Source organism: Hypanus sabinus, chromosome 19 (assembly GCF_030144855.1).
Source record: "Hypanus sabinus isolate sHypSab1 chromosome 19, sHypSab1.hap1, whole genome shotgun sequence".
Lineage (NCBI taxonomy): Eukaryota > Metazoa > Chordata > Chondrichthyes > Myliobatiformes > Dasyatidae > Hypanus > Hypanus sabinus.
This window is the reverse complement of record NC_082724.1, coordinates 54,253,413-54,325,501: the sequence shown is the minus strand read 5'-3', so window position 1 is coordinate 54,325,501 and position 72,089 is coordinate 54,253,413. Positions and strand designations below refer to the sequence as shown.

The 72,089-nt window shown below is 48.7% G+C and overlaps 1 long non-coding RNA gene across 1 annotated transcript; it reads left to right on the top strand.

Moving 5' to 3' along the window:
- Positions 1 to 42,082: 42,082 nt before the first annotated feature.
- On the top strand, positions 42,083 to 67,153 carry LOC132378152 (uncharacterized). The gene is made up of 3 exons (XR_009506902.1): positions 42,083 to 42,404; positions 47,238 to 47,471; positions 66,975 to 67,153. It is a non-coding gene; the product is annotated as an uncharacterized LOC132378152 (long non-coding RNA).
- Positions 67,154 to 72,089: the final 4,936 nt, after the last annotated feature.

Here is a 72,089-nt window from a genome sequence, read left to right as displayed (position 1 = left end):
AGAAACTCCCCCTGTCTCCCCAGACACTTCCTCTGCTCACCCAGACACTCACCCTCCTCACCCTGGTCACTTCCCCTCCTCTCCCCAGACACTTCCCCTCCTCACCCAAGACACTCCCCCTCCTCACCCTGGTCACTCCCCTTCCTCTCCCCAGACACTTCCCCTCCTTTCCCCAGACACTTCCCCTCCTCACCCAAGACACTCCCCCTCCTCACCCTGGTCACTCCCCTTCCTCTCCCCAGGCACTTCCCTTCCTCACCCCAGACACTCCACGTCCTCTCCCCAGACACTTACCCTCCTCACCCAGACACTCACCCTCCTTATCCCAGAAACTCCCCCTGTCTCCCCAGACACTTCCTCTGCTCACCCAAGACACTCACCCTCCTCACCCTGGTCACTCCCCCTCCTCTCCCCAGACACTTCCCCTCCTTTCCCCAGACACTTCCCCTCCTCACCCAAGACACTCCCCCTCCTCACCCTGGTCACTCCCCTTCCTCTCCCCAGGCACTTCCCTTCCTCACCCCAGACACTCCACGTCCTCTCCCCAGACACTTACCCTCCTCACCCAGACACTCACCCTCCTTTTCCCAGACACTCCCCCTCTCTCCCCAGACACTTCCTCTTCTCACCCAGACACTCCCTCTTCTCACCCAGACACTCCCCCTCCACTCCCCAGACACTTCCCCTCCTCTCCCCAGACACCTCCCCTCCTCACCCAAGACACTGCCCCTCCTCAATCCAGACACTCCCTCTCCTCACCCCAGAGACTTACCCTCCTTATCTCAGACACTCCCCCTCTCTCCCCAGACACTTCCTCTGCTCACCCAGACACTCACCCTCCTCACCCTGGTCACTCCCCCTCCTTTCCCCAGACACTTCCCCTCCTCACCCAAGACACTCCCCCTCCTCACCCTGGTCACTCCCCTTCCTCTCCCCAGACACCTCCCCTCCTCACCCAAGACACTGCCCCTCCTCAATCCAGACACTCCCTCTCCTCACCCCAGAGACTTACCCTCCTTATCTCAGACACTCCCCCTCTCTCCCCAGACACTTCCTCTGCTCACCCAGACACTCACCCTCCTCACCCTGGTCACTCCCCCTCCTTTCCCCAGACACTTCCCCTCCTCACCCAAGACACTCCCCCTCCTCACCCTGGTCACTCCCCTTCCTCTCCCCAGACACTTACCCTCCTCACCCAGACACTCACCCTCCTTTTCCCAGACACTCCCCCTCTCTCCCCAGACACTTCCTCTTCTCACCCAGACACTTCCCCTCCTCATCCCAGACACTCCCTCTCCTCACCCCAGACACTCCCCCTCCTCACCCTGGTCACTCCCCTTCCTCTCCCCAGACACTTCCCCTCCTCACTCCAGACACTTCCCCGTTCACCCCAGACACTTACCCTCCTCACCCAGACTCTCACCCTCCTTTTCCCAGACACTTCCCCTCCTTTCCCCAGATACTTCCCCTCCTCACCCCAGACACTTCCCCTCCTCACTCCAGACACTCCCCCTCCTCACCCCAGACACTTCCCCGTTCACCCCAGACACTTACCCTCCTCACCCAGACACTCACCCTCCTTTTCCCAGACACTCCCCCTCTCTCCCCAGACACTTCCTCTTCTCACCCAGACACTCCCCCTCCTCACCCAGACACTCCCCCTCCGCTCCCCAGACACTTCCCCTCCTTTCCCCAGACACTCCCCCTCCTCACCCAGACACTCCCCCTCCTTTTCCCAGAAACTCCCCCTCTCTCCCCAGACCCCCTCCTCACCCCAGACACTCCCCCTCCTCACCCAGACACTCCCCCTCCTCACCCAGACACTCCCCCTCCACTCCCCAGACACTTCCCCTCCTCAACTTCGAGATTTCCCTGTCCTCATCCCAACCAGAAAAATACATTCCTGGTTTAATTTCCTTTACAGGTTAATAATGAATGCTAAAATTACTTGGTAGGGGACAGAAAGGAATAGAAGATGAATCCAAGCAGTTATATTGGCATGGGGGGGGGGGGGCATTTCTTTCCACAGGCCATGAGCTGGTGGATGAACCACTGGTTTTAGTTCTCAGTGGTGTTATAAAGCCTCCAGGGACACGAGATGCCAAATATCAGCTTTATAAAGATTAGCTTTACTTGTCACATGTACATCAACACATACACCAAATGCAATGTTTTTGCATCAATTCAAATCTGCTCCGTGCTGCCGGTGCCAACACTGCATGCCCACAACTCACTGACCCTAACCCGAATGTCTATGCAGAGAAAACCCACACTGTACATGGGAAGGACATATGAACGTGGTGGGAATTGAGCCCTGATTTTATAGCTGTCTGTGGTAAAGTGATTGTGCTATGGTGCTGCTCCAAAAGGAGGACATTGGTCCCACTCACCACCAACATGGCAGGTTACTATTCCAACAGCAGCACTGGGAAACCTATCGGGGCTCAGGGAGAACATGAAAACTACACAGGAATAGGGTCTGATGTGGGGATCGAACCCAGTTCTCTGCAGCCCTGAGGCAGAGGCTCTACCCTAAGGGAGACAGCAGACAGGGCCATGGGCTAGTCTAACATAAGAGATTGTTTCTCTCAGTGACTTCTGATGGGAACGATGCAGTGTAAATTAACCTTAATGAAATCATATAGATACAAACTATGCCTTTCACCCCTCCCTTCATTTATCTTTGCTCCCCCCTCTTTTGAGAGACTACAGACATTCTCCGGAGAAAGGCAGTGCCTAACAGTCATAGAGACAAGCCATTCAGCCCATCATGACTGCATTGGCCAGTATGCGCTCATCTGTATTTATCACGTCTTTCAGCACTTGCTCCACAACCCTCTCTACCAAGATGACTCAAGTGCTTATCTCAACACTCTGTGAATGATTCTGTTCGTGATAGAGTGGTCACTGAGTGTGTTCATGGCCGTCTGCTGTTGTAACCCATCCACTTCAAGGTCCAGTGTGCTGTGCATTCAGAGACACCACTGTTGTAACACGTGCTTATCTGAATGACTGTCACTTTCTTGTCAGCTTGAACCAGTCTGGCCATTCTCCTCTTATTGACAAGGCATCTTAACCACAGAACTGCCACTCACTGGATGATTTCTGTTTGATCACACCATTCTCTGTAAACTCCAGAGACTGTTGAGCATGAAAATCCCAGGAGTTCAGTATGCTACCCCATGTTGCACAAGCAATCGCTCCGCAGTCGAAGTCACTTAGATCACATCTCTTCCTCACGCTGATGTTTGCTCTGAAGAACAACTGAACCTTTTGACTGCATCTGCATGCGTTTATGCACTGAGTTGATTAGATATTTGCATTAAGAAGCCTCTGTACAGGTGTACCTAATAAAGTGGCCACCGAGTGTAGATACTCTCTGAATCTCTTTCCTCTTAATCTAAATCTATGTCCTATCATTTTATCTACTTCTGAAATGAAGACAAGATCCCTGCAGTCTACCCTGTCTATCCCCTTCATTATCTTAAATACCTCGATCAAAGCCTTCTCTACTTCACGGAGAACTTCTAGATATCCAGTCTCTCCCCATAACTGAACTACTCCATCGCAGGGGTATTTGATGTCCCTACCTCTCTATCTTCTCTGACCATCTGGCACACTGTACTGTCTTTCTTTAAACAGTCTTGCAGAGAGTTTCAACACTACAGTAGTCGGTGGTAGTAATGCGATCATTCGAGTCCAGTATAATACTCTTCGAAGAGGTTGTCTATTGGTGGGTCCACATGTGGTGTTGATTGGTTTTAGAAATTACATAATTAGTTAAATGATCACTGTGTGCTGTCAAGGTGTTTCAATGATTATAATAAAAATACACCTGTATCTAGGAGGTCTAATTGCTGGTGAGTCAGTGTCCTGACAAAAACTACAGCATGAAGACAAAAGAACACTGCAAGCAACTCCGCATAAAAGTTATTGAAAAACACAAGTCGAGAGATGGATATGATAAAATTCCAAGTCACCGAGTATCCCTTGGAGTATGATTAGGTCAATCACCAAGAAATGGAAAAAATATGGCATAGCTGTAAATCCACCTAGAGAAGGCCGCCCTCAAAAACTGAGTGACCCTGCAAGAAGGGGACTATTGAGGGAGGCCTGCAAGAGACCAAAATTGAGTGTTGTTGGCTGTCAGACTAAATTGTATGTTTGGCATAAGCCAAACACTGCACAGCATCCCTACCATGAACTTGGTGGTGGCTGCATCATGCTGTGGAGATGCTTCACTGCAGGAAAATTGCAGTGTCCAGATGTACAAAGCTGATAGAGAGCTATCCACACTGACTCCAGGCTGGAATTGCTGCAGACAAATTGCTGGAGGAACTCGGCAGGTCAGACAGCATCTATAGAGAGGAATAAAGAGTCGATGGTTCGGGTTGAGATCCATCATCAGGACAGGAAAGGAAGGGGAAAGAAGCCAGGAAAAGGTGGTTGGGGGAGAGGAGGGAATACAAGCTGCAAGTGATACAAAGGTGTTAGGTACGTATATATAGCCAGGGTGCCGAAGAACTTTTGCACGGTGCTGTAGTAATTTTATATATTGCATGGTATAAAACAAACAAATTTCATAACATTTGTGAGTGATGATAAACCTGATTCTGGTGTGGGCCTCCATTGTGGACTGAGTGTGGGAAGAGGGCAAGGAGAGAGGAATCACTGTTGGGAAAAGGGGAAGGGAAAGGGGAGGGAGTGGGAAGCACCAGAGAGACATTCTGTAATGATCAATGAACAACTTGTTTGGAATGAAATGACTTTGCCTGGTGTCTCAGGGATGGGTGTCTCTGCACCCACGCCACCACACTGCCCAAGCATTCCTTCTATGCCACCCATTCCATACTTCTCACACGGCATTCCACCCTCATGATCCCCAATGTCCTTTGCTCCTGCCATATTTATAATCTCGCTTTGTGCTTCATGTTGACAAATCCAATACTGTGCAAAAGTCTTAGGCACTCAAGCTATACATATGTGCCCAAGATTTTTGCACAGTACTGTAGATGAAACGGGTTGAGGGGGAAGGCGGGTGAGTGGGTGAGGGAGGAATCACCTGTGGGTCTGGGAGGTGATGGGTGGAAGAGGTAAAGGGCTGAAGAAGAAGGAATCTGATAGGAGAGAAGAATGTATGGGAGAAAATGAAGGGGGAAGGACACCAGAAGGAGGTGAAGGACAGGTGAGGAGAAGAGAAGGGGAAAGAGGGGAACCAGAGTGGGGAAGGGAAAATAAAGAGAAGAGGATGGGGGAGAACTTCTACCTCCTTTTTCTCCAGTCCTGATGAAGAGTCTTGGCCCAAAATGTGAATTCCTCTCCACTGATGCTGCCTCACTTGCAGAGCTGCTCCAGCATTTGTCTGTATGATTTATATTTATGTTTGTTCTTGTGAATGCTGCTTATCTGATGCTCGTTGCCTATGATGCTGCTGTAAGTGCATTTCTCTCTGCACTTGTGTATACTTGTAGTTGTGAATGTGGCAATAAATCAGACATTGGCTTTGATTCATGTGAAGACCATGGCCCGGTGTTGGGCAACTGCAGATCAGATTGCGTATGGAAAATCTTCACACTGTGTAGGCCAACTCATGGGGATAAACAAACCAGACCTGGCATAAGTGCTGGCACCGAGGTAAAAGATATGTCTCAAACCCCATAAGGTCTTATGTTGGCACATACAAAAAATACACCCAAGAAAATAGTAGACCCGACCCCTCAAAGCTGCCCTGCCATTTAGTATGAATGAACTTCACTTCTGTGCTAATTCCACACGGCCCTCAATTCCCTCACCTCAGCTTCCTTATTCAAGACTCCCACTAATGGAAATACCTCAGCATCTATCTTGTTGGGCATCTTTAGGATCTAACATGTTTTAGTACAAAACCGTATTAAATACCCTGATGCGTGGCCTTGACTGAAAAGTTGACATGTGCTTTTTGCCAGCAGATGCTGTTGACCCATTGACTTATTCCCGAGTTCTGGTTTTTTTTTATTCGATGATCTCTGAATTCAATTCCTGCAGCTGTCTGTAAGCGGTTTGTATGTTCTCCCTGTGACAGTATGGGCTTCTTCCAGGTCATCTAGTTTTCTCCCTCATTCTCCTTCATTCCAAAAAGACGTACAGTAATGGTTAGTGAATGGTGAACATCCTATGTTAGCATCAGAAGCTGGAGACTGTCCAGCACAATCCTCGCTGATGTGATTTGATGTATGTTTCAATACTGACGTGACAAATAAATCTAATCTTTAAATCTCTTTATTTTGTTATATACCTTTAGAAGATTGAAATACAGTGCATCTATGGGCATCCTGACAGGTTACATACGCCCGGTAGAGCAATTCCAACACATAGGAACACAAGAGGTCTCAGAGAGTGGTGGAGACAGTCCTGTTCATGGGCACAGCCCTCCTCACCATTGACAACATCAGCATGAAGGCTCAAGAGCTGCCATCTATCAAGGATCTCCTCCATCCAGGTCATGTCCTCATCTCACTGCTACCGTCGGGCTGGAGGGTCTGAAGCCTGAAGTCTCACATCACCAGGTTCAGGATCAATTACTTTCCTGCAACCATCAGATTCCTGAATTGGCCTGCACAACCCGTACTCTAATTCAGCAATGGACCACAGTGGGCCATTACTATGGACTTGACTCTAATTGTGTTTTTGATTTTTTCTCTAACTTCTTGTTTTTGCATAGTCTTTTCTTTTTTTCTGCACTGTCTGGTGTCATTAATATATAAATTGTATGTCTGTGCCTATGCGCACATGATGCTGTTGCAAGTAGGTTTTTCATTTTACTGTACCTAACCATATTTTGTGCACAATAAGGCCACAAGACACAAAAGCAGAATTAGGCTATTCAGTCTATTGAGACTGCTCTGCCATTCCATCATGGCTGATTTATTATCCCTCTCAATTTCTTCTTCCTGTAACTTTGGATGCCCTTACTAATCAAGAAGCTATCAAACTCTGCTTTAAATATACCCAAATGGCTTGGTCTCCACAACTGTCAGAGGCAATCAAATCCATAGATTCATTGGCTAAGAAAATTCCTCTTCATCTCTGTTCTAAAGGGATGTCCTTGTATTCTGACGCTGTTCCTGGACTCTCCCACTAATGGAAGCATCTTCTCTATGTCCACTCTATCTATGTCTTTCAATATTTGATAGGTTTCAATGAGATTTCCCCTCATTCTTCTAAACTCCAGTGAATACAGTCCTACAGCCATCAAATGCTCCACATACATTAACCTTTCCAGTCTTGCGATAAATTTTGGTTAACCTCTTCTGGACGCTCTCCTCTGCACATGACAATAAACTCAACTTAACTTGACGTGGTCCACCTTTATCTATTCTGCTAGTCATATCATCAAAAGCGTCTAATAAATTAAACAGAATTTCATTTCCACAAAACCGTATTGACTTACATTATGCTTTTTTCAAATGTTCTTAGTAAATATGCGAGCATTTATCTCAACACTGACGTTAGGTCAACAGGCCTCTAGTTTCTATTTTCTTCCCACTTTCTTTTTAGCAAAGCAAGTTACTTTTGATATTTGTTAATCTATTGGAAAATTAGGAACTTACGATGTTGACAACCACTATCTTTGCCATCACAATGTTTAGTCATGAGGGAGCTGGTCTCTAGATTTTGTCAGTCCTAAGTTCCAACAGTTTGGCTGGAAGTTTTTCTCTGGTGATGTTAGTTGATTGAAGTGTCGGAAGGAACCCAACTGTGCTTTCAAACCAGTCCTAGAGATGCCTGAAAATTTGGCTGCATATTCAAAATCTCTGCTTACTGACTGTGGCGTACACTGACCATGTTGATATTAAAAACCTAAAGAGTTCCATTTCCTTGATGTAGAGTTAAGATGGTGAACATAAGCTATTGTAGACTGGCAGCAGCAATAAAAGTCAGTGTGTTTAGCAATACCCAGGGCCAGAAAAATAAACAAAATGTTGAAGTGAGAGTGTCAATATCTATACTGGAGACAGTCGTCAGACCTGTGCCTCAGTGTTTTCCCCAGACAGCATCAACAATGGAGCAACTGCTTGGTGAAAGGCTTCTGCCATGGTTAAATAGACCTCCTCACTGGACCAGAGTCCAGGCTGATTGTCTGATTGCCAATTTGGTGTGGGGCTTGCCCCTGTTGACACCTCCCAGCGTGCACATGCAGGCACCTCTCAGCATCCACCCTGCTAATAAGATTCAACTGCCACTCACTCCAGACTCATCACCTGCAGCCTATTTAACCCAAATTTTCACCAACAAGGCTTGCCTGGCTCTCTTCTTTGAATAATTCAACTTCACCATTGCCTTCTGATCTGGTTTCAAGAACACTAAAGCAGATGCCCTGTCATGATAGTTTGACTCAGCTGAAACGGAGATCAACCCTCAGCTCTTCATTCCATGCTCCCATATCCTTGCCCCGATTGTCTGGGACTTTGAGATTGAGATCTGCCAGGCCCTACTCCAGCTGATATACCTGACAATTGCATACACGTGCCAGTGGCTGTGTGTTCTGACACACTCCAGTGGGCTGACTCCCCATCCCTTTCCAGCCATCCAGGCACAATATGGACTCAGGACTTTCTGCAATGCTTGCCCTGGTGGCTCCCCATGATTGGAGATGTACATCAGTTCATCATTGTCTGCCCTCAATGTGCCCTGGGTTCCTGTAGACCCTACTAGTCCCTCGACACCTGTGATCCCATATCATCATCATGGATTTCATTGTCGGTTTGTCAACTTCCAGTGGGGCCACAGTGATCATGACAGTGGTGGACCAGTTCTCCAAAGTGGTTCACTTCATTACCCACCCAAGCTTCCAGTAGTCGCTAAGTCGGTGGACCTAGTCCTCCATGACTTCCCTCAGGACGTTGTGCTGGACTGGGGCCTACAATTCATCTCCCACCTCTGGTGAGCCTTCTCCTCCACATCTCAGTAAGTTTGGCTGCCATCCGCAAACCAGTGGTCAGTCAGACAGAGCCAATCAGCATGTTGCTGCGATGCTTTGCAGTCTCTAACCTTTCTATAAAGAAGAGGTATCTGCTCTGGGCTGAGATGTCCCACAATTTCCACATGTTCTCTACCACAGGTACATCACCCTTTGAAGTACTTCCTGGCTAACAACTCCATTGTTCCCTTACAGAGGATTCCACAGTGGACATTTTGCCAGCCAGGGCCCTGATTCGACACTCCCGAAATGCTTGGAGAAGGGCACGGAGTGCCATCCTAGCTGCCAACTTCATCTACTGTCTCCAGGCCAACTGCCTTCACTGCCCAGCCGGACTACTCCAACCTGGGGACCATGTCTGGCTGTCCACCCAAGATCTGCCCCTGCGTATTGACTCCTGCAAGCTCTCCCCCCTGTCCCTTCAAGATGACCCCTCACATCAGTGCAGTCACTTTCCATCTCCAGCTGCCACCGTCCCTCATGATCACACCTGCCACAAGCCATCTGAAGTCACCAAAGGTTGGAGCATGGGAGAAGTTAAAGCAAAAAGCTCAAGAGATTGTGCAGATGCTGGAAATCCAGAGCAACTCGTACAACATGCTGGAGGAACTCAGCAGGTCAGACAGCACCTAAAGAGAGGAATAAGCAGTCAACATTTTTGGGCAGAGAACCTACACCAAGATTGGAAAGGAAGGGGGAAGAAGTCAGAGTAAGAAGGTGGGGGAGTACAAACTGATAGGTGATAGGTAAAACGAGGTTAGGGAGAAGGTGGGTGAGTGGGCGAGGCTGGATGAAGTGAGAAGCTGGGAGGTGATAGGGGAAAGAGACAAAGGGCTGACATCTGATAGGAGAGGTGAGTGGACTATGGGAGAATGGGAAGGAGGAGGGGCACCACAGGGATGTGAAAGGCAGGTGAGGAGAAGAGAAGGACGAAGAGGGGAGGCAGAATAGAGAATGGAAAAATAGACAGAGGGAATGAGGAAAATTACCAGAAGTTAGAAGCATTGATATTCATGACGTCAGGTTGGAGGTTGCTGTGGAAATACCTGCAAGGATCCCTTCTGGTTGTGAGCGACCTTTAAATGTCCTGACCTTTGACAGGTCCCTTTGCTCCTCTCAGCAGGCCTGGCTGATTTTCACTGAGAGCTCAAAGGAATTTCAATCCTGAAAATTCTGACAAAAATACCTCTTTATTGCAAAAACCACACACAATTAAACATAATTAGCTCAAGAAATAATAATCTTCCTGATTCACAGTACAACTGATAAAAACTTGCTTATGGTGCCCTGATCAATGAACGTTCCAAGTCCTGGTCAGTGCATTTAGAGTCAAAGTTAAAGTAGAATTTATTACCTAACTACGTATATATTACCATACATTGCCTTGAGATTCATTTTCTTGCAGGTATTTATAAGAAAATAAAAGCAATAGAATTTATGGAGAACTATAAACAAAGACAGACAAGAAACCAATGAGCAAAAGAAGACTAATTGTGCACATGAAAAATAAATAATACTGAGAACATGAATTGTAGAGTCCTTGAACAAGAATCCATAGATTGTGGAATCAGCTCGAAGTTGTGGTGTGAAATTATCCATGTCGGTTCAGGAGGCTGGTGGTTATCAGGTATTAACTGTTCTTGAACCTGGTGATGTGGGACTTAAGGCTCCTGTAGCTCCTGCCTGATGGTAGGATTGAGAAGAGATCATGGCCTGGATGGTAGGGGTCCTTAATGTTGGATGCTGCTTTCTTGTGACAATGCTCCATGTTAGTGTGCTCAGTGGTGGGGAGGACTTTGCCTGTGATGGACTGGGCAGTATCCACCACATTCTGTAGACTTTTCCATTCCTGGGCATTGATGTTTCCATATCAGGTCGTGATGCAACCAGTCAGGATACTCTGCACTGGGAATCTATAGAAGTTTATTAAAGATTTTGGTAACATGCTGAGTTTTCACAAACTTTTAGGGAAGTAGTTTGCGATGGTACTTCCATGACAAGTCATCGTGTTGCAAATGTATTTGCCTCTACCACCTCCTCTGGCAGCTCATTCAAGACATTCATCATCTTCTTTGAAAACTTATCCCTCAGGTGGCTTTCGTAGCAGTTAGTGTAACGTTATTATAGGTCCTAACAACCTGGGTTCAACTCTGCCATTTGTACGTTCTCCCTCTAACTGCATGGGTTTCCTCCCACATTCCAAAATCATACATCTTATTAGGTTAATTGGTCACATGGGTATAATGGGACAGCAAGAGCTCATTGGGCTGGAAGGGCCTCTTACTATGCTGTAAGTAAATACATAAGATCCCTTTGAAATGCCTCTCCTCTCATCTGGAACCTTTGCCCTCTAGTCTAGACTAGTCCATCCCTGGGAAAAAGATTTTGGATTTCATTCTAGTTATGCCCCACGTTATTTTATCACTCTCGATAAGGTTATCCCTTCCCTCAAAGAGTTTCAATGATTAGTTCTTGCAGGACTCTGGGGTGGAGTCAGTATTGGCAATACAAAAATCTGGCCAGCACTAAGATCGTTTGCTGCTGGTGGTTGAAGGATTTTAGTCTGAAACGTCAACAGTGTATTCCCCATCCATAGATGCTGCCTGACTTGCTGAGCATTTTGTGTGTGTGTTGCTCAAGATTTCCAGCATCTGTAGACTCCCTTGTGTTCATGGCTCTGGAACTGGAATTGGTGTTGAAGTACAGTGAAAAACATTGTTTTGCACACCAACCATATAGCTCATTTTAGAACATAAGCACATGAAGCTAGTCTAAAGGGGAAAGCAATAACAGAATGCAGAATATAGCATTTCATTTGCAGAGAAGGTATAGCGCAGGTAGGCAAAAAAGGTGTACGTACCATGACAAATAGGTTATGAGATCAAGGATTTGTTTCTATCATATGAGAGGCCTATTCAAGGGTCTTATAACTGTGGGGTAGAAGCTGTCCTTGAGCTTAGTGGTATGTGTTTAGAAGCTTCCATATCTTCGGACTGATGGGAGGGGGGAGAAGAGAGGATGATTAGGGTGTGACTATTGTTTGATTATGTTGGTAGCTTTCCTGAGGCAGCTGAAACCACACAAAACCCATGGAGTGGAGGCTAGTCAAGGATCAAGGATTAGGATTAACTTTATTTGCCATACACAGTACATTCACATGTATTCGGAATTTGCTGTGGTGAGTTGGTCAGGGCGCGATGTGCAATGAGAAACAACTTTGCACAATGATAACGAATAAAAATTATATAAAAAATAAACTTAGGGGTTAAAGGACAGGTACAAAATAAAATGTGCGCAGATACATAAATGACAGCATGTATTTACAATGTAAACAACAGTATAAAAGTGGTTTAAAGTGTTTGCTGTGCAGTGCGGTGACTGAACTAGAGGGGTGGCTAACTAGAATGGTTGATCAGATTAACTGCCCGGCAGAAGAATCCTTTAAAGTGGTGTGATGTTTTCTCGTAATAGCTCAAAAGAGCTTTCCAGAGGGAGGCTTTGGAAATGACAGTTTGCAAGGTGGGTAGTGTCCACAATGATTTTTCTTGCCTGCTTGTTTGTCCTGGACATCCTAATCCTGCTGTGATGGTGCACAGCACCCAATGACCCTTTCTGCTGGCCTGATAGTTTGCCGTGGCTTACATGATACACTGAGTTGTGTCTACAACTCTATATTGTTTCACACAGCAACGGGCTGCACAGTTGACATACCAATCCGTGAGGCATCCAGATAACGTGCTGTATGATCTGGAGGACGAGCTAGGGCAAACTTTCGAGAGGAACCTGAGTGAAGTTAGGTTGAGGGGAAGAAAGTTTATTTTCATAACCCATCACTCAGACTATACAGAAGAGACACACACCTGAGGACTGAGGAGAAAGGCATCTGGGGGCTTTTGATTTGGAAATGCAGGGGGTACAGCAGACAAAACTCCAGCTTCGTACTTATAGTAAGGAACATCACTGGTACCCTGAAATTTACCTCCAGATCACTGGCAAATGATTTACACACACTCCTGCAGTAGGGTCATCACTGACATCCTCCACTCAAGCAGTGGGTGTCAAAAATAGGGATGTGGGAGTCTAAAGATAATTTGTATTACTTGTAACATGCGCAATCTTTTTCAGATATATAAAGAGTAAATGGAAGGCAAGAGTGGATATCGGATCTCTGGAGAGGTAGCAATGGGGGACAAAGAACTGGAGGACAAACTTATTAAGTATTTTACATCATTCTTCGCTGTGGAAGACATGAGCAGTATGCCGGAAACTCGAGAGTGTCAGGGGGCAGAAGTGAGTGCAGTTGCTATTTCAAAGGAGGAGGTGCCTGGGAAGCTGAAAGGTCTGAAGGTAGATAAGTCACCTGGACCAGGTGGACTACACCCCAGGTTCTGACAGAGGAACTCAAAGAGATGCATTAGTAATGATCTTCCAAGAATCATTAGATTCTGGAATGGTTCCAGAGGACTGGAAAATTAAAAATGTCTCTTTACTCTTTAACAAGGGAAGGAGAGAGAAGAAAAGAAATTATGGGCTAATTAGTCTGACTTCAGTGGTTGACAAGATGTTGGAGTCCACTATTAAGGATGAGGTTTCGTGGTACTTTCAGAAATATAATAAAATAGGTCAAAATCAGTGTAGTTTCCTTAAGGGGAAGACTCGCCTGACAAATCTGTAACAGGCAGGATAGGCAGAGGAGAGTCAGTCAGTGGATGTTGTTTTCTAGGATTTTCAAAAGGCACATGAACCTGCTTAACAAAGTAGGAGCCCGTGGTATTACAGGAATGATACTAGCATGGATAGAAGATTGGCTGACTGGTAGGAGGCAGAGTGGGAACAAAGGCTGCCAGTGAATAGTGGTGTTCCGCAGGTGTCAGTATTGGGACTGCTACTTTTCATGTTCTGTATCAACGAATTGCAAGACAGAAATGATGGCAATATGGCCAAGTTTGTGAACAATTCGAAGATAGATGGAGGGGCAGGTAGTGTTGTGGAAGCAGTGAGAGTGCTGTCCAAGTTGCATGCCATCTTGGACAACTACTCCCATCCACTCCATAATGTACTGGTTAGGCACAGGAGGACATTCAGTCAGAGACTCATCCCACCGAGATGTAACACTGAGCGTCATAGGAAGTCATTCCTGCCTGTGGCCATCAAACTTTACAACTCCTCCCTCAGAGTGTCAGACACCCTGAGCCAATAGGCTGGTCCTGGACTTATTTCCACTTGGCATGATTTACCCTTATTATTATTTAATTGGGTTTCGTTACAGTCGCACCAACTGAGAATAGTGTAGAAATATAGCAAAATAAAACCATAAATAATTAAAGGTGTAGATGATTTTCTAAACAGGGAGCAAATTCAGAAAAAAGAGGTGCAAAGGGGCTTGGCAGTCCTTGTGCAGGATTCTCCAAAGGTTATTTTGCAGGATTAGTCAGTGGTAAGAAAGGCAAATACAATGTTAGTATTCATTTCAAGAGGACTAGAATATAAGAGCAAGGATGTAATCCTGAGGCTTTTTAAGGCACTGGTCAGACTGCACTGAATACTGTGAGCAGTTTTGGCCCCCTTACCTAGGAAAACGAGCTGTCATTGAAGGAAAGGGTTAATGTATGAGGAGCGTTTGATGGCTCTGGGCCTGTACTTGCCGGAGTTTCGAGGAATGAGGGGGGATCTCAGTGAAACCTATCGAAAATTGAAAGGCTAAGATAGAATGAATGTGGAGAGGACGTTTCCTATAGTGGGTGAGTTTAGGACTAGAGGACACAGCCTCGGAATAGAGATGAGGAGTAATTTCTTCAGCTAGGGGTTAGTGAATCTGTGGCATTCATTGCCACCGATGGCTGTGGAAGCAAAGGCTGATAGGTTCTTGATTAGTAAGGGTGTCATATGTCACGGGGAGAAGGCAGGAGGATGGGGTTGAGAGGCATAATAAATCTATCATGATGGAATAATGGAACAGGCTGTGTTCTGTGTCGTTCTGCCAAAGCATTGTGGGCATGCTATGTTGGCGCCGGAATGTGCGGTGACACTTACAGGCCGTCAGGAAATGTAGACCCAAATGCAGAGCAGCAGAGCCGGTTCAGCGGTGAGCAATAAAGTTAATAATAAATTGCTAAATAACAAGCCATGCGGGGTCCAAAACAAGGGAGAACAGATACTTAACATGACAAGGCAACAAGCTAACTGAAGGCTCGGAGCAGCTGGTTGAGGCCGGCTGGTTCACTGGACGTCTTCCACTCACCTCGCCTGGCGGAAGCGGATCAGGCTGCACGCGCTCTGTAGATTCCGTTTGGTGAACACCTGGGCTCTGCAGAGTGTTTCAAGTGCGCTACCCAACAAGGGGAGAGTGTGACGGTTCTTAATGGTGATTTTGTTGAGTCCACAGTGGTCAATGCAGGGATGAATTGAAGACTCCCATCTCTTCCTTGCCTGGAACAGGCTGCCAGGGGTAGTGGAGGAAGCAGATACAACTATGGTGCTTAAGAAGCTTTTAGTCAAACACACGGATGTGTGGGGAGTGGCGGAAGATGAATCATGTATGAGCAGAAGAGATTTGGGTTAACTTGCCGTTGTGTTCGGTGCAGGAATGGCCCTGTTCCTGTGCTGCACAGTTCATGTTTATGCACTCTTACTGCAGACCAACAACGAATCCATGTCTACACTGCGGTTGTGGTGCTGCTTAAGACCAATTCACATCAGAAGGGAAAACCAGTATCATCTACAACTATAGAACACCGATAATCCCTCAACTTGTAAATGAGATAACAAATGAAAAGCTACAGATGGCGGAAGTTTGAAAATACAAACTACAAGGAACTCTCAGCAGCAGTTCTATGAAGGGCTTTCGACCTGCTTCTCTTCCTACAGATGCTGTCTCTCCTGCTGTGCGTTTGTACTATTTTCTGTCTTTATTTCATGAGACATCAAAGACTCCAAGACATGCGGCCATTTCAGTGAAATGTCACCGGTTTTATGAAACCTTCCATCATTTGGAATTCCTGGGTTTCAGCGTTAATAAAAACGGGGTCACTGTGAGGTGAAAGGTGAATGTTTGTGCAGATGTGGCATCAGCCCGAGCTTCTGCCTGGGCCCCACAAAGGGGCAGCGATCAGAAAACCGAGGCTAAACACAGTCCCACGACAACAGGAGCAAAAGGATGGTCATAGTGACTACATTAGCATGTTCAGCTATGGACTCTGTCAGTGAAACGGATAAACTGGAATTTGGAATGATCGAAAATTAAGCGGAACTCACGAAATCTCAAGACTAAAGAAACTTGGGTAACTGACTCTTGTACTTCCCTATAGTGACTATTTTCAATGTTGTTTTGATGGGCTTACTTCTTTACATAAGAACAAAAGAAACAAGAGCAGGAGTCGGCCATCTGTCCCGTCAAACCTGCTCCCTGATTCAATGGCTGATCTGGCCGTAGACACGGCTCCACCTACCTGCCTTTTCATCATACTCCTTAATTCCCCATGATATGCAGAAGTTTATCTTACTGTGTGTTAAAATCTGTCTAATTGATGTGCATCTCCTTCTGTGCTATAGCCACTATGATGGAAAGGTAATGCACATAAAATGCTAGAGGAACTCAGCAGGTCAGGTAGTATCTATGGAGAGGATTAAAGAGTCTCTTCATCTCCAGTACCTCCTTCTTTCTCTCACGATCCACACTCCTATCAAATTCCTTCTTCTTCAACCATTTACCTCTTCCACCAATCACCTCCCAGCTTTACACTTCTCACTCCCCTCCCCCACGCCTGCCAGCTTGCACTTCTTCCCCTCACGCCCCCCCCCCCCCCAACAACTTCTTCTGGCTTCCTCCCCTTCCCTTCCCGTCTTGGCCCGAAACACTATCTCTCTGTTCCTTTCCACAGATGCTGCCTGACCTGTTGAGTTCCTCCAGCATTTTGTGTGTTACTCTGGATTTAAAGCATCTCCTGTGTTTCTGATGGAAGGGCATTTTGACCTGGTTTTGAAGGGGCCCGTGTACCAATGAGTAAGTTCCCAAAGGGAGCTGTGGAGAGTTGTGTAAACCAGACAAGGCAAGGGGGGGAGGATGTGCAGCATGGGGTGATGAGGGAATTAGTACGATCCAGGCATTCAACTCACCCCTGACTTGACCTCACTGACCTGCCTTGCCCTCATGGGCCACCTCCCTGCACACAGCTGAGCCGAGCACTTCGCCCGCTTCACTGCTGCTGGGGCACAGCCAATGGCTGAGTGCTCGACCAGGTTACAGCATAGCAGCAGCAGCTGGGAATGCAGGCATTTGCAACCATTTCCTTTCACTGTTCATAACACATACTAGTACGACCGCTTGAGCATGAGGTTCTCCTGCTGGTGGGTCTTCACCACTTGCTGATCGTCATGGGACTTAATGTGGGATGTTGGGAGCAATTCCCTTGACTTTGTTTAATGTGGGGAGGCTGATGCACGGGCAGCCACCACACAGTCAGAATGCAAGTCTAATTTCATTCTTACTTTAAGCAAGGCATGTGAGTATGACACGGTGACGTGATAATGTATGCCATTCACGTACTTCATACATAAAAACAATAATGAATTATTTAAAGAACAAAGAATGCTCAATCAAGCAATTTGTTTACAATAATACTCAAATATTACAGATATATTAAATACACAACAGGACCCCAGTCATTGATTCAGTACTCCCAAAGCTTGCTTATGACATTAGAATGCAGTTTCTTTTGAAGACCCTGACCTGGGGTTACTCTCTGACTTTGGTTCTCTGTGGGAATGGGACCCGCTCACAGGGCCTCACGACCGGCCGCTTTTCAATACCCCAAGGACACGGCCTGGAAGACTAGCGTGCCCTCAGGGTGCCAGATTTTCATGGCTCTGGAGATGGGCTGATTCAAGGCCGATGCCCCTGACTGAGGCGTCACGGGAAAACACGGAACATTGGGAGCAGTGGGTTAGCTGCCGTGGGTCGTGGGTCTGGAGACCTGAGCCTTTTTGAGGCCGACTCTCTGGGCGCAGAGTTCGGAAAAAGCAATGCAACAGACTTTTAACATCACATATCAGAGAGTTGCTTGTTATGTCTCGCTGAGAAATGGAGACTCCTCTTTTTCCCTTATTAGGGAGAGAGAGAGCCTGTGGTATGTTGAATTACTGAGTGAACGAGTCGTCTTTGAGGTATTGCAAGTCTGTGTCTTCATTGATGCTTTGCTGCATGTTTGAGTGCTCAGTAGGGGGGCACCAATGTCTTTTGCTGGTGGGGGGGGTCATTGTCTTGCTGCTGCTTGTGTGGGGGGGAACTGGGGGGGGGTTTAGGATTCTAATGTTTAACTGTCATTCATTCTTTGGGGTACTCCTCTGTTTTTGTGGGAGTTTGCGAAGAAAAAGCATTTCAGGATGTATATTGTATACATTTCTCTGACAGTAAATGTACCTATTGAAACCTATTGACATTCTCTCTGCTACAGATGTTTGGAATTCACAAATCACTACCCAACAGTCAGAGTAAAGTTCGCTCGCACAGAATTTTCCCACCAGTTTTTATTTCAGCTCGTATTTCTTGGCACGTGTGCAGATGATGCAGACCCCCCTCCCCCCACACTGTAACGTGGGGAACTTTTGATGAACTTTTATGTGTTCTTGGCCAGGGTAGTGCGGCCTTGGTTCAACACCTCCTCCAGTAATGCAGAACTCCCTTGGCAGGATTGCATGCACAGGGTTGTTGCATTGCCTCAGCTTGCTGTCTCCCTCAGAGATTAGAGTATTACCTCTGCCTGGTTTGAATGGGACTATCATGCTCATGCACACTGTTTGGGTTCTGAAATGGGAACTCCACTCAGGGAGACGGGCGCTCTTTGTTCTCTGAATGAAGCAGGCAACTCTCAGAATACTAATCGGTCCTATGAAATCCAGGCCTCTTTGTGACGTTGTGCAGGGGTTGCCAAACAAATAAAAGATTCAAAATCTGGAGACCAGATGGGGATGTGCAGGGCTCACTGTTGGGAAGGCCATAAGGCACAGAGCCTCAGTAGGAGCAGTTTGCTTTCAGTCTGCAGAAGCTCCACTTATCTATGTCACAGATGCCACAACCCACCAGTCAGGCAAAACACTTCTTCAAAGGAACAAGCCCTATTCCTTTCTTGATACTGGCCTTAAGTTTACTACAGTAGGGGAGCCTAGAACCAGAGGGCACAGCCTCAGAATAGGACGTCCCTCTGGAACAGACATGAGGTGGGAATTCCTTAGCTGGGGGTGGCGAATCTGTGAGATTCATTGCCAGAGATAAGTCGTGGAGCTCAAGTTTTTGGCTGTATTCACAGCAAAGATTAATGGTAAGTATATCAGAATCAGAATCAGGTTTATTATCACTGGCATGTGATGTGAAATTTGTTAACTTAGCAGCAGCATTTCAATGCAGTACATAGTCTAGAAGGGAAAAGACACAAGATAAAATCATAATAAAAATGATAGTAATAAAAAAATTAAAAAATAAATAAATTACAGTAGACGGATATTGAATAGATTAAAAATTGTGCAAAACACAGAAATACTATATATTAAAAAGTTTCAAGGGTTCAATGTCCATTTAGAAATCAGGTGGCAGAGAGGAAGAAGCTGTTCCTGAATCGCTGAGTGTGTGCCTTCAGGCTTCTGTACCTCTTACCTGATGGTAACAGTGAGAAAAGGGCATGTCCTGGGTGCTGGAGGTCCTTAATAATGGATGCTGTCTTTCTCAGACACTGCTCTTTGAGGATGTCCTGTGTACTTTGTAGGCTATTAGCTGAGATGGAGATGACTAGATTTACAATCCTCTTCAGTTTCTTTTGGTCAGTAGACCCCTGCCCCCCATTCCAGACAGTGATGCAGCCTGTCAGAATGCTCTCCACAGTACATATAAAGAAGTTTTTGAGTGTGTTTGTTGACATAACAAATCTCTTCAAACTCCTAATGAAGTATAGCCACTGTCTTGCCTTCTTTATAACTACATCGATATGTTAGGACCAGGTTAGATCCTCAGAGATCTTGACACCCAGGAACTTGAAGCTGCTCACTCTCTCCACTTCTGATCCCTCCATGAGGATTGGTATGTGTTCCTTCATCTTACTGTTCTGGAAGTCCACAATCAACACTTTCATCAGGTAGTTGGCATATCTCACTCCTGTACACCCTCTCGTCGCCAGCTGAGATTCTACCAACAATGGTTGTACTGTCCGCAAATTTATAGATGGTATTTGAGCTATGCCTAGCCACACAGTCATGTGTATATAGAGAGTAGAGCAGTGGGCTAAGCACACATCCCTGAGGTGCACCAGTGTTGATCATCAGCGAGGAGGAGATGTTATCATCAATCCCCACAGATTGTGGTCTTCCGGTTAGAAAGTTGAGAATCCAATTGCAGAGGGAGGTACAGAGGCCCAGGTTCTGCAACTTCTTAATCAGGATTGTGGGAATGATGGTATTAAATGCTGAGCTACAGTTGATGAACAGCATCCTGACATCGGTGTTTGTGTTGTCCAAGTTGTCTAAAGCCACGTGGAGAACCATTGAGATTGTATCTGCCATTGAGCTATTGTGGCTATAGGCAAATTGCCGTGGGTCCAGGTCCTTGCTGAGTCAGGAGTTCAGTCTAGTCATGACCAACCTCTCAAAGCATTTCATCACTGTCGATGTGAATGCTACCGGGCAACAGTCATTAAGGCAGCCCACATTCTTCTTCTTAGGCACTGGTATAATTTTGCCTTTTTGAAGCAAGTGGGAACTTCTGCCCGTAGCAGTGAGAGGTTGAAAGTGTCCTTGAATACTCCCGCTAGTTGGTTGGCACAGGTTTTCAGAGTCTTACCAGGTACTTCATCAGGACCTTCCACTTATTGAGGGTTCACTCTCTTTAAAGACCACCTAACGTCAGCCTCTGAGACAGAGATCACAGGGTCACCAGGTGCAGCAGGGATCTTCACAGCTGTAGTTATATCTCCCTTTCAATGCAGGCATAGAAGGCATTGTATTCATCTGGTAGTGAAGCATCACTGCCATTCATACTATTGGGTTTCACTTTGCAGGAAGTAATGTCTTGCAAACCCTACCAGAGTTGCCGTACATCTGATGTCACCTCCAAACTCATTCAAAATTGTCTCTTCGCCCTTGAACTAGCCTTCTGCAAATCATACCTGGTTTTCTGGTACAGGCCTGGGTTGCCAGACTTGAATGTCACAGATCTAGCCTTCAGCAGATGACGTACCTCCTGGTACCTTAAAAGTTATGGGGAGAAAGTAGGAGAATGGGGTTGAGAGAGATAATAAATCAGGGATGATGAAATGGTGAGCAGACTCGATGGGTTCTGCTCCTGTGTCTTATGAAGTCACAGAATGAGGGAATTGGAATTAATTTACTATAGTCACATGTACTCAGATACAGTGACAAATTTTTGCTTTACATGCCATCAAGACAGATCATTCCATAAACCATATGACAAAGGAGCAGAATTAGGCCAATCAGCCCATCGAGTCTGTTCCACATCACTATTTATGAAGGTAGTAAAACAGAGACAATGTCAATTTATTCGAGGGTTCTTTTGGATTGTGTCTGTCTTAAAGGCACAGTTTCATTATGAGTTGCACATCATTACTCAGCCATATATGGCATTACCACAAAATGCAGATGTCCCTTTAAGGGTTTTTCACTGCATGGCAGTAACTGGAGTTCATGGCTTGGGGTTGTGAGATGTGGTATTCTACCCAATTTTTTCTGGAGTGACCTTTCATCAGTGGGATTAGTGATTACACCCAGGTCACAATGCTCCGTGTTTGTTGACCTAGCCCGTTTAGAATAAAAACCTTATTTCTCATTAATTTGATGTCTGTAAATCCTTCATCCCTGACTCAGTGCAGGGAGGATGGTAGTCAGAAGGGTGGAAAGCTGCCCCTGGAAGAAGTGGGAAGTCAGAGAACCTCAGGGTCTCCCAGATAAGTACATCTGCAGGAACTGCACCCAGCTGCAGCTCCTGTCAAACCGGGTCAAGGAATGGGAGCTGGAGTCACCATCCAGGAACCTGAGGGCTTCACAGATTGGACTTTCACTGTTGGATCCTGGTGCTTTTGCAATCCAAAGGCTCTTCAGAAGTCAAGAACGAGGCTTAAAGCTTGTTGCTTGAGGCCATTTTATGAAGTGTTACCAGAGCAGAAAACAAACAAAAAGGAGCTAAAATATTTGTGGTCACCTCATACTCAGACGAGAGATAAACCACATTCTAGTGATAACAAATAAGCGATAAAATAATCAGATTCAAGTGGCATGACAGAAAACTTCGAACCTTCTAGAAAAATACAGAGCCAGCTATATTGTAACTGCTGGAAAATTCACTCATCAATCACATGTATATGCAGCACTGTGCAAAAATCTACGGCACCCTAGATTTTTTATATGGCTTCAGATGGCATGGTCTCTACAGGATCCTGATCTATAAGACCATGAGACCATAAACATTAGAGCAGAATTAGACCATTTGGCCCATCAGGCCTGCTCCACTATTTCATCATGGCTGATCCTTTTTCTCTCGCAGTCCCAGTCTCCTGCCTTCTTCCCATATTCACTCATGTCCTGACTAATCAACCTCTGCCTTAAATATACCCAATGACGTGGACTCAACAGCTGCCTGTGGCAGCAAATTCCATAGATTTGTCACTCTCAGGCTGAAGAAATTCTTCCTCATCTCTGTTCCTAAAGGGCACCCCTCTATTCTGAGGTTGTGTCCTCTGGTCTTATACTCCATCACCATGGCAAACATCCTTCCCACATACACTCTATTGAGGCCTTTCAACAATTGATAGGTTTCAATAAAGTCAGCCCTCATCCTTCTGAATTTCAGTGGGTAAAGGCCCAGAGCCATCAAACTCTCCTCATATGACAAGCCTTTCAATCCTGGAATCATTTTTGTGAACCTCCTTTGAACGTTCTGCCATGTCAGCACATCCTTTCTAAGATAAGGGGCCCAAAATTGCTCATAATACAGCATGAGGCCTCACATTACATCCATGCTTTTACATTCTTGTCCTGTCAAAATGAATGCTAACATCACAATTGCCTTCCCCATCACTGACACAACCTGCAAATGGACCTTTGTCTCAACATAATCGAGACTGTCCGGGATTATCTGGAGAGACAGAAGCAAGTGTGACAGCCAAATTCTGCAGAAGAACTGTGGCAAGTTCTCCAAGGTGTTTGGAACAACCTACCAGCTGATTTTCTTATAAAACTGCATGACAGTGAACCCAAGAGAATCGATGTAGTGTTAAAGGCAAAGGGTGGTCACACTGGATATTGATTTGATTTTGTTCTTTAAAGTTTATTGCTCTTCATAGAATTTTTGTTTGATATTTCATTATTTCTGAAAACATCTTTGCTTTACAGATTTTTTGTACATAGGCCAAAGGCTTTTGCACGATACTGTAGGTGATACAAGCAAGCATGTGGCAGTTAAACTCCAAGATAAATAACAATTCTCCACAGTGGTCATCCCTGAGGTACAAGCTGCAGATAGACTGGTGACTGCCAGGGCGAGTAGACAGTTAATGCAGGGTTCCTCAGAAGCCATTCCTTCAGCAACATGACTGTCTCTTTGAACAATGCTGGGTGAGGGATGGGCACGGTGGGAAGAATGACCTATCTGGGCACAGCAGCAGCAGCAGCCAGGACAGTGGCACTGTTGCCAGCTCTGAGGCTCAGTAGAAAAGGGGATGTGGTAGGTGTTTCAATAGTTAGGGGACAGACAGGAGACTCTGTCTGTGAAAGAGATGCCAGAATGATGTATTGTCTCCCGGGTGATGGGTTTGAGTCAATGTTCACTTTAATTTGAAATGACCTTTGTGCACAAAAGTCTTGTGCTGTGCAATTTTTTTGCCCAGTGACAACAATGTGTGCGCACTGAATTTTATATATAAGGCGTACATTTTAACAGCCAGCAAACACTGTCAATAAGAACTTTGATCTCCTCTGGATTTGAACACTTTTGCTCTCATTCATCTGCACTCTCACAAAACATATGTAGCATGCCTGCAGTGGGCAATGAAGGAATTTCTCGCCGGAGATTTTGCACAACGTTCATATGTGATTTGCTTGCTGAATACTTTAAAAAAGTCATGTTTCCAAATATCAGTTCACCTCTTGCCACTTGTAAATGTTCCAGCAACTGTCAAGACAATACATGCAGGCAACACCACTTGCTGTATTGTACATTTGTATTTCTTGTAGCTGCACGTTCCTGACTTCAGCAACTTTCAGTGTAGCAGTTTCTAGTGTTTAATTACGCCATTCTGCTTTAAATGAACAAGCAGTCCTTTTGCACTTTATGCCCTTTGCTTCTTCGGAGTTCAACATAGTGAATCAATTTCTTCAATAAAACGGGAAAAAGCAGCCAGTTCTAAAATTTGCAGACAAATCATCACAATCTCCACGTTGTCAGCACCGTCTGCATCCAAAACAGGAAAAGGAAATGTGATTGTGTGTGATCGTGAAATATACTTAACATGCCAAACGAGGTAGAGGGGGACAAGCTTTTGTGCGCAGTTTAAATTCCTTGGTGTGCTAGTAACAAAAGATGTGTGCGCGTGCTTTGTGAGAACATCGTTGAGGATGTCTCAGAGTGGCTGCAGAAGAGTGAGCAGTGGATGCCATGGTGCACCTTAGCACCAATGATGTAAGTAGGAAGAGAGAAGAGGTCTGTGCAGTGAGCATAGACTGCTAGGAAAGCGGCTAAAAGCAGGACCTCTGATGTTGCAATCTGTGGATTACTCCAGTGCTAAGTTCTAGTCAGAGCAGGACTAGAAAGATGAACGTGTGACCAAGGAACTGATGCAGGAGGAAGGATTTCAGGTTCTTGGACCATCAGGACCTCTTATGGGGCAGGGGTTATCTGTACAAGAGGGACAGAATCCACCTAAACTGGAGGGGAACCAATATCATGGCCAGGAGGTTCACCTGTACTAATTGGGAGGATTTAAACTAGCTTGGCAGGGAAGTGGGAACCTGAGCACCAGATCAGAAAATGAATAGATTGAGAGGAAGATAGATGTCATGACCAGTAAGAACAGGTAGGAGCAAAGCAATAGATACAATGGGATAGACAGGTTGAAGTGCACGTATATTAATGCCAGGAGTATTATGGATCAAAGTGATTAACTTGGAACATGGATCAATACATTAAACTACAATGTTGTGGCCAAATCAGAAACTCGGTGAGAGAGAGACAGGAATGGGTTCTTAATGTTGCGGGGTTTTGATGTTTTAGAAAAGACAGGCGGTGAAAAGGGGGAGGGTATCGGGATATTTTTGCAGTTTTGTACTATTATTACATTATATGATTACACTCTCTGTCAGGAAGTGTAGAGGAGGCTTCACACAAAAGAAGAGGAGTGGAAACGATTCCGTGATGAATGATAAGCCAGAAAGAGCCACAGATCAAGCGAGGACAGATACTAAACACCCCAGGCAACAGGGGAACTGAAGGCTTGGAGCAACTAGTTGTGGCTGGCTGGTTCAAGGACTGTGGATGAGGGCCGGACTGCAGGTGATGAGCTGAAAACAAGTGGTTAGCTGGGTAGGGATGGCGAGGTGCCTGCGTGTGCACAAGCACCAACTGATGCTGGCCAAGTATCTGATCCACTGCTTCCTGGATACTCGAAAACCCTCTGCATCACAGTGTTGAATTCTTCAAATTTACTGCCAATGGTTGTTTTATTGTCCCAGGTCAGAGCTCACCTTGTCAAGAGAGAGATGAAGAAGGCAACTTTGGCTCGGTCCGTAGAGCTCGAAGTGTAAGATGCGCTTGGACAGGAAGTTGCAGCACAGCATTGGGATCCGTGGAAGCATTCAGGCACCAGAATCCAGGGCTCAGAGGGAGGAGGATGACTGGTTTGTTGCTGTATCGAGATGGGGAATTGGTTGAGAGTGGCAAGCAGATGGCCAGTGATTTCCTGCTGCCTCTGGATGGTGCACTCATAATGGTGAATGACTTCCTTTAGGTGAGCAAAGTCTGCTAGGTCAACCATAAGACCATAAGACATAGGAGCAGAATTAGGCCATTCAGCCCATCAAGTCTGCTTCATCATTCCATCATGGCTGATCCCGGACCCCACTCAACTCCATTCACCTGCCTTCTCACCGTATCTTTTGATGCCCTGATCAATCAAGAAACTATTGGCTCTCACCTTAAATATACCCTCGGACTTTGTCTCCATCACTGTCTGTGACAGAGCATTCTACAGATTCACCACTCTCTGGCTAAAAAAATTTCTACTTACCTCTGTTCTAAAAGATTACCCTGTAGCGGTGTGCTACATGCAGCGCTAAAATTACTACACCGAGTCCGTAACTGCAGTCGAAGGAAAAACTTTTTTCAAAATCCTCAGCCTCACTTTTAAGCCTCCCTCAACCTGCCCCCCGTGGCGCAGAGGCTCCAAAGCTCTGTGCTCGCAAACCCCCGTAGGCTATCTCCCTTAGCCGGAAAGCTGGCTAATTGTGAGCCGGTTCGGATGTGCCAGGAAATGGGTCGCCACATAACTCCCCCCCCCCAGAACCGGCGATACACCCCCCAATGTCCACAGTCTGGGCCAGAACCTGCTTGGGAGGTCGGCCTCTGCGCCGAGGTGCCGGAAACTCGGCCGGTTGCGCCAGGTCCACATGGGCCGGTTTGAGTCGGTCCACCGTGAAAACCTCCTCTTTCCCCCCAACGTCCAGCACGAAAGTGGACCCGTTGTTCCGGAGCACCATAAATGGCCCCTCGTATGGCCGCTGCAGCGGTGGCTGATGCCCGCCCCTTCGTACAAACACAAACTTACAGTTCTGCAGGTCTTTGGGTACGCAGGTCGGGTTCCGCCCGTGCTTTGAAGTGGGTATCGGGGCCAGGTTACCGAGCTTCTCGCGTAGTCTGCCCAGGACTGCTGCGGGATCTTCCTCTTGCCCCCGTGGGGCTGGTAAGAACTCCCCGGGGATGACCAGGGGCGCGCCGTATACCAACTCGGCCGATGAGGCGTGCGGGTCATCCTTGGGTGCTGTGCGGATGCCGAGTAGGACCGAGGGAAGCTCGTCCGCCCAGTTGGCTCCTCGCAGGCGGGCCATGAGGGCCGACTTCAGGTGACGGTGGAAACTCTCCACTAGCCCGTTTGACTGTGGGTAGTAGGCAGTTGTGTGGTGCAGCTGAGTCCCCAAAAGGCTGGCCATAGCTGACCACAGGCTGGAGGTGAACTGGGCGCCTCTGTCGGAGGTAATGTGGGCCGGTACACCAAAGCAAGATATCAAGGTGGTGATCAGGGCTCGGGCGCAAGATTCAGAGGTGGTGTCGGTGAGCGGGACCGCCTCTGGCCATCTGGTGAACCGGTCCACGATAGTCAGGAGGTGCTGCACTCCGCATGACACTGGCAGGGGGCCCACGATATCCACATGAATGTGGTCGAAACGCCGGTGGGCGGGATGGAACTGCTGCGGTGGGGCTTTGGTGTGCCGCTGCACCTTGGCCGTCTGGCAGTGCATGCAAGTTTTGGCCCTTTCACTGAGCTGTTTGCGGAGTCCGTGCCAAATTAACCTGCTGGAAATCATCCAAACAGTTGTCCGGATGGAGGGATGCGCCAAGTTATGAATGGAGTTGAAAACACGGCGCCGCCAGGCTGCCAGGACGACGGGACGGGGCTGGCCGGTGGCGACGTCACAGAGTAGGGTCCTCTCACCCAGGCCCACGGGGAGGTCCTGGAGCTGCAAACCGGAGACTGTGGTTCGGTAACTCGGAATCTCCTCATCTGCCTGCTGCGCCTCTGCCAGTGCCTCAAAGTCTACCCCTTGGGAAAGGGCATGAACGGTAAGATGAGAGAGCGCATCCGCCACGACATTGTCCTTACCCGAGACGTGCCGGACATCTGTCGTGTATTCAGAGATGTAGAACAGGTGGCGTTGCTGGCGGGACGACCAGGGGTCGGACGCTTTCATAAACGCAAAGGTAAGCGGTTTGTGGTCCGTGTACGCGGTGAAGGGCCGACCTTCTAGGAAGTACCTGAAATGCCAGATTGTCAGGTAGAGCGCCAACAGTTCCCGGTCGAAAGCACTGTATTTGAGCTCGGGTGGCCGCAGGTGTCTGCTGAAAAATGCCAGGGATTGCCAGCGACCTGCAATGAGTTGCTCCAGCACCCCACCGACTGCCGTGTTAGATGCGTCCACTGTGAGGGCGGTAGGGGCGTCCATTCTGGGATGTACTAGCATTGGGGCGTTCGCCAAAGCTTCTTTCAAATTGAATGAAAGCGGCGGCAGACTCCTCATCCCAGGTAATGTCCTTGCACGGACCCGACATCAGAGCGAACAGGGGGCGCATGATCCGGGCAGCTGAAGGGAGGAAGCGGTGGTAGAAATTGACCATACCTACGAATTCCTGAAGGCCTTTGATCGTGGTGGGTCAGGGGAAGTGGCGGACCGCATCTATCTTAGCGGGCAGAGGGGTCGCCCCATCTTTAGTAATCCTGTGGTCAGGAAGTCAATGGTATTGAGTCCAAACTGGCATTTGGCGGGGTTGATTGTAAGACCGTACTCACTCAGTCGGGCGCAGAGTTGACGGAGGTGGGACAGATGCTCCTGACAACTGCTGCTGGCTATGAGGATGTCATCCAAATAGATGAACGCGAAGTCCAGGTCCCGTCCCACTGCATCCATTACCGCTGGAATGTCTGTGCGGCATTCTTCAGGCAGAACGGCATGTGGAGGAACTCGAAAAGGCCAAACGGGGTGATGAGAGCCGTTTTGGGGACGTTGTCAGGATGCATCGGGATTTGATGGTACCCTCGGACGAGGTCTACCTTGGAGAAGATCCGTGCGCCGTGCAGGTTTGCTGCAAAGTCCTGAATGTGCAGCACAGGGTAGCGGTCCAGTGTGGTAGCCTCATTCAGCCTGCGGTAGTCGCCGCACGGTCTCCAGCCTCCCGTCACTTTGGGCACCATGTGCGGGGGGAGGCCCATGGGCTGTCGGACCGCCGTATGATCCCCAATTCCTCCATCCTCTGGAACTCCTCCTTCACCAGTCGGAGCTTGTCCGGGGGAAGCCGCCGAGCGCAGGCGTGGAGGGGTGGTCCCTGGGTCGGGATGTGGTGCTGTACGCCGTGTCGGGGCATGGCCGCTGTGAACTGTGGTGCCAGAACCGATGGGAAATCCGCCAGGGCCCTGGTGAAGTCGTCGGACAGCGTGATGGAGCCGAGGTGAGGGGCTGGCAACTGGGCTGCACCCAGGGAGAACATCTGAAAGGTCTCAGCGTGTACCAGTCTCTTCCTGGGCAGGTCGACCAGTAGGCTGTGAGCCCGCAAAAAATCCGCACCCAGAAGCGGTTGGGCTACGGCGGCCAGTATAAAGTCCCACGTGAACTGGCTGGAGCCGAACTGTAGCTGCACCTGACGGGTGCCATAGGTCCTTACTGTGCTGCCGTTCACGGCCCTCAGGGGGGGCCCTGGTGCCCTGCTGCGGGTGTCGTAACTCGTCAGAGGTAAAACGCTGATCTCGGCACCAGTGTCGACCAAAAACCGGCGCCCCGACCTTCTGTCCCACACATACAGGAGGCTATCCCGATGGCCAGCCGCCATAGCCATCAGCGGCGGCTGGCCCTGGTGTTTCCCGGGAACTTGCAGGGCTGGCGACAACGGCGGGCTTCTGCGCCCCACCGCTGGTGGTAGAAGCACCAGTGTTCATTGGGCCGGGGGTTGGCGGGCTCTGTGGCCGGGCCTGGACTGGTTTGCTGCCGGGAGCGTGGCTGGGTGATCTGTGTGATGCTCACCTTTTTGGCGTTCCACAGCAAGTCCGCCCGGGCTGCCACCTTCCAGGGGTCACTGAAATCCGCGTCGGACAGCAGCAGGCATATGTCCTCGGGCAGCTGCTCCAGGAATGCCTGCTCAAACATGAGGCAGGGTGTGTGTCCGTCGGCCAGAGACAACATCTCATTCATTAAAGCCGAAGGAGGTCTGTCGCCCAAGCCATCCAGGTGCAGTAAACGGGCAGCCCGCTTGCGCCGTGAGAGTCCGAAAGTCCTGAGGAGCAGGGCTTTGAATTCCGTGTACTTGCCGTCTGCCGGGGGCGACTGTACGAACTCCGCGACCTGGGCCGCTGTGTCCTGGTCGAGGGAGCTCACCACGTAGTAGTAGCGGGTGTCTTCTGAGGTGATCTGGCGAACGTGGAATTGGGCTTCGGCTTGCTGGAACCATAGGTCCGGGCGCTGTGTCCAGAAACCTGGCAGTTTCAACGAAACCGCATGAACAGAGGCGGCGTCGGTCATTTCTGGTCCAAAAATCGTTTGGACCATCGGGGTCACCAATTGTAGCGGTGTGCTACATGCAGCGCTAAAATTACGACACGGAGTCGGTAACTACAGTCGAAGGAAAAATTTTTTTCGAAATCCTCAGCCTCACTTTTAAGCCTCCCTCAACCTGCACCCCCCCCCCCCCCCCCCGTGGCGCAGAGGCTCCAAAGCTCTGTGCTCGCGAACCCCTGTAGGCTATCTCCCTTAGCCGGAAAGCTGGCTAATTGTGAGCCAGTTCGGATGTGCCAGGAAATGGGTCCCCACAACCCCTCAATTTTGAGGCTATGTCCTCTAGTTCTGGATACCCCCACCATAGGAAACATCCTCTCTACATCCACCCTATCCAGTCCTTTCAACGTTTGGTAGCTTTCAATGAGATCCACTGGCATTCTTCTAAATTCCAGTATTTACAAGCCCAAAGCTGCCAAACACTCCTCATACGTTAACCCTTTCATTCTTGGAATCATCCTTGTGAACCTCCTCTGGACTCTCTCCAATGACAATGCATCCTTTCTGAGATATGGGACCCAAAACTGTTGACAATACTCCAAGTGCAGCCTGACTAGTGTCTTATAAAGCTTCAGCATTATCTTCTTGTTTTTATATTCAATTCCCCTTGAAATAAATGCCAAGACTGCATTTGCCTTCTTTACCACAGACTCAACCTGTTCTCCCATCCTGTCAGGAAATGCTGAGGAAGCTTAACCCAAAAGAAGAGCAGTGGAGATGATTTAGTGATGAGTGACAACTTCAGCTGCAAAAATAACAAGCCACGAGGGGCCACAGAATGAGACAGAAAAAGATACTAAACACAGATACAAGCAAGGAGTAACTGGTTGAAGTTGACTGTTGCGATGGGTGAACAAGGTCTGTGGATGAGTGCAATCAATCTGGTGGGATTATTTTCCTAATAGCCACCAAGACTTTGAGGAACAGAACATGCAGGCAGATTAGGGAAAGGTGTTGTCATGGGTGACTTTAATTTGCTTCATCTGGACTGGTACATTCTTCGTGCACGAGGTTTAGATGGGGAAGAATTTGTTGGGAGCATTCAGGAGGGTTTCCTAAATCAATAAGTAGGTAGCTAAAGTGGAGGTGGGGGGCCACACTGGACCTACTGTTGGATAATGAACCTGGCAAGGTGACTGACCTTTCGATGAGAGAACACTAAGGGAACGGTCATTTCAATGCCTGAAGTTGTCAGATAGCTGTAAATAATAATAAGTATATTTCTTACATGTATGTATTAACCTGGAGCAGAGCAAATTATGGAAGTATGAGGAAGGAAGTAGGGAGAGCTAATTGGGAGCAGCTGTTTTTAGGCAAGTCTACTTCTTGCCTGTTTAAAGACCAAATGCACAGAACACAGGCAGGGTGTGTTCCAGTCAGTAGAAAGGAGATGGTTGTCAAGGTAAGGGAACCTCAGATGTTAAAAGAAATGGTGAATACAATCAAGAAGGAACAGGAATCATGTTATTTTTAGGAAGCTAAGATCAAACAGAGCTCCTGAGGATCATAAAAAAGCCAGTAAAGAACTCAAGAAGGGAGTTAGGGAGATTAGGAGAGGCCATGAACAGTCCTTGCAAAGTAAGATTAAACAGAATCCCAAGGCATCCCATGCATACATCAAGAGAAAGAGGATAACCAGGTAGTGGGAAGAACTGCTCAAGGATAAAGGAGTGAGTTTGGAGTTGGAGGATGTGGGCGAAGTTCTGAATGAGTACTTTGCATCCGTAAAAAAAAGAATGTGTAGGGTGGGGGGGGGGGATAGTGTGAAGCATCCTCATTTTCTAGAGCACCTCAAGATAAAGATGAGATCGTATTGGGGTTCTGATAGAGCATTAAGGTGGACAAATCTCCAGGGCATGATGGGATGTACTCCAGGTCACTATGAGAGGCAAGTGGTGAAACTTTTTCAAGGTGTTTACAAAGGTGATTGATGATGGTAGAACTGTGGAGAGACCTTCAAAAGAGAGATGTGGATGAAAGCGTTATTGGTGGTGGAAGGGAAATGCTATTCTTTGAAAAAAGAAGACATCTCAGATGTTCTAGAATTGAGCACTCTAGATGTTCTAAATTTCCCTAACTTCTGGTAATTTCTCTCCCACCCTCCTTCTCTCTTTTTCTATTCTCTATTCTGGCTCCACTCTCAGCCCTTCTTTTCTCCTCACCGGCCTATCACCTTCCTCTAGTTTCCCTCCTCCTCCCCTTTCTTCCATGGTCCACTCCTCTCCAATCAGATTCCTTCTTCTTCAGCCCTTTATTCCTTCACGTGTCCCCTGCCAGATTCTAATGCAACCCCCTGCCCCACCCACCCACCTTCCAGCTTGTGCTCTGTCTTTCCTCTCCTCACCTTCTTCTGGGTGGTGGGGTGGAGGCATGTCTCTCCAAAGCAGATATAAGGTGCTCCTTCCCTCCCTCTAGCCTGCTGGTCACCCTCGGGCAAGGTGTGGCTCCTGCTCAGCCCCCGATTAGGGTCACGAGAAGCCACAGGAGCAGGATAGTCGTCTGAGCAGCCGGTGCATATCACAAGTCCTGGTTATGTAATCACTGATGCCAGGCAGACAATCTCTGAAGAGTGTTGATAACAGCTGGGGTCACCTATCTTGTAAAGACACTCTCCAGAAGAAGTTAAGCCACTTCTGTAGAAAGAATTGCCAATAATAATCATGGTTGTGGAAAGACCATGATTGACCATGTCATATGACACGGCACAAACAACACCTGGTTCTGGTTTCTCCCCCTTCCCTTCCCGTCTTAACTTGGCCTGAAAAGCCTCCTGTTTATTCCCCTGAGTAGACGCTGCCTGACCTGCTGAGTTCCTCCAGCATTTTGAGTGTTGCTGAAGATTTCCAGCATCTGCAGAATCTCTTGTGCTTATGGTGTATAGGGGAATCCCCCTGGATATTGCCTTCCAGAAGGGTATGACTGATGTATTAAAGATAATATGGAGTCAGATACTAAAGCTGCACCAGACGCACCTCGGAGTTCAGCAGAGCCTCACAGCTGGAATTACATGGAAATTGATTGACATAAAAATGAAGCATGAATAGAACATGGGACTTAGAATAAATGCTGGGTACATATCGGCACAGTAGAGCAACCCGGGTTCAACCCTGACCTTGCATGCTGTCTGTGTGGAGTGCGCCTGTTCCCTGTGTGACCATGTGCATCTCTTCCAGGTGCTCCAGTTTTCTCACACATCCCAAAGGCATCAGGCAGTATGGTGTAGTGATTGGCATGGCGACTTACAGCACCAGCAATCACCAGGCAAAGTCATAAGATTCCAAACAATTGGTTTATTGATTGTTACAGAATGTCTTTCTGGTGCTTCCCACTCCTCCTCTCCCCTCTCTTTTTCCTAACCGTGATTCCCTCTTCCTGGTCCCCTCCCACTCTCAGTCCACGATAGAGACCCATATCAGAACCAGGTTTATCATCACTCACATGTCATAAAAAATGTTTTGTTTTGCGGCAGCAGAACAGTGCACATCATAAAATCACTACAGTACTGTGCAACAGGCTTAGGCACCCTAGATGTATATATACATAAGCCCAAGACTTCTGGAATTTCCAGTTTTATTATGTATTGCATTGTACTGCTGCCATGACGCAAAAATTTCATGCTGCACGTCTGTGATTCTGACTGACCGAGACTGAGGATAGTTAACAGAATCTGCTCAGTGGCGTCCTCTTGTCAACCCAGTTTTTCACCATGTCCGGATAAAAGAATAGAGGGAAATTTATCTACACGGGTGCAGGGAGCAGATCAGTGCAGAGAGGGTGAAGGATTAATTAAAGAGAGGGTAGAATATAATAGATGGAGCTCACTGCAAGGCTGTTTGCTTTGAAGTTGTGGAAGATAGATCATGGAATTGTCTAAATGACATACAGAAATCAATAGAAGATAGTGCTGGGTTAAACAAATAAATAGGTTAATTAAAGAGTTTGGCCTTAATGCGAAAGGGCTGGAACAGAGTCCTGGAAACCTTTAACTGACCCATCACATGAACTTCTGGCAGACTTCACCGAGCACCAGACACAGCACTCAGGACAACACAAGAGGTGCCAGGCTGACTCGCCTGAATAATATCTCAAAGGTACATTTAAAGGTACATTGTATACATTTATCTTTGCAGCCATCCACGAAAACCGAGGAGTGTCCCCAAAGAATGAATGACAGTTAAATGTTAGAAACTCCAAAGTACCCTCCCTCCCATGCGTAAGCACCAGCAAAGCAACAATCCACCCTCCCCCCACCAGCAAAAAAAAAGCATAGGCACCCACCACTGTGCACCCAAGCAACAGCAAAGGCACAGGCTTGCAGTACCCCAAAGACTACTCGTTCACCTGGTATTCAACATCCTCACCCTAACAAGGGAGACAGAGATGTTTCCGTTTCACAGCGAGAGGGGAGGCATAACAAACAACTCACTGGTTTATGATGTTAGAAGTCCAAAAGGACTCCATTCCAAAGTAAGGTTGCAGACTGTTCTGTTAGGTGTAGTGTAGGCCTGCATTAGTCTTGATAGGCCATGGATTTGCACCTTGGAAAGTTTCCAGGGCGCAAGCCTGGGCAGGGTTTTTTTTTATGGAAGACCGGCAGTTGCCTAAGCTACAAGTCTCCCCTCTCCACGCAACCGATGCTGTCCAAGGGAAGGGCAAGCTGATACAGCTTGGCACTGGTGTTGTCACAGAGCAATCTGTGCTTAAGTGCCCTGCTCAAGGACACACATGCCAAGGCTCGAACTAGCGACCTTCAGATCACTAGACGAACACCTTAACCACTTGGCCACGCGCCAGAAGATTAGAAGATGATGAAACTGTGTTGTTTAACATGATTACCAGGATGATGCTTGAACTGAAAAAAAAGATCTATTAGGAGAGCATGGACAGATAGGGGTTGCTGGAAACTGAGGAGATACCTGACAAGTTATTCAAATAAACTTAATTCATAATAAAAAATATTTACAAAAATAAACACTGCAATGCTTTTTCATTCTTATATTGACAGTCAATGCATTAATTACTGTTTGATGACATTCCTTAAAACCATTCAGGCTGTTGCCACTCATGTGGCCCCCTGGGCTGGTACATTACTACAATAATGGAGGGGCTTCCTCATCCAACCCTGCCCCTCCCTCTTCAGTAGTGAAAGAACCCTGTACCATAGTCTTTCCCCACTAAACCCTTGCGGTGGCTGTACCGAGCTTCAGTGCATCTCTCAGCCCGTACTCCAGTCGGCAGCGTTCCTCTAAACTGGACAAGATAGCTTTATATGGATTGGTCAATTGGTCATTGTAAATTGTCGCATAATTAGGCTAGGGTTAAATCAGCGAGTCGCTGGCAGTGCGGCTCGAGGGTGACAAGGGCATGCTCTGCACCATATCTCTGAATCAATGTGGATAACTTCACTCTCCTCAGATCTGAACTAATCCCACAACCTATGAACTCACTTTCAAAAACTCTACAACTCATAACTCTCAGGATTATTTATTTGCTGATTTCTTTATTATTTATTATCCCCAAAGTTAGCAAGGACCTAGTGGCGAAATAATCATATTATAAAGTTTGCCGATGTCTTGACAGTGGTGGGGCTCATCACTAACAACAATGATAAGACCATCTACAGAAAGGAGAGGCTTGAGACCTGGCGCCAGGCAAATAACCTCTTCTTCAATGTCAACAGGACAAAGGAGATGGTTATCGATTTCAGGAGAACCCACATCACTCACACCCACCCCTCTTTATTTCAGCATCACAGAAGTGGAAACTGTGAGGAGTTTCAAACTCTTGGGAGTGCACATCACGTGTAACCTCCCATAGTCCCAGAACTACACGATCTGGAAAGCTCACCAAGGCCTCGACTTTCTGAGGAGGCTGAAGAGAGCTGGATTATGCATATCCATGCTCGCCTCATGCTACAGGTGTGCAATAGAGAGAATCCTAACAAAGGACCTCACTGCTTGGTACAGAAACTGCACAGAGGCAGAAAGGAGGACTCTACAACAGGGAGTCAAAACTGTCCAATGCACAACTAGCATCAGTCTACCCAACATCAAGAGCATACATACAGAAAGGTGCCAGAAAAGAGCCAGTAACATCATGAAGGATCCAACCCAACCTACTCATAGACCATTTGTCCCACTCCCATCAGGGATGAGGCTAAGTAGCATTCACACCAGGGCCACCATACTCAAAAACAGTTACTTGAAACTTGAATGTTCTGTTTGTCTTCTTTGCCATTTCGGATGTTTGTCAGTCTTTGTGTGCATTGACTCATTGACTGAATTGTATTTATTAGGGAATTAGGGGAAAACCCTCTGCTGGTTGGAACCATACCTGACACAAAGGAAGATGCTTGTGGTGGTTGGAGGTCAATCATCTCATCCTCAGGACATCACTGCAGGACTTCCTCAGGGAAGTGTCTGAGGACCAACCATCTTCAGTTGCTTCATCAATGACCTTCCTTCCGTCATGAGGTCAGAAGTGGGGATGTCACAGATGACTGTGCAATGTTCTGCACCATTCATGACTCCTCAGATAGCGAATCAGTTCATACCCAGATGCAGCAGGACTTGGACAATATCCAGGCTTGGGTTGACAAGTGGCAAGTGACATTCGAGCCGCACACCTTGCCAGGCAATGACCATCTTCAACAAGAGAGGCTCTGACTATCATCCCTTGACATTCAGTGGTATCACCATCACTGAATCCCCTACTATCAACATCTTGGGGGTTGCTATTGACACAACATTGAACAGGTCTAGTCATATGAACACCGCGGCTACCCAAGCAGGTCAAAGGCAGGGAATCCTGCGGTGTGTAACTCACCTCCTGACTCCCCAAAGCCTGTCCGCCATCTACAAGGCTCAGGTCAGGAGTGTAATGGAATACTCCCCACTCGCCTGGATGGGTGCAGCTCCGTCAACACTCAAGAAGCTTGACACCATCCAGTACAAGGCAGCCCACTTGATTGGTACCCCTTCCACAAGCATCCAATCCCTCCACCATCGACGAATACTTGCAGCAGTGTGTACTATCTACAAGATGCACTGCAACAACACACCAAAGTTCCTAAGGTAGTGTCTTCTAGACCCACGACCACCACCATCTAGAAGGATGAGAACAGCAGATACCTGGAAAGACCACCACTTGGAAATCCTCCTCCAACTCACTCACCGTCCTGTCTTGGAAACATATTACCGTCCCTTTATTGTTGCTGGGCAAAAATCATAGAATTCCCTCCCTAACAGCACTATGGGTGTACCCGACACCCCAGAAACTGCTCATCACCACCTTCTCAAGGGCAACTAGGGATGGGCAATAAATGCTGGCTTAGCTGGCAATGCCCACATCCCTTAAATGAATAGAAAAAGATTGTTCAACAGTGAATGCCTGCAAGATAATGCATCTCAAGATAGTATATGGTGACATAAACGTACTTTGATAATAAGTTTATTTTGAACTTGCAATTTTCTTTCAATTCTGAGGACAGAGCAATGCTCCCTTTAACTTATAATGACCTGTGTGTGCAAAAAATCTTGTGCGGTGCAATTTTTTTGCCCAGTGAGTCAGAGCTAGAAGGTGAGGGGAGGGGAACAAGAAACACGAGGTGTTAGGTGAAACCAGGACGGGGTGTTAGGTGAAACTGGGATGGGGGATATGGGTGAGGTAAAGAGCTGGGAAGCTGAAAGAGATACAGGGCTGGAGATGAGGGAATCTGATAGGAGAGGACAGAGGGACATGGAAGAAAAAAAAGGGTTTAAAAAGGGTTCTAGAAGTAAGCCTAGCAATTATAGACCTGTCAGTTTGACATCAGTGGTGGGTAAATTAATGGAAAGTATTCTTAGAGATAGTATTAATAATTATCTGGATAGACAGGATCTGATTAGGAGTAGCCAGCATGGATTTGTGCATGGAAGGTCATGTTTGACAAACCTTATTGAATTTTTTGAAGAAGTTACGAGGAATGTTGACGAGGGTAAGGCAGTGGATGTAGTCTATAAGGACTTCAGCAAAGCCTTTGACAAAGTTCCACATGGAAGGTTAGTTAAGAAGGTTCAGTCGTTAGGTATTAATGCTGGCGTAATAAAGTGGATTCAACAGTGGCTAGATGGGAGATGCCAGAGAGTAGTGGTGGATAATTGTTTATCGGGATGGAGGCCGGTGACTAGTGGGGTGCCTCAGGGATCTGTTTTGGGTCCAATGTTGTTTGTAATATACATAAATTATCTGGATGATGGGGTGGTAAATTGGATTAGTAAGTATGCCGATGATACTAAGGTTGTGGATAATGAAGTGGGTTTTCAAAGCTTGCAGGGAGATTTATGCCGGTTAGAAGAATGGGCTGAACGTTGGCAGATGGAGTTTATTGCTGAAAGTGTGAGGTTCTACATTTTGGCAGGAATAATCCAAATAGAACATACAGGGTAAATGGTAAGGCATTGAGGAATGCAGAGGAACAGAGAGATCTAAGAATAACAGTGCATAGTTCCCTGAAGGTGGAGTCTCATGTAGATAGGGTGGTGAAGAAGGCTTTTGGAATGCTGGCCTTTATAAATCAAAGCATTGAGTACAGAAGTTGGGATGTAATGTTAGAATTGTATAAGGCATTGGTAAGGCCAAATTTGGAATATTGTGTGCAGTTCTGGTCACCGAATTATAGGAAAGATACCAATAAATTAGAGAGAGTGCAGAGACAATTTACTAGGATGTTACCTGGGTTTCAGCACTTAAGTTACAGAGAAAGGTTGAACAAGTTAGGTCTCTCTTCATTGGAGCGTAGAAGGCTGAGGGGGGATTTGATCGAGGTATTTAAAATTTTGAGAGGGATAGATAGAGTTGACGTGAATAGGCTGTTTCCATTGAGAGTAAGGGAGATTCAAACGAGAGGACATTATTTGAGAGTTAGGGGGCAGAAGTTTAAGGGAAACACGAGGGGGTATTTCTTTACTCAGAGAGTGATAGCTGTGTGGAATGAGCTTCCTGTAGAAGTAGTAGAGGCCAGTTCAGTTGTGTCATTTAAGGTAAAATTGGATAGGTATATGGACAGGAAAGGAGTGGAGGGTTATGGGCTGAGTGCGGGTAGGTGGGACTAGGTGAGATTAAGAGTTCAGCATGGACTAGGAGGGCCGAGATGGCCTGTTTCCGTGCTGTGATTGTTATATGGTTATATGGTTAAATAAAAGAGGGAGGAGCACCAGACGGAGGTGATGTGGAGGTAAAGAAATAAGTTAAGAGAGGGAATCGGGAATGGTGGGGGTGGGGGGAGCATCACTGGAAGTTGGAGAAATCGATGTTCATGCCATCAGGTTGGAGACTACCCAGATGGTATATAAGATGTTGCCCCTCCAACCTAAGTGTGGCCTCATCGTGACAGTAGAGACAATGGACTGACATGCCGGAATGGGAAGTGGCCCACTGGGAGATCCCAGTGATTCTCACTGATACACAGGAGGCCACTCCAGGAGTTCTGGGTGTAGTAGATAACCCCAACAGACCCACAGGCGAAGAGTTGCATGACTGTTTAGGGTCCTGAATGGTAGTGAGGGAGTTGGCGTGGAGCACGTGTAGCACTTGTTCCGATTGCAAGGAGGGAGATCATGGGGAGGGACAAATGGACAAGGGAGTTGCGTAGGGAGCAATCACTGTCGAAAGCAGAAAGTGGGGGAGAGAAAGGTGTGTTTGGTGGTGGAATCCCATTAGAGATGGCGGAAGTTATGGAGAATTATGTGCTGGATGTGGAGGCTGGTGGGGTGGTAGGTGAGGACAAGAGGAACCCTATCCCTGGAAGAGTGGCAAGAGGATGGGGTAAGAGCAGATGTGCGAGAAATGGAAAAGACGCGGGTGAGGTCAGCGTCAATAGTGGAGGAAGGAAAGCCCCTTCCTTTGAAGAAGGAAGACATCTCCTTCATTATAGAATATTAAAGAATACGGAGAATATGAGTTGTAGATTCCTCGAATGTGAGTCTGTAGATTTTGGAATCCGTTCGGAATCGAGGTGAATGTTCCTGAAATTAGTAATATATGACCTAAGGCTCCTATACTTCTTAGTTTGATGGTAGTAGGGAGAAAAGAGCATGGACTGGTTGTTGGGAGTGCTTGATGAGGGATGCTGCTTGTAAATGTGGGTGGGGGTGGGAAATATTTTGCCTGTGAAGGTCTGGGCTGTGTCCATCACTTTCCCTTCCTGAGTGCTGGTGTTTCCGTACCAGGCCATGATGCAACCAGTCAGGATGCTCTCCACTAATGAGGAAGAGAGGGAGGAGCTTGAGGGCCTCACTGCGAAGGGGACAGAGATCTGGGGGGAGTGTGGAGGGTCTCTGATCCCTCTGCTGACAGGATGAGTGAGGAGATCTGATATGCAAAGCCCTCCCTGCAAATGGCATATCTCAATTTAGTCTGGTTCTTTTTCTCTCTCTTTTTCCCCCCTCACTATAATCTCCCCCCAGCCCTACCTTTCTTTCTCTTTTATTTCCCATAATTCTCCACCTTCCCCAGCCCATTTCCCTTCAGCATATCACTTCCCAGCTCTCTACTTCATCCCTCCCCCACCCCACCTTATCCCCCTCCACCATCCCATGTTACTTCACTCCTGATGAAGGGTTTCAGCCCGAAACATCGTCAGTCCCTCCTCCCATAGATGCTGTCTCGCCTGCTGAGTTCTGCCAGCATTTTGTGTTTTTATTTACTTCCAGCATCTGCAGATTCACTCGTGTTATCTCAATAAGCTGGCCTGACTGAGGGAAGACCCACATGCCCATGGGTTAACTTCATGGGAACTTGGATCGCAGGGCAAGAACCATTCTTGGATACATTAATCGGGCCTCTGGGGACGCTTATGTAAGTACCACAAGTGCATTGGTTCGGTGTGAGCTTGTGGGCTGTAGCTTGTATCTTATCCACTGACAGTCTGCCAGTGAGATGCTAACGCAGGACTTGATAAGCCTGTGGTTAAAACCTATTCAAAGCTGGGATGTGGGAGCAATTTCTTCCTAATCAGCTCCCTAATAAGCTCTCTAATCATCTCTGCATGATTGGGTGACTCCACGAATGTAGAGAGAGTCTTGAACTGTCTGGTATTCCTGATTTTGTGTATTTTTTAATTTAAGTTTATTTTTGAAATAAAGCAGTCACGCTATCACTGGATACTGAGGAGCCAGACCCCATCTCACAACATCTCAAAGGCTTACCGAGGAAGCGAATGGCATTGATGAATTGTAAGGGAACATAGGGAAATGCATGTCCCCATTGTTTTTAGTGTAAATATTATGAAAATTGCATATTTTTGAGATGAAAATTACTGTAAGGATCATAGAGAAAGACGCCCATGTAATGCTAACTACATATATGAATAAATTATATTTAAAATTAAATCTAATGTTAGAATCATAAAGATTGCATTTACTGTATACATTAAAGAATTTGGTCAAAATAAATTGCTGTAAGAATTGCACGGAAATACATCATTTTCATGTCTACTGCATAAATATAACTAATAAGGTCTATTTTTGAAATAAAATTAATTAATAATAGTGAAATATGTATTTATACTATAATTGTATGTATTATACATCATAATGAATAAATATTAAAAATAACATTCATAGTAAGTCATGTATTGACTGTATGTATTAAGTATATTTTTGAAATAAAAGTGACTAAGTACTGATTGCATTTGCAACACATATTGTAGTTGATTTTTGAACTAAAAGGTAGGTGTTACAGTGTAAAATAAATGATGTGGAACGGAGGCCTCCTCTCCCCGTTGCCAAGCCTGGATCCTCCCCCACTCACAACACACGCTAAGGACAGTCCCTCAGGGTGTAGAGGCTGGAATCCTGTGCCAGCAGATCTACTGCTGCCCTGCAAACAGGCCTGGCAGTTGATTAAACAGCCTGCGTGTCTGTTAGAAAAAACAATAAAGCTTTGGAAGGAGGACTCTCAAGAGACAACTTCTTGGGACACATGGCAACGCAGTGAGCAGGTCAGGTCAGCCAGAGGACTGCGAAGCTTCTCAGGCAGGCAGCTGGCAAGCAGAGACGATATCTGCTCTCGGTCCTCCCTCTCGGTTCCAATATCTGTAGTTTTCATTGGGAATACGGACAAAGAAAGCAATGGCTACTGTTTATAGATCAGCTTTCACAAGGTAAGGATGCCCCTCACTGCTTCCCAATGCATGGATTATTTTTGCTGCAAGGCAGTCAGTGTACTGTGTGAAACACAGTGGCCAACTTGAATCATAAAGCCATAAGATTTAGGAGCAGAATTCAGCCACTTGGCCCATCAATTCTGCTCTGCATTTCAAGCATGGCTTTTTCTTTGTTTTCTGTAAGCCCTAACCCCCTCACCTATTAGTCTCTGCTTTAAACACAACCAGTGACTTGGCCTCCATAGCTCTCAATGGCAATGAATTCTATGGATTCACCAACCTCTGCCTGAAGAAAGCCCTCCTCATCTCTGTTTTAATGGGGTACCCCTTTTTTTTCAGGCTGTGCCTTTGGATCCTGGACTCTCCTACTAATGGAAACATCCGCTCTCTCTAAGTTATTCAGGACTTTCTGTGTCAAGTAGTTTTCAATGAGATCCTCCCTACTGAACTCCATTGAGGACAGACTCAGAGACATCAAATGTTCCTCATATGCTAATCTTTTCATTCCTGGGATTATGTTTGTGAACCTCCATTGGACCCTCTTCATGGCTATTTTTCTTAGAAAGGCCCAAAATTGCTCACAACATTCCAAGTTGGTGTGAACACTGCCTTCCAAAGCCTCACCAGTACTTACTCTTAATCTTCCCAAAATGAATGCTGACACTACACTTGCAAGTTAACCTTAAGGGAGTCCTGACCTAGGACTTCTAAGTCCTGTTGTACCCCTGAATTCCGAATTCTCTCCCCATTTAGAAAATAGTCTATATCTTTATTCTTGCCAAAGTGCATAGCCCCATCCATCCTGCACTGTATTCCATCTACCACTCCTTTGCCCATTCTCCCAACCTGTAGATTCCCAGCCTACGACACTGCCCGTCCCTCCACCTATCAAGGTATCGTCTACAAACATGGCCACAATGCCACCAATTTCTTCATCCAGATCACTTACGTAAAAAGTCTAAAGTTGCATTTTTGACACTGATTTGACCCATATCCCTCAAAACGTTTGCAATCTGTGTACTTATCCAATTGTTTTTTAAACATGGTTATTGTACCTTCCTCAAACTCTTCCTCTGGCTCATTCCATACGCCTGTATGTGCCAAAGAGTGTCTGTGTGTTTCCCGTGTGTACCCTATTTGTGCTGTGTGTGCCCTGTGTATCTTGTGTATCCTGTGTTTACCTTGTGTGTGTTTATGTGTACTGTGTGTGTTCTGTGAGTGAACTGCATGAGGGCTCAATACGGGCTCCTCTCCCTCTAAGCCCAACCCCACTGTGCTCTGCCCACCATCAGGACCCTCCGCAGCTCTCAGCTCCCCCTGCTGGCAGAGACCGGAAGCAATTCCACTCGCCGTGCTCAAACAATGGAACCGACCGGGGTGATTGATAAGTTTGTGGCCTAAGGTAGCTAGCACATTTATTTTTCCTACATTTACACACTTACTCCAGCGGTCATGGAGCATATGGATCCTTTCTTTGTAGAAGTCGGCATCTTGAACCTCCAGAAGTGGTCCACAGCAGGGGTGATTGATAAGTACTTGGCCTAGGGTAGAAGGAGATGAGTTATTAACTTCAAACATTCTGCATTTTCACTCAAAGAGTTGAACTACATGTACATGTAACGAGAGCTGTATAACTCATCTCCTTCTGCCTTAGGCCATGACCTTATCAATCACTCCTGCTGTGGACCACCTGAAGGGCCAAGACACTCCCGTTACGTGCATGTGCAGTTCAACTCTTTGAGTGATAATGCAGAAAGTTTGAAGTTAATAACTCATCTCCTCCTACCTTAGGCCACAATCACCCCTGCTGTGGACCACTTCTACCAAGAAGGGACCCATATGCTCCACGATCGCTGGACTAAGTGTGTAAATGTAGGAAGGGACTATGTTGAAAAATAGATGTGCTAGGTTTTCTAAAATGGACTCCTTCTACTGTAGGCCACAAACTTATCAATCACCCATCGTATGACTCAGTCCACCCAGACCCCACGAGTAATTCACCTTCCCCCTATCTGCCTCGGGCCGAGTGGTTTTGTGGCCTGCCAGAGGAAGCGAGGGGGCAGGAGAGAAGGTCACACAGTTACTGGCAGCCACCACAGGGTCGAGGTACTGCTTCCTGGGTTCCGTGGGAAGACCTTACCTTCACCACAACAAAAAGAGGAATTGGTGCTCGGGGCTTTTTGTTTCTCAGGTCTTGTAGCCTGTAGTTGCACTGCTGTGATCTACGTGAGCGAACTCACAATGTCAGATGCTGCTGGCAGGTGATCTGCTCGGTGAGCAACGCCCTTTGGTCCGCCCGAAATTCGTTGATCTTGCGGCACAGCTGGATATCCGTGCAGGAATGTTACTGACCGGCGCATTCCGGCCTGCAGGAATACGAGCTGAGGGACGTACTAAAGCCTGGCTCAGTGGGAAGGATTACGGTACAGGGTTCTTCCACTACGGCAGAGGGTGGAAGCTCCCGAATTAACGCAGCAGTGTACCACCTCATGAGTGACTGCAGTGCTACTGATATGTATGAAAGCATTGACTATGAAGGTGAAGAATGGAAAGGCATTGCACAGTTTATGTTTGTGTTTTGTGTTCTTAATAAAGTTTATTTTGATACATGAAGAAACTCACAGATTGAACAGCATCTGCAACCGGGCTGAGTTGGCATTGGAGGCCCAAGTCTACTGCAGTAAGCGGGAGGCCATGCTCTTTGGCACCTGGCCCAGCCAATCCTCCATCCCCTTCACTGACAGCTCAGACTACGCTAGGCTGCTCCTTACCACCCATAGCTCAGTATTCAACATCAAATTGCATTATCTCGGGTCGCAAGACCCTGCAGCGGATAGTGAGGTCAATTGAGAAGTTCATCGAGGTCTCTCTTCCCGCCATCACAGACATTTACACTGCACACTGCATCCACAAAGGAAACAGCATTATGAAGGACCCCATGCACCCCTCATACAAACTCTTCGTCCTCCTACTGTCTGGGAAAAGGCTCTGAAGCATTCGGGCTCTCACAACCAGACTACGTAACAGTTTCTTTCCCCAAGCTATCAGACTCCTCAATACCCAAACCCTGGACTGACACCGTACTGCCCTATTGTCCTGTTTATTATTTATTGTAATGCCGGTACTGTTTTTGTGCACTTTATGCAGTCCAGTGTAGGTCTGTAGTCTGGTGTAGCTTTCCCTGTGTTATTTTTTTATTTCGTAGTTCAGTCTAGTTTTTTGTACTGTGTCATATAAACCATGGTCCTGAAAAACTTTGTCTCATTTTTACTATGCACTGTACCAGCAGTTATGGTCGAAATGACAATAAAAGTTGACTTGACTTATCCCTCAAGATTCAAAAATCAGGCTTCTGTACCTCCCTCTGCAACTGGATCCTTGACTTCCTCATCATTAATAACAGATCAGTAATAACATCTCCTCCTCACTGACAATCAACATGGGCACCCCTCAAGTATGCATGCTCAGCCCACTGCTCTACGCTCTCTACTCTTAAAAACCATGTGGTCTTAAGTGTACAGCTCAATCACTGTTTATAACTTCACCAAATGATTCTTGGCAGAACATCAGCTGGTTGAGTGGTATCACAACAACAACCTCACTCTCAACCCCAGCAAGTCCAAGGAATTCATTGTGGACTCTCGGAAAGGGAAATCGGGAGACATGCTAGTCCTCACTGGAGGGTCAGCAGCTTTATCTTCCTGGATGTTAAGATGTCAGGATCTATCTTGGGCCCAACGTATTGAGGCAACCACAAAGAAGGCCCAGCAGCAAGCTCTGCTTCACGAGGAGTTTGAGGACATTTAGCAGGTCACCAAATCTCTGCAGATGTCCGGTACTCTGCTGGGTTGCATCGCTGCCTGGCGTGCGGGCTTGAGTGCGCCAGTTTGAAAGAGGCTGCAGCCTTCTCTCTCACTGGCACAGGCCTCCTACCGTCAAGGACATCTTTAGGAGTTGGTGCCTCGAAAAGATTAAAAGCCCTCACCTTCTGGGACATATTGTGTTACCACTCTACAGGAGCCTGAAGACCTGCACTCAAGGTTTAAAGAACAACTTCCTCCTCTCTGCCAGCAGATTTCTGAATGATCCACAAATCCATGGATCACTTCATTATTTGCCTTTTATACTATTTACACATTTTTGTAACTTCCAGTAATTTTTATGAATTGCAATGAACTGCTGTTGCAAAACAATCAATATCAGGACATGAGTGTGTGAAAATAAACCTATTTCAGTTCCTGATGTTTAACTACCTGAATGTGTTGGGGTTCTGATTCGCAAGGCTGTGGTGTGTAACAAGGTGAGTAACTTTAAATTCCTTGGTATTATTGTATCAGAGGGCCTGGCTTGGTTGTTTGTTCTTCTTTGTTTCGGAATAATTGTTCATAATTTTTATTGTATTTCTTTATTTTCCTGTAAAAGCCCCCACCAGTGCCACCCAACCTGCCGAGTTCCTCCAGCTCCCTGGTGTGTCACTCCAGGCTTCCGGCATCTGCTGTCCCTTGTGCCTACAAGCACGCAGCACAACGTTAGCACCCAAGCTGGGACTGGTAGGGTTAGTGCTGGGATCTTCACTTCCTTGGCAGTCATTTGAAAACCTCATCAGAAGAGCCTGGTGAATGTGTTTGAATTTAACAGTCACTGAACAGCTCCTGAAAATGGAGTCACCCCCAACAGTGAGGCTCATTCTGCTGGAGCATGTCACTCAGGTACCTGACACCGGGCTGCTGGGAAAACACCCTCTTTTACTTTAATCCTACCTGAATCCTGCTCTTAATTCTCCCCAGCTGCACACCAAGGGTAATTTACAGTGGCATTTAACCTACCCAGGCTCACGTCTTCAGGATGTTGGAGGAAACTGAAGCACCCAAGGGAAACAGACGAGGACCTGCAAACTGCACACGGACAGCTGGTGAGGACGGCACTGAAGCCGGTCTCCAGAGCTTTGAGACAAAGGGCTGCCTCAGCCCTGCAGATGGGGTTGTACGTGGATCAGTCAAAGTCAAACCGGATGATGGGACTGACACGAAGGGCTTCGTTACATCAGACTGTTTAACCCTCGGAGTAAGTGGCAAAAATGGTATATCCTCAGGGTGTATGTGTGTGTGTGTGTGTGTGTGTGATCGTGTATGTGTGTGTGTGTGTGTGTGTGTGTGAGTGTGTGTGTGTGTGTGTGTGTGTGTGGGTGTGATTGTGTGTGTGTGTGTGTGGGTGTGTGTGTGTGTGGGTGTGGGTGTGTGTGGGATTAGGTGTGTGTGGGAGTGCATGGTGTATGTAAGTGTGCTTGTGTGTGTGTGTGTATGATTAGGTGAGTGTGTGATTAGGTGTGCGTGGGAGTGCATGGTGTATGTAAGTGTGATTGTGCTTGTGTGTGTGTGTATGATTAGGTGTGTGTGGGATTAGGTGTGTGTGGGAGTGCATGGTGTATGTAAGTGTGATTGTGCTTGTGTGTGTGTGTATGATTAGGTGTGTGTGGGATTAGGTGTGTGTGGGAGTGCATGGTGTATGTAAGTGTGATTGTGCTTGTGTGTGTGTGTATGATTAGGTGTGTGTGGGATTAGGTGTGTGTGGGATTAGGTGTGTGTGGGAGTGCATGGTGTATGTAAGTGTGATTGTGCTTGTGTGTGTATGATTAGGTGTGTGTGGGAGTGCATGGTGTATGTAAGTGTGATTGTGAGTGTGTGTGTGTGTGTGCGATTAGGTGTGTGTGGGAGTGCATGGTGTATGTAAGTGTGATTGTGCTTGTGTGTGTGTATGATTAGGTGTGTGTGGAATTAGGTGTGCGTGGGAGTGCATGGTGTATGTAAGTGTGTGTGTGTGTGTGTGTGTGTGTGTGTGATTAGGTGTGCGTGGGAGTGCATTGCATCATGCATGTAAGTGTGAGTGTGTGTGCGTGTGTGTGTGATTAGTTGTGCGTGGGAGTGCATGGTATATGTAAGTGTGATTGTGTGTGTATGTGTGTGATTAGGTGTGCGTGGGAGTGCATGGTGTATGTAAGTGTGATTGTGTGTGTGTGTGTGTGTGTGTGTGTGTGTGTGTGATTAGGTGTGCGTGGGAGTGCATGGTATATGTAAGTGTGATTGTGTGTGTATGTGTGTGATTAGGTGTGCGTGGGAGTGCATGGTGTATGTAAGTGTGATTGTGTGTGTGTGTGTGTGTGTGTGTGTGTGTGTGTGATTAGGTGTGCGTGGGAGTGCATTGCATCATGCATGTAAGTGTGAGTGTGTGTGCGTGTGTGTGTGATTAGTTGTGCGTGGGAGTGCATGGTATATGTAAGTGTGATTGTGTGTGTATGTGTGTGATTAGGTGTGCGTGGGAGTGCATGGTGTATGTAAGTGTGATTGTGTGTGTGTGTGTGTGTGTGTGTGTGTGTGTGTGTGTGTGGGATTAGGTGTGCGTGGGAGTGCACAGTTTGTGCCTGGTGCAGGAAGAGACGGGGACACAGTTTGTGTCTGGTGCAGGAAGAGACGGGGACACAGTTTGTGTCTGGTGCAGGAAGAGACCGGGACACAGTTTGTGTCTGTTGCGGGAAGATACGGGGACATAGTTTGTGTCTGGTGTGGGAAGAGACGGGGACCCAGTTTGTGTCTGGTGCTGGAAGAGATGGGGACACAGTTTGTGTCTGGTGCGGGAAGAGATGGGGACACAGTTTGTGTCTGGTGCAGGAAGAGATGGGGACACAGTTTGTGTCTGGTGGAGGAAGAGACCAGGAAAGAGTTTGTGTCTGGTGAAGGAAGTGACGGGGACACAGTTTGTGTCTGGTGCGGGAAGAGACTGGGACACTGTTTGTGTCTGCTGCAGGAAGTGACCAGGACACAGTTTGTGTCTGGTGCTGGAAGAGACCGGGACACAGTTTGTGTCTGGTGCAGGAAGAGACGGGGACACAGTTTGTGTCTGGTGCGGGAAGAGATCGGGACACAGTATGTGTCTGGTGCGGGAAGAGACGGGGACACAGTTTGTGTCTGGTGCGGGAAGAGACGGGGACACAGTTTGTGTCTGGCGTGGGAAGAGACGGGGACCCAGTTTGTGTCTGGTGCGTGAAGAGACAGAGACACAGTTTGTGTCTGGTGCAGGAGGAGACGGGGACACAGTTTGTGTCTGGTGGAGGAAGAGACCAGGAAAGAGTTTGTGTCTGGTGAGGGAAGAGACGGGGACACAGTTTGTGTCTGGTGCGGGAAGAGACCAGGAAAGAGTTTGTGTCTGGTGAGGGAAGAGACGGGGACACAGTTTGTGTCTGGTGCAGGAAGTGACCAGGACACAGTTTGTGTCTGGTGCAGGAAGAGACGGGGACACAGTTTGTGTCTGGTGCAGGAAGAGACCGGGACACAGTTTGTGTCTGGTGCAGGAAGAGACGGGGACACAGTTTGTGTCTGGTGCAGGAAGAGACCGGGACACAGTTTGTGTCTGGTGCAGGAAGAGACGGGGACACAGTTTGTGTCTGGTGCAGGAAGAGACCGGGACACAGTTTGTGTCTGTTGCGGGAAGATACGGGGACATAGTTTGTGTCTGGTGCAGGAAGAGATGGGGACACAGTTTGTGTCTGGTGCAGGAAGAGATGGGGACACAGTTTGTGTCTGGTGCAGGAAGAGATGGGGACACAGTTTGTGTCTGGTGGAGGAAGAGACCAGGAAAGAGTTTGAGTCTGGTGAGGGAAGAGACGGGGACACAGTTTGTGTCTGGTGTGGGAAGAGACTGGGACACTGTTTGTGTCTGGTGCAGGAAGTGACCAGGACACAGTTTGTGTCTGGTGCTGGAAGAGACCGGGACACAGTTTGTGTCTGGTGCAGGAAGAGACGGGGACACAGTTTGTGTCTGGTGCAGGAAGAGACCGGGACACAGTTTGTGTCTGTTGCGGGAAGATACGGGGACATAGTTTGTGTCTGGTGTGGGAAGAGACGGGGACCCAGTTTGTGTCTGGTGCGTGAAGAGACAGAGACATAGTTTGTGTCTGGTGTGGGAAGAGACGGGGACCCAGATTGTGTCTGGTGCAGGAAGAGATGGGGACACAGTTTGTGTCTGGTGCAGGAAGAGACGGGGACCCAGTTTGTGTCTGGTGCAGGAAGAGACGGGGACACAGTTTGTGTCTGGTGGAGGAAGAGACCAGGAAAGAGTTTGTGTCTGGTGAGGGAAGAGACGGGGACACAGTTTGTGTCTGGTGTGGGAAGAGACTGGGACACTGTTTGTGTCTGGTGCTGGAAGTGACCAGGACACAGTTTGTGTCTGTTGCGGGAAGATACGGGGACATAGTTTGTGTCTGGTGCAGGAAGAGATGGGGACCCAGTTTGTGTCTGGTGCAGGAAGAGATGGGGACACAGTTTGTGTCTGGTGCAGGAAGAGACGGGGACACAGTTTGTGTCTGGTGCGGGAAGAGACTGGGACACTGTTTGTGTCTGGTGCAGGAAGTGACCAGGAAACAGTTTGTGTCTGGTGCTGGAAGAGACCGGGACACAGTTTGTGTCTGGTGCAGGAAGAGACGGGGACACAGTTTGTGTCTGGTGCAGGAAGAGATCGGGACACAGTATGTGTCTGGTGCAGGAAGAGACGGGGACGCAGTTTGTGTCTGGTGCGGGAAGAGACCGGGACACAGTTTGTATCTGGTGCAGGAAGAGACGGGGATACAGTTTGTGTCTGGCGTGGGAAGAGACGGGGACCCAGTTTGTGTCTGGTGTGTGAAGAGACAGAGACACAGTTTGTGTCTGGTGCAGGAAGAGACCAGGAAAGAGTTTGTGTCTGGTGAGGGAAGAGACAGGGACCCAGTTTGTGTCTGGTGTGGGAAGAGACGGGGACACAGTTTGTGTCTGGTGCTGGAAGAGAACGGGACACAGTTTGTGTCTGGTGCAGGAAGAGACGGGGACACAGTTTGTGTCTGGTGCGGGAAGAGAACGGGTCACAGTATGTGTCTGGTGCGGGAAGAGACGGGGACGCAGTTTGTGTCTGGTGCGGGAAGAGACCGGGACACAGTTTGTGTCTGGTGCAGGAAGAGACGGGGACACAGTTTGTGTCTGGTGTGGGAAGAGACGGGGACCAGTTTGTGTCTGGTGTGGGAATAGACAGGGACCCAGTATGTGTCTTGTGTGGGAAGAGATGGGGACACAGTTTGTGTTTGTTGTGGCAAGAGACGGGACACAGATTGTGTCTGGTGCGGGAAGAGACCGGGACACAGTTTGTATCTGGTGCAGGAAGAGACGGGGACACAGTTTGTGTCTGGCGTGGGAAGAGACGGGGACCCAGTTTGTGTCTGGTGCGTGAAGAGACAGAGACACAGTTTGTGTCTGGTGCAGGAAGAGACGGGGACACAGTTTGTGTCTGGTGCATGAAGAGAACGGGTCACAGTATGTGTCTGGTGCGGGAAGAGACGGGGACGCAGTTTGTGTCTGGTGCGGGAAGAGACCGGGACACAGTTTGTGTCTGGTGCAGGAAGAGACGGGGACACAGTTTGTGTCTGGTGTGGGAAGAGACGGGGACCAGTTTGTGTCTGGTGTGGGAAGAGACGGGGACACAGTCTGTGTCTGGTGCGGGAAGAGACGGGGACCCAGTCTGTGTCTGGTGCAGGAAGAGACAGGGACACAGTTTGTGTCTGGTGCGGGAAGAGACCGGGACACAGTTTGTATCTGGTGCAGGAAGAGACGGGGACACAGTTTGTGTCTGGCGTGGGAAGAGACGGGGACCCAGTTTGTGTCTGGTGCGTGAAGAGACAGAGACACAGTTTGTGTCTGGTGCAGGAAGAGACCAGGAAAGAGATTGTGTCTGGTGAGGGAAGAGACGGGGACCCAGTTTGTGTCTGCTGTGGGAAGAGACGGGGACACAGTTTGTGTCTGGTGCTGGAAGAGACCGGGACACAGTTTGTGTCTGGTGCAGGAAGAGACGGGGACACAGTTTGTGTCTGGTGCGGGAAGAGAACGGGTCACAGTATGTGTCTGGTGCGGGAAGAGACGGGGACGCAGTTTGTGTCTGGTGTGGGAAGAGACGGGGACCAGTTTGTGTCTGGTGTGGGAATAGACAGGGACCCAGTATGTGTCTTGTGTGGGAAGAGATGGGGACACAGTTTGTGTTTGTTGTGGCAAGAGACGGGACACAGTTTGTGTCTGGTGTGGGAAGAGACCGGGACACAGTTTGTGTCTGGTGCAGGAAGAGACGGGGACACAGTTTGTGTCTGGTGCGGGAAGAGACGGGGACACAGTATGTGTCTGGTGTGGGAAGAGACGGGGACACAGTCTGTATCTGGTGCAGGAAGAGACGGGGACACAGTCTGTATCTGGTGCCGGAAGAGACGGGGACCCAGTCTGTGTCTGGTGCGGGAAGAGACGGGGACACAGTTTGTGTCTGGTGCGGGATGAGACGGGGACATAGTTTGTGTCTGGTGTGGGAAGAGACGGGGACCCAGTTTGTGTCTGGTGCGGGAAGAGACGGGGACACAGTTTGTGTCTGGTGTGGGAAGAGACGGGGACACAGTTTGTGTCTGGTGCAGGAAGAGACGGGGACACAGTTTGTGTCTGGTGTGGGAAGAGACGGGGACACAGTTTGTGTCTGGTGTGGGAAGAGACGGGGACCCAGTTTGTGTCTGGTGCAGGAAGAGACGGGGACACAGTATGTGTCTGTTGCGGGAAGAGACGGGGACACAGTCTGTGTCTGGTGCGGGAAGAGGCGGGGACCCAGTCGGTGTCTGGTGCGGGAAGAGACGGGGACACAGTTTGTGTCTGGTGCTGGAAGGGATGGGGACACAGTTTGTGTCTGGTGCAGGAAGAGACCGGGACCCAGTTTGTGTCTGGTGTGGGATGAGACGGGGACATAGTTTGTGTCTGGTGTGGGAGGAGACCGGGACACAGTTTGTGTCTGGTGCGGGAAGAGAACGGGTCACAGTATGTGTCTGGTGCGGGAAGAGACGGGGACGCAGTTTGTGTCTGGTGCTGGAAGAGACCGGGACACAGTTTGTGTCTGGTGCGGGAAGAGACGGGGACCCAGTTTGTGTCTGGTGCAGGAATTGACGGGGACACAGTTTGTGTCTGGTGCAGGAAGAGACGGGGACCCAGTTTGTGTCTGGTGTGGGAAGAGACCGGGACACAGTTTGTGTCTGGTGCAGGAAGAGACGGGGACCCAGTTTGTGTCTGGTGCGGGAAGAGACCGGGACACAGTTTGTGTCTGGTGTGGGAAGAGACCGGGACACAGTTTGTGTTTGGTGCGGGAAGAGACCGGGACACAGTTTGTGCCTGGTGCAGGAAGAGACGGGGACACAGTTTGTGTCTGGTGCTGGAAGAGACGGGGACCCAGTTTGTGTCTGGTGTGGGAAGAGACCGGGACACAGTTTGTGTCTGGTGCGGGATGAGACGGGGACATAGTTTGTGTCTGGTGCAGGAAGAGACGGGGACCCAGTTTGTGTCTGGTGCTGGAAGAGATGGGGACACAGTTTGTGTCTGGTGCAGGAAGAGACCGGGACCCAGTTTGTGTCTGGTGTGGGATGAGACGGGGACATAGTTTGTGTCTGGTGTGGGAGGAGACCGGGACACAGTTTGTGTCTGGTGCGGGAAGAGAACGGGTCACAGTATGTGTCTGGTGCGGGAAGAGACGGGGACGCAGTTTGTGTCTGGTGCTGGAAGAGACCGGGACACAGTTTGTGTCTGGTGCAGGAAGAGACGGGGACCCAGTTTGTGTCTGGTGTGGGAAGAGACCGGGACACAGTTTGTGTCTGGTGCAGGAAGAGACGGGGACATAGTTTGTGTCTGGTGCGGGAAGAGACCGGGACACAGTTTGTGTCTGGTGTGGGAAGAGACCGGGACACAGTTTGTGTTTGGTGCGGGAAGAGACCGGGACACAGTTTGTGCCTGGTGCAGGAAGAGACGGGGACACAGTTTGTGTCTGGTGCTGGAAGGGACGGGGACCTAGTTTGTGTCTGGTGTGGGAAGAGACGGGGACACAGTTTGTGTCTGGTGCAGGAAGAGACGGGGACACAGTTTGTGTCTGGTGTGGGAAGAGACGGGGACACAATTTGTGTCTGGTGTGGGAAGAGACGGGGACCCAGTTTGTGTCTGGTGCAGGAAGAGACGGGGACACAGTATGTGTCTGTTGCGGGAAGAGACGGGGACACAGTCTGTGTCTGGTGCGGGAAGAGACGGGGACACAGTTTGTGTCTGGTGCGGGATGAGACGGGGACATAGTTTGTGTCTGGTGCAGGAAGAGACGGGGACCCAGTTTGTGTCTGGTGCTGGAAGAGATGGGGACACAGTTTGTGTCTGGTGCAGGAAGAGACCGGGACCCAGTTTGTGTCTGGTGTGGGATGAGACGGGGACATAGTTTGTGTCTGGTGTGGGAGGAGACCGGGACACAGTTTGTGTCTGGTGCGGGAAGAGAACGGGTCACAGTATGTGTCTGGTGCGGGAAGAGACGGGGACGCAGTTTGTGTCTGGTGCTGGAAGAGACCGGGACACAGTTTGTGTCTGGTGCAGGAAGAGACGGGGACCCAGTTTGTGTCTGGTGTGGGAAGAGACCGGGACACAGTTTGTGTCTGGTGCAGGAAGAGACGGGGACCCAGTTTGTGTCTGGTGCAGGAAGAGACGGGGACACAGTTTGTGTCTGGTGTGGGAAGAGACGGGGACACAGTATGTGTCTGGTGCGGGAAGAGACGGGGACCCAGTCTGTGTCTGGTGGAGGAAGAGACCAGGAAAGGGTTTGTGTCTGGTGAGGGAAGAGACGGGGACGCAGTTTGTGTCTGGTGCTGGAAGAGACCGGGACACAGTTTGTGTCTGGTGCAGGAAGAGACGGGGACCCAGTTTGTGTCTGGTGCAGGAAGAGACGGGGACACAGTTTGTGTCTGGTGTGGGAAGAGACGGGGACCAGTTTGTGTCTGGTGTGGGAATAGACAGGGACCCAGTATGTGTCTTGTGTGGGAAGAGATGGGGACACAGTTTGTGTTTGTTGTGGCAAGAGACGGGACACAGTTTGTGTCTGGTGTGGGAAGAGACCGGGACACAGTTTGTGTCTGGTGCAGGAAGAGACGGGGACACAGTTTGTGTCTGGTGCGGGAAGAGACGGGGACACAGTATGTGTCTGGTGTGGGAAGAGACGGGGACACAGTCTGTATCTGGTGCAGGAAGAGACGGGGACACAGTCTGTATCTGGTGCCGGAAGAGACGGGGACCCAGTCTGTGTCTGGTGCGGGAAGAGACGGGGACACAGTTTGTGTCTGGTGCGGGATGAGACGGGGACATAGTTTGTGTCTGGTGTGGGAAGAGACGGGGACACAGTCTGTGTCTGGTGCGGGAAGAGACGGGGACCCAGTCTGTGTCTGGTGCAGGAAGAGACGGGGACGCAGTTTGTGTCTGGTGCGGGAAGAGACCGGGACACAGTTTGTATCTGGTGCAGGAAGAGACGGGGACACAGTTTGTGTCTGGCGTGGGAAGAGACGGGGACCCAGTTTGTGTCTGGTGCGTGAAGAGACAGAGACACAGTTTGTGTCTGGTGCAGGAAGAGACCAGGAAAGAGTTTGTGTCTGGTGAGGGAAGAGACGGGGACCCAGTTTGTGTCTGCTGTGGGAAGAGACGGGGACACAGTTTGTGTCTGGTGCTGGAAGAGACCGGGACACAGTTTGTGTCTGGTGCAGGAAGAGACGGGGACACAGTTTGTGTCTGGTGCGGGAAGAGAACGGGTCACAGTATGTGTCTGGTGCGGGAAGAGACGGGGACGCAGTTTGTGTCTGGTGTGGGAAGAGACGGGGACCAGTTTGTGTCTGGTGTGGGAATAGACAGGGACCCAGTATGTGTCTTGTGTGGGAAGAGATGGGGACACAGTTTGTGTTTGTTGTGGCAAGAGACGGGACACAGTTTGTGTCTGGTGTGGGAAGAGACCGGGACACAGTTTGTGTCTGGTGCAGGAAGAGACGGGGACACAGTTTGTGTCTGGTGCGGGAAGAGACGGGGACACAGTATCTGTCTGGTGTGGGAAGAGACGGGGACACAGTCTGTATCTGGTGCAGGAAGAGACGGGGACACAGTCTGTATCTGGTGCCGGAAGAGACGGGGACCCAGTCTGTGTCTGGTGCGGGAATAGACGGGGACACAGTTTGTGTCTGGTGCGGGATGAGACGGGGACATAGTTTGTGTCTGGTGTGGGAAGAGACGGGGACCCAGTTTGTGTCTGGTGCGGGAAGAGACGGGGACACAGTTTGTGTCTGGTGTGGGAAGAGACGGGGACACAGTATGTGTCTGGTGTGGGAAGAGACGGGGACACAGTTTGTGTCTGGTGCAGGAAGAGACGGGGACACAGTTTGTGTCTGGTGTGGGAAGAGACGGGGACACAGTTTGTGTCTGGTGTGGGAAGAGACGGGGACCCAGTTTGTGTCTGGTGTGGGAAGAGACGGGGACCCAGTTTGTGTCTGGTGCAGGAAGAGACGGGGACACAGTATGTGTCTGTTGCGGGAAGAGACGGGGACACAGTCTGTGTCTGGTGCGGGAAGAGACGGGGACACAGTTTGTGTCTGGTGTGGGATGAGACGGGGACATAGTTTGTGTCTGGTGCAGGAAGAGACGGGGACCCAGTTTGTGTCTGGTGCTGGAAGAGATGGGGACACAGTTTGTGTCTGGTGCAGGAAGAGACCGGGACCCAGTTTGTGTCTGGTGTGGGATGAGATGGGGACATAGTTTGTGTCTGGTGTGGGAGGAGACCGGGACACAGTTTGTGTCTGGTGCGGGAAGAGAACGGGTCACAGTATGTGTCTGGTGCGGGAAGAGACGGGGACGCAGTTTGTGTCTGGTGCTGGAAGAGACAGGGACACAGTTTGTGTCTGGTGCAGGAAGAGACGGGGACACAGTATGTGTCTGTTGCGGGAAGAGACGGGGACACAGTCTGTGTCTGGTGCGGGAAGAGACGGGGACCCAGTCTGTGTCTGGTGCGGGAAGAGACGGGGACACAGTTTGTGTCTGGTGCGGGATGAGACGGGGACATAGTTTGTGTCTGGTGCAGGAAGAGACGGGGACCCAGTTTGTGTCTGGTGCTGGAAGAGATGGGGACACAGTTTGTGTCTGGTGCAGGAAGAGACCGGGACCCAGTTTGTGTCTGGTGTGGGATGAGACAGGGACATAGTTTGTGTCTGGTGTGGGAGGAGACCGGGACACAGTTTGTGTCTGGTGCGGGAAGAGAACGGGTCACAGTATGTGTCTGGTGCGGGAAGAGACGGGGACGCAGTTTGTGTCTGGTGCTGGAAGAGACCGGGACACAGTTTGTGTCTGGTGCAGGAAGAGACGGGGACCCAGTTTGTGTCTGGTGTGGGAAGAGACCGGGACACAGTTTGTGTCTGGTGCAGGAAGAGACGGGGACCCAGTTTGTGTCTGGTGCGGGAAGAGACCGGGACACAGTTTGTGTCTGGTGCAGGAAGAGACGGGGACCCAGTTTGTGTCTGGTGCGGGAAGAGACCGGGACACAGTTTGTGTCTGGTGTGGGAAGAGACCGGGACACAGTTTGTGTTTGGTGCGGGAAGAGACCGCGACACAGTTTGTGCCTGGTGCAGGAAGAGACGGGGACACAGTTTGTGTCTGGTGCTGGAAGAGACGGGGACCCAGTTTGTGTCTGGTGTGGGAAGAGACCGGGACACAGTTTGTGTCTGGTGCAGGAAGAGACGGGGACACAGTTTGTGTCTGGTGCTGGAAGAGACGGGGACCCAGTTTGTGTCTGGTGTGGGAAGAGACCGGGACACAGTTTGTGTCTGGTGCGGGATGAGACGGGGACATAGTTTGTGTCTGGTGCAGGAAGAGACGGGGACCCAGTTTGTGTCTGGTGCTGGAAGAGATGGGGACCCAGTTTGTGTCTGGTGTGGGAAGAGACGGGGACACAGTTTGTGTCTGGTGCGGGATGAGACGGGGACATAGTTTGTGTCTGGTGCAGGAAGAGACGGGGACCCAGTTTGTGTCTGGTGCAGGAAGAGACGGGGACACAGTTTGTGTCTGGTGTGGTAAGAGACGGGGACACAGTTTGTGTCTGGTGTGGGAAGAGACGGGGACCCAGTTTGTGTCTGGTGCAGGAAGAGACGGGGACACAGTATGTGTCTGTTGCGGGAAGAGACGGGGACACAGTCTGTGTCTGGTGCGGGAAGAGACGGGGACACAGTTTGTGTCTGGTGCGGGATGAGACGGGGACATAGTTTGTGTCTGGTGCTGGAAGAGACCGGGACACAGTTTGTGTCTGGTGCAGGAAGAGACGGGGACACAGTTTGTGTCTGGTGCGGGAAGAGAACGGGTCACAGTATGTGTCTGGTGCGGGAAGAGACGGGGACGCAGTTTGTGTCTGGTGTGGGAAGAGACGGGGACCAGTTTGTGTCTGGTGTGGGAATAGACAGGGACCCAGTATGTGTCTTGTGTGGGAAGAGATGGGGACACAGTTTGTGTTTGTTGTGGCAAGAGACGGGACACAGTTTGTGTCTGGTGTGGGAAGAGACCGGGACACAGTTTGTGTCTGGTGCAGGAAGAGACGGGGACACAGTTTGTGTCTGGTGCGGGAAGAGACGGGGACACAGTATCTGTCTGGTGTGGGAAGAGACGGGGACACAGTCTGTATCTGGTGCAGGAAGAGACGGGGACACAGTCTGTATCTGGTGCCGGAAGAGACGGGGACCCAGTCTGTGTCTGGTGCGGGAAGAGACGGGGACACAGTTTGTGTCTGGTGCGGGATGAGACGGGGACATAGTTTGTGTCTGGTGTGGGAAGAGACGGGGACCCAGTTTGTGTCTGGTGCGGGAAGAGACGGGGACACAGTTTGTGTCTGGTGTGGGAAGAGACGGGGACACAGTATGTGTCTGGTGTGGGAAGAGACGGGGACACAGTTTGTGTCTGGTGCAGGAAGAGACGGGGACACAGTTTGTGTCTGGTGTGGGAAGAGACGGGGACACAGTTTGTGTCTGGTGTGGGAAGAGACGGGGACCCAGTTTGTGTCTGGTGTGGGAAGAGACGGGGACCCAGTTTGTGTCTGGTGCAGGAAGAGACGGGGACACAGTATGTGTCTGTTGCGGGAAGAGACGGGGACACAGTCTGTGTCTGGTGCGGGAAGAGACGGGGACACAGTTTGTGTCTGGTGTGGGATGAGACGGGGACATAGTTTGTGTCTGGTGCAGGAAGAGACGGGGACCCAGTTTGTGTCTGGTGCTGGAAGAGATGGGGACACAGTTTGTGTCTGGTGCAGGAAGAGACCGGGACCCAGTTTGTGTCTGGTGTGGGATGAGATGGGGACATAGTTTGTGTCTGGTGTGGGAGGAGACCGGGACACAGTTTGTGTCTGGTGCGGGAAGAGAACGGGTCACAGTATGTGTCTGGTGCGGGAAGAGACGGGGACGCAGTTTGTGTCTGGTGCTGGAAGAGACCGGGACACAGTTTGTGTCTGGTGCAGGAAGAGACGGGGACACAGTATGTGTCTGTTGCGGGAAGAGACGGGGACACAGTCTGTGTCTGGTGCGGGAAGAGACGGGGACCCAGTCTGTGTCTGGTGCGGGAAGAGACGGGGACACAGTTTGTGTCTGGTGCGGGATGAGACGGGGACATAGTTTGTGTCTGGTGCAGGAAGAGACGGGGACCCAGTTTGTGTCTGGTGCTGGAAGAGATGGGGACACAGTTTGTGTCTGGTGCAGGAAGAGACCGGGACCCAGTTTGTGTCTGGTGTGGGATGAGACAGGGACATAGTTTGTGTCTGGTGTGGGAGGAGACCGGGACACAGTTTGTGTCTGGTGCGGGAAGAGAACGGGTCACAGTATGTGTCTGGTGCGGGAAGAGACGGGGACGCAGTTTGTGTCTGGTGCTGGAAGAGACCGGGACACAGTTTGTGTCTGGTGCAGGAAGAGACGGGGACCCAGTTTGTGTCTGGTGTGGGAAGAGACCGGGACACAGTTTGTGTCTGGTGCAGGAAGAGACGGGGACCCAGTTTGTGTCTGGTGCGGGAAGAGACCGGGACACAGTTTGTGTCTGGTGCAGGAAGAGACGGGGACCCAGTTTGTGTCTGGTGCGGGAAGAGACCGGGACACAGTTTGTGTCTGGTGTGGGAAGAGACCGGGACACAGTTTGTGTTTGGTGCGGGAAGAGACCGCGACACAGTTTGTGCCTGGTGCAGGAAGAGACGGGGACACAGTTTGTGTCTGGTGCTGGAAGAGACGGGGACCCAGTTTGTGTCTGGTGTGGGAAGAGACCGGGACACAGTTTGTGTCTGGTGCAGGAAGAGACGGGGACACAGTTTGTGTCTGGTGCTGGAAGAGACGGGGACCCAGTTTGTGTCTGGTGTGGGAAGAGACCGGGACACAGTTTGTGTCTGGTGCGGGATGAGACGGGGACATAGTTTGTGTCTGGTGCAGGAAGAGACGGGGACCCAGTTTGTGTCTGGTGCTGGAAGAGATGGGGACCCAGTTTGTGTCTGGTGTGGGAAGAGACGGGGACACAGTTTGTGTCTGGTGCGGGATGAGACGGGGACATAGTTTGTGTCTGGTGCAGGAAGAGACGGGGACCCAGTTTGTGTCTGGTGCAGGAAGAGACGGGGACACAGTTTGTGTCTGGTGTGGTAAGAGACGGGGACACAGTTTGTGTCTGGTGTGGGAAGAGACGGGGACCCAGTTTGTGTCTGGTGCAGGAAGAGACGGGGACACAGTATGTGTCTGTTGCGGGAAGAGACGGGGACACAGTCTGTGTCTGGTGCGGGAAGAGACGGGGACACAGTTTGTGTCTGGTGCGGGATGAGACGGGGACATAGTTTGTGTCTGGTGCAGGAAGAGACGGGGACCCAGTTTGTGTCTGGTGCTGGAAGAGATGGGGACACAGTTTGTGTCTGGTGCAGGAAGAGACCGGGACCCAGTTCGTGTCTGGTGTGGGATGAGACGGGGACATAGTTTGTGTCTGGTGTGGGAGGAGACCGGGACACAGTTTGTGTCTGGTGCGGGAAGAGAACGGGTCACAGTATGTGTCTGGTGCGGGAAGAGACGGGGACGCAGTTTGTGTCTGGTGCTGGAAGAGACCGGGACACAGTTTGTGTCTGGTGCAGGAAGAGACGGGGACCCAGTCTGTGTCTGGTGCGGGAAGAGACGGGGACACAGTTTGTGTCTGGTGCGGGATGAGACGGGGACATAGTTTGTGTCTGGTGCTGGAAGAGATGGGGACACAGTTTGTGTCTGGTGCAGGAAGAGACCGGGACCCAGTTTGTGTCTGGTGTGGGATGAGACGGGGACATAGTTTGTGTCTGGTGTGGGAGGAGACCGGGACACAGTTTGTGTCTGGTGCGGGAAGAGAACGGGTCACAGTATGTGTCTGGTGCGGGAAGAGACGGGGACGCAGTTTGTGTCTGGTGCTGGAAGAGACCGGGACACAGTTTGTGTCTGGTGCAGGAAGAGACGGGGACCCAGTTTGTGTCTGGTGTGGGAAGAGACCGGGACACAGTTTGTGTCTGGTGCAGGAAGAGACGGGGTCCCAGTTTGTGTCTGGTGCGGGAAGAGACCGGGATACAGTTTGTGTCTGGTGTGGGAAGAGACCGGGACACAGTTTGTGTTTGGTGCGGGAAGAGACCGGGACACAGTTTGTGCCTGGTGCAGGAAGAGACGGGGACACAGTTTGTGTCTGGTGCTGGAAGAGACGGGGACCCAGTTTGTGTCTGGTGTGGGAAGAGACCGGGACACAGTTTGTGTCTGGTGCAGGAAGAGACGGGGACACAGTTTGTGTCTGGTGTGGGAAGAGACGGGGACACAGTTTGTGTCTGGTGTGGGAAGAGACGGGGACCCAGTTTGTGTCTGGTGCAGGAAGAGACGGGGACACAGTATGTGTCTGTTGCGGGAAGAGACGGGGACCCAGTCTGTGTCTGGTGCGGGAAGAGACGGGGACACAGTTTGTGTCTGGTGCGGGATGAGACGGGGACATAGTTTGTGTCTGGTGCAGGAAGAGACGGGGACCCAGTTTGTGTCTGGTGCTGGAAGAGATGGGGACACAGTTTGTGTCTGGTGCAGGAAGAGACCGGGACCCAGTTTGTGTCTGGTGTGGGATGAGACGGGGACATAGTTTGTGTCTGGTGTGGGAGGAGACCGGGACACAGTTTGTGTCTGGTGCGGGAAGAGAACGGGTCACAGTATGTGTCTGGTGCGGGAAGAGACGGGGACGCAGTTTGTGTCTGGTGCTGGAAGAGCCCGGGACACAGTTTGTGTTTGGTGCGGGAAGAGACCGGGACACAGTTTGTGCCTGGTGCAGGAAGAGACGGGGACACAGTTTGTGTCTGGTGCTGGAAGAGACGGGGACCCAGTTTGTGTCTGGTGTGGGAAGAGACCGGGACACAGTTTGTGTCTGGTGTGGGAAGAGACGGGGACACAGTTTGTGTCTGGTGCTGGAAGAGACCGGGACCCAGTTTGTGTCTGGTGCTGGAAGAGACGGGGACCCAGTTTGTGTCTGGTGTGGGAAGAGACCGGGACCCAGTTTGTGTCTGGTGCTGCAAGAGACGGGGACCCAGTTTGTGTCTGGTGTGGGAAGAGACCGGGACACAGTTTGTGTCTGGTGTGGGAAGAGACGGGGACACAGTTTGTGTCTGGTGCTGGAAGAGACCGGGACCCAGTTTGTGTCTGGTGCTGGAAGAGACGGGGACCCAGTTTGTGTCTGGTGTGGGAAGAGACCGGGACACAGTTTGTGTCTGGTGTGGGAAGAGACGGGGACACAGTTTGTGTCTGGTGCTGGAAGAGACCGGGACCCAGTTTGTGTCTGGTGCTGGAAGAGACGGGGACCCAGTTTGTGTCTGGTGTGGGAAGAGACCGGGACCCAGTTTGTGTCTGGTGCTGGAAGAGACGGGGACCCAGTTTGTGTCTGGTGTGGGAAGAGACCGGGACACAGTTTGTGTCTGGTGTGGGAAGAGACGGGGACACAGTTTGTGTCTGGTGCTGGAAGAGACCGGGACCCAGTTTGTGTCTGGTGCTGGAAGAGACGGGGATAAGTGGCTGTCCTTCCTCCTTCTGGCATGTCGGGAAGTTCCCTAGGCAACGACCCGCTTCAGCCCTTTGGAGCTCCTGTTGAACAGGGACCCCTTGATTTGCTCAGGAGGACAAGCCCCAAGGCAGCATTGTGCCTCACAAACCAGGGATTGTCTGGACACCTGCAGAGAGGAGGCTTGGCGCAATCTGGGGGAGGGCCCAGCAGAACCAGAAGAGTTGATATGACGTAAGGCACGGCAATATGAGTTCACCCCTGGTCAGAAGGTCCTTCTGCTAATTCCCACCTCCACCAACAAACTCTCGTTCAAGTGGCAGGGGCCTTTTGAAGTCCTGAGGTAGCAAGGTGCAGTCTCTGGTGTTGCATCCGGGGAAAGGAGAGGCTTCTCTGACGTGTCCTGTCACCCTGCTGAGGGAGTGGAGGGAAAGAGAGGCCCGAAGCTCTCGTGGGTGGCACACCAAGTGGAGGAAGAGATGGCTGAGGACCCATAGTCACTGACATTGATCTATGGGCTTAACCAAGGCATTCATCATGGAATAAAACCGTAGGATGTTAGAATTTCTGTTTAATATGTTCCAATTCCACATCTGAAATAATTATTATGGTCTGGTCACGTGATCCCCCCCCCCCCCCCATCAGTGCAACAGTAGAATTTCCTGTACCTTCTAGGCCTGGTGGAGGCAGACTGAAGCCCTCGGTCTGGCTTTGCGAGAGACGTGTGGTTGGAGTTGACAGTTAGTGAACAGTTATATTAGAAAGTGAAAGGCAAAATGCATCGTGGAGAATGCCTCTGTATATTTGTAAATTTTCATACGTACATGTTTTGCTTTTCCTTCACAACTTTTCAGCAGCTTTTGCTCTTTTTTTTAACCTGGTAGTAAATAAACGTGCTCTTGCATCTTTCCATCTGTTGTTTTTCAACTGGTGACCCTTCTTGGGAATGCTTACCCACACCTTATAGCGAAGTGTGTGTGTGTGTGTGTGTGTGTGTGAGTGTGAGTGTGTGTGTGTGTGTGTGTGTGTGTGAGTGTGTGTCTGTGTGTGTGAGTGTGTGTGTGTGTGTGTGTGTGTGAGAGTGTGTGTGTGAGTGTGTGTGTGAGAGTGTCTGTGTCTGTGTGTGTGTGAGTGTGTGTGTGAGTGTGTGTGTGTGTGTCTGTGTGTGTCTGTGTGTGTGTCTGTGTGTGTCTGTGTGTGTGTGAGTGTGTGTGTGTGTGTCTGTGTGTGTGTGTGTGTGAGTGTGTGTGTGAGTGTGTGTGTGTGTGTGTGTGTGTGTGAGTGTGAGTGTGTGTGTGTGTGTGTGTGTGTCTGTGTCTGTGTGTGTGTGTGTGTGTGTGTGTGTGTGTGTGTGTGTGTGTGTGTGGTTACATGTGGATGTCGTTCCTGTGGATGTTACCATCGTGAAACACAAGCATTTCTCGTGGGTGAGGGCAAATCAGAAGCCACGGCTCACCGCAGAGGTCCATGGGAGATGGCTGAGGGATTATGTTGCTGCCTTTAGACTGGGAGATGCGGCGTTTCTTATGGAAGAAAGAAGTGTGCTTTCCCACTCAATCAGGAAGGCGAAATGGGAGCATTCTCAGAGAATTTAGTCACTCCTACGATACCAGAGACCTGGAGCACACGTGGCAGGGAATTCAGAGGGTTACAGTCTACAAGTCTACCCCGTGCATCACTGACCAGGATGCTTCACTCCCAGAGGCTGAATGTCTTCTACGCAGAACAAGGTGTTGGTGAGGAGGGCAGCCCTCCCCCCAGGGGAGCAGACACTCCGTCTGGCTGAAGCTGAAGTGAGGAAGACTGTGTCCAGAATCAACCCTCGCAAAACTGCAGGGCCCAATAATACAAGGGGTGATTGATAAGTTCGTGGCCCAAGGTAGAAGGAGATGAGTTATACAGCTCTCGTTACATGCACGTGCAGGTCAACTCTTTGAGTGATTATGCAGAAAGTTTGAAGTTAATAACTCATCGGGGTGATTGATATGTTTGTGGCCTAAGGTAGAAGGAGATTTTATTAACATAGAGCTGATCATGAAGCACATTAAAGCCTTTCTCCTGGCTACACTGACCCCTTTCCAGTTCGCTTATCGCTCAAATCAATCCACTAATGATGCAATAGCCTCTGCCCTCCACTCTGTTCTGTCCCACCTGGAGAATGGGGTCTCAGATGTCAGACAGCTGTTTATAGACCAGGTCAGCAGTTAACACCATCATACCCCAGCAACTGATGGGGAAACTGTCCTCACTGGGTCTCAGCACCTCCCACTGCAACTGGACCCTGGATTTCTTAACAGCAAGGCCACAGTCAGTCCGGGTGTGCAGCAACGTCTCTCGCCCCATTACGCTGAGCACTGGCACTCCCCAGGGCTGTGTGCTCAGCCCGCTGCTGTTCACACTGCTGACACACGACTGTGTCTCGGGATCCAGCTCAAACCGTGTCATCAAGTTTGCAGCTGACACAACGGTGGTTGGCTTATCAAGAATGGTGATGAGACGGAGGATAAAGAGGAAGTGGAGCAGCTGGTGGATTGGTGAGAGAAGAACAACCTAGGCCTGAATGTGGAGAAGACAAAGGGAATCACTGTGGACTTCAGGAAGGCGCAGACAAACCCTCCCCCTCTGCGAATGCACGGCTCCTCCATAGAGAGTGAAGTGCACCAAGTTCCTGGGAGGTCACATCATGGATGACCTCACCTGGTCCCTTCACATCACCTCCCTGCACAAGAAGGCACAGCAGTGCCTCCCCTTCCAAAGACTGAAGCAAGCAAGGCTCCCACCCTCCATCTTACAGGAGCACCATTGACAGCATCCTGACAAGTTGCATCTCCATCTGGTGCATCGGACCAGAAGTCCCCACGAAGGACTGTGGGAACAGCTGAGAGGATCATGGAGGTCTCCCTACCATCTATCAGGAGTGCTGCATACACAGGGCCCTTAGTATTATTAAGGATCCCACCCACCCATCCATCACCCTCTTCAACTTTCTACCATCAGGCAGGAGACTCCGATGCATAAAGACAAGAACGGTCAGGATAAGAAACAGTTTCTTCCCACAGGTCATTAGGCTCCTCAACTCCCAGACTTATTGCATTCAAAGTGTTGTGACACTGGTTAATCTGTTCCATACCTTACAATGTTTAATATTAATGCACTTTGTTATTTATGTGTGATTTTATCCTTACCTTCATAAGTTTTTGTGTTAGGTGTAATACAGTGTTTTTGGAGAACCGTTGTCTTGTTTCTATATACGTCCATTTAACAAGAAACTTGACTTGGTGTGTTTTGTTGTTTGCTGTGTCCTGTGTGGTTCTGCTGAGCATTGTGGGCTTGCTGTGATGTGTGCTAATACCTGTGGTCTGCCTCCCCAGTATATCGTTAGGTGTGTTTGTTGTTAACGCAGATAATACATTTCACTAAAAAACACAAGATGCTGGCAGTACTCAGCAGGCCAGACAGCATCTATAGGAGGAGATAGTGACGATGTTTCGGGCTGAAACCCTTCATCAGGAGTGTTTTTCAGCCCAAAACATCGTCACTACCTCCTCCCATAGATGCTGTCTGGCCTGCTGAGTTCTGCCAGCATTTTGTGTTTTTTATTTATTTCCAGCATCTGCAGATTCACTCGTGTTGCCTAATACATTTCACTTTCTGTTTCCAGGTACAGGTGATAAATAAATCCGAATCTGAAGATCCCCACCTTCTGGACTGTGCCTGCTTTTTGCAGCCACCATCAGGCACTAAGTACAGAATGCTCATTCCACATCACCTGGTTCAAGAACCAACCTACACAACCCTAATCACAATCTCAGTACAGTAACACTATCACCACTTTGCATCTAAATGCACTTTTTTTTTGCAATTGCGTTTGTTATTGTAAAAATTATCTATCATTTATGTCTAACTGATGCTTTTTTCTTCTAAGTGCTGCCTCTGATTACGTGGCTGTGATACTGCTGACGGGATGTTTTTCATTAACTTGTGAACGACAGTACACTCAACTTCGACTTTGGAAGAGGAGGCAAGCCAATATCCCACGGAACAGTTATTAGACAGTTAACAGCATAATTAAGCCATTCGTCATTGAGTCTGTTCCACCATTCCATCATGGCTGATTTATTATCCCACTCAAACCCATTCTCCTGCCTTCTCTACATTCACTCTACATTGTCAACGTTCGATAGGTTTCAATAAGAACCCCCACATTCTTCCAAACTCCAGTGATTACAGGCCTGGAACCATCAAATGCTCCTCATCCATTAACATTTTCATTCCTGGAATCATTTTCATGAGCCTCCTCTGTACCCTCTCCAATGCCAACCCATCTTTTCTTAGATAAGCCCAAAACTGCTACACAATCCTCCAAATACCTTATAAAGCCCAAGTATTACATCCTTGCTCTTTTATTCTAGTCCTCTTGAAAAAAATGCTAACCTTTGCATTTGTCTCTGACTCAACCTGCAAACTTACATTGAGGGAATTCTGCATGAGGATTCACAAGTCCCTCTGCCGCTCGGATTTTTGAATTTTCTCTCATTCAGAGCATAGTCTACACCTTCATTCCTTCTACCAAAGTGCATGGATATAAACTCCCCTACACTAGATTCCAGCTTCCTGTTCTTTGCCCGGTGTCCCAAATCTTTCTACAGACTCCCTGCTTCCTCAATATTACCTGTCCATTCACTTATCTCCATATCATCTGCAAATTTGGACAAAAAGCTATCAACTGTGTTATCCTAATCATTAGCATATAATGTGAAAAGAAGTGGTCCCATCACTGATCCCTGCAGAACACCACCAGTCATCAGCAGCCAATCAGAAAGGTCCCCTTTATTCCCACTTTTTGCCTCTTTCCAGTCAGCCAATCTTCCATCCATGCTTTCCTGTAATACCATCAGCTCTTATCTTGTTAAGCAGCCTCATGTAAAGCATCTTGTCAAGGACCTTCTGAAACTCCAAGTGATCATTACTCAGAGATTCTCCTTTGTCTATCCTGCCTTTTTAATTTTCATGGAACACTGTTAGTGTCTTCTACAGTGAAGACTGATGTAACGTACTTGTTAGGTTTGTCCGCCATTTCCTTGTCCCCCAATACTACCTCTCCAGTGCCATTTTCCAGTGGTCTAATATCTTCTCCTGCCTCTCTTTTGCTTTTTATATATCTGAAAAATCTTTTGGTGTCTTTTATACTATTGGCTAGTTTACCTTCATATTTCATCTTTTCTCTCCTTATGGCTTTTTTAGCTGCCTTCTGCTGGTTTCTAAAAGCTTCCCAATTCACTATCTTCCTACTAACTTTTGCCATATTACATACCCTCTCTTTCCCTTTTAGGCTGTCTTTAGCTTCCCTCATTGCCTCACCTTCCCTTCCGAATACGTCTTTATCTTTGCGATGTACCTAACTGGATTTTGCTCCCAGAAACTCTCGCCATTGCTGTTCTGCTGTCATCCCTTCCAGTGACCCTGTCCAATCAAATTTGGCCAGCTCCTCTCTCATGCCTCTGTAATTCCCTTTATTCCACGGTGATACTGATACATCAGACTTTATCTTCTCCCTCTCAAACTGCAGGGTGAATTCTATCATATTGTGATTGTGCCTCCTAAGTGCTCCTTTACCTTAAAGTCCCTAATGAAATCTGAATCATTACACAACATCCAATCCAGAATGATCTTCGCCTACCTCCTCACTGGCCTCTGTGCCCAGCACATAATTCTCCACAACTTCTACCATCTCCAATGGGATACAGCCGCCAAGCACATCTTTCCCTCCCCCCCACATTCTGCTTTCTGCAGGGATTTCTCCCTACGTGATTCCCTTGTCCATTCATCCTCCCCATTGATCTCCCTCCTGGCACTTATCCTTGCAAGCAGAACGAGTGTTACACCTGCCCCTACACCTCCTCCCTCACTACCATTCAGGGCCCCAAATAATCCTTCCAGGTAAGGCGACACTTTGCCTGTGAGTCTGTTGGGGTTACCTACTGTATTCAGTGCTCATTTTGTGGCTTCCTGTATATCGGTGAGACCCAACGTGGATTGGGAGATCACTTCACCAAGCACCTGTGTTCCCTCTGCCAAAACTAGTGGGGTTTTCACGTGGCCACCCGTTTTAATTCCACTTCCCATTCCCAATCCGGCATGTCAGTCCATGGCCTCCTCCACTGTCATGATGAGGCCACAGTCAGGTTAGAGGAGCAACATCACAAATTCCGTCTGGGTTGCCTCCAACCTGATGACATGAACATCAATTTCTGGGATTTCCGGTAATGCTCCCCAGCTCTTTCTTCTTCACCATTCCCCATCCCCCTTTCCCTCTCTCACCCTATCCCCTTGACCACCCATTGCCTCCCTCTGGGGCTCCTCCCCCTATTCTTTCTTCCATGGCCTTCTGTTTTCTCCTATCAGACTCCTCTTTCTCCAGCCCTGTATTTCTCTCACCAATCAACTTCCCAGCTCTTTCCTTCACCCCACCCCCTCATGGTTTCACCTGGTGTTTCTCCCTCCCCCCCCCACCTTTTAACTCTGCTCCTCATCTTTTTTGCTCCAGACCTGCCAGAGGATCTCAGTCTGAAACGTCGACTGTTTATTCTTTTTCATTGACGCTGTCTGGCCTGTTGAGTCCCTCCAGCATTTTGAGTGAGTTGCTAGACTGTCAGAATGTGTCAGAATGTAATAATATTCTCTGGCTGCGGATAACAGAGCATTTTAACAGAGTGCCTCTTTGTCTGAAGAGCAAGCTGGCAGCAGTTGAGAAGGAAAGCAATCGAAAAGAAGCAACCTTAGCTGGTGAAAGGTGACTGATGTGTAACGTTAACTGTTTGTCCTCTCTGCCATTCTGCTATTCTACCACCAGATGGCAACAACCATCAGGCACTGAAGATTTCAGCAACCGCTGCACCTCCAGTCATGTCCAACGTGTGGCACCAAATCCCCACAGTCAGAAGCTCTTTCTCCAGGGTGTCCTTCCCAATCACAGCCCTGAAGTGAGAAGTTCAAATTTTGAACTAACTTTATTATCAAATTAATGTCACCATATACTACTCTGAGATTCATTTTCCGGCAGGCATTCACTAACCACTATGGGGTGATCCAGAGTTTGGAATTTATTTATTTAGAGATCCATCTCGGAACAGACCTTTCTAGTTCAACGAGCCGAACTATCCAGAAAGCCCTAGCCTCATCACAGGACAATTTACAATGACCAGCTAACCTACTAACCAGTATGTCTTTGAACAGTAGGAGGAAACCTACATGGTCACCTACAAGCTCCTTACAGACATCAGTGGGAATTGAACACAGAACACTGGCACTGTAAAGTGTTGTGCCAGCCATTATGCCACAGTACTGTTAAATGGTTCGGGCGCCATCTGTAAGGAGTTGTACGTTCGTGTACAAGGTAATTTCGTGTGGTTCCTCCAGGGAGGGCCAATTCTGTGTCATATCGCTAAATAAATAAATAAATATTAAAATAAATAGCGTAAGAAATACAACAGAATCAATGAAAAACTTCACACAAAGACAGACAAACAACAATGTGCAAAAGAAGACAAACTGCAAATACAGAAAAAAAAGAAACAAAATAATCGAATAACAAAATACTGAATAATGCTGAGAACGAGAGTTGTCGAGCCCTTGAAAGTGAGGACCTGACAGGGTATTCCCTTGGACCTTGAAGGAGACTAGTGTTGAAAACGCAGGGGTCCTGGCAGATATATTTAAAATGTCGGTATCTACGGGTGAGGTGCCGAAGGATTGGAGGATAGCGCATGTTGTTCCCTTGTTTAAAAAAGACTCTAAAAGTAATCTGGGAAATCATAGGCCAGTAAGTTTGACGTTGGTAGTAGGTAAATTATTGGAAGGAGTACTAAGAGATAGCATCTACAAGTATATAGATAGACAGGGACTTATTAGGGAGAGTCAACACAGATTTGTGCGTGGTAGGTCATGATTAACAAATCTATTAGAGTTTTTTGAGGAGGTTACAAGAAAAGTGGATGAAGGGAAGGCAGTGGATGTTGTCTACATGGACTTCAGTAAGGCCTTTGACAAGGTCCCGCATGGGAGGTTAGTTAGGAAGATTCAGTCACTACGTATACGTGGTGAGGTAGTAAACTGGATTAGACATTGGCTCAATGGCAGAAGTCAGAGAGTGGTAGTGGAGGATTGCTTCTCTGAGTGGAGGCCTGTGACTAGTGGTGTGCCACAGGGATCAGTGCTGGGTCCATTGTTATTTGTCATCTATATCAATGATCTGGATGATAATGTGGCAAATTGGATCGGCAGATTTGCTGATGATACAAAGATTGGAGGTATAGTGGACAGTGAGGAAGGTGTTCAAAGCCTGCAGAGGGATTTGAACCAGTTGGAAGAATGGGCTGAAAAATGGCAGATGGAGTTTAATGCAGACAAGTGTGTGGTATTGCACTTTGGAAGGACAAACAAAGGTAGAACATACAAGGTAAATGGTAGGGCACTGAGGAGTGCAGTAGAACAGAGGGATCTGGGAGTAAAGATACATAATTCCCTAAAAGTGGCATCACAGGTAGATAGGGTAATAAAGAGAGCTCTTGGTACATTGGCCTTTATAAATCAAAGTATTGAGTATAAGAGTTGGAATGTAAGGGTGAGGTTGTATAAGACATTGGTAAGCCGAATTTGGAGTTTTGTGTACAGTTTTGGTCACTGAATTACAGGAAGGATATTAATAAGGTTGAAAGAGAGCAGAGACGGTTTACAAGGATGTTGCCAGGAATTGGAAACTGAGTTACAGAGAAAG